The sequence below is a fragment of the Leptodactylus fuscus genome, chromosome 11 (assembly GCF_031893055.1).
Source record: "Leptodactylus fuscus isolate aLepFus1 chromosome 11, aLepFus1.hap2, whole genome shotgun sequence".
In the NCBI taxonomy this organism is placed as follows: Eukaryota; Metazoa; Chordata; class Amphibia; order Anura; family Leptodactylidae; genus Leptodactylus; species Leptodactylus fuscus.
In genome coordinates this window covers 53,897,529-53,969,617 of record NC_134275.1, presented here as the reverse complement: position 1 = coordinate 53,969,617, position 72,089 = coordinate 53,897,529, and the positions used below count along the sequence as shown (strand labels likewise).

At 44.4% G+C, this 72,089-nt stretch overlaps 1 protein-coding gene across 1 annotated transcript; it reads right to left on the bottom strand.

The window, feature by feature from the left end:
* Positions 1-34,872: 34,872 nt before the first annotated feature.
* Positions 34,873-70,461, bottom strand: OCRL (OCRL inositol polyphosphate-5-phosphatase). Its single transcript, XM_075258832.1, is given in 25 exon segments — positions 34,873-37,518; positions 39,101-39,212; positions 39,288-39,415; positions 40,022-40,106; positions 40,393-40,509; positions 41,669-41,692; positions 42,527-42,762; positions 43,442-43,607; positions 43,988-44,098; positions 44,765-44,900; positions 47,327-47,436; positions 48,361-48,472; positions 48,588-48,775; positions 49,695-49,811; positions 50,123-50,237; positions 53,116-53,217; positions 53,770-53,931; positions 55,182-55,210; positions 55,212-55,306; positions 55,642-55,752; positions 56,532-56,645; positions 66,377-66,415; positions 66,819-66,898; positions 69,458-69,539; positions 70,376-70,461. Coding segments are annotated over 25 exon segments (2,730 nt in total). The 5' UTR covers positions 70,410-70,461; the 3' UTR covers positions 34,873-37,393.
* Positions 70,462-72,089: the final 1,628 nt, after the last annotated feature.

The window sequence follows — 72,089 nt, the reverse complement described above, 5'->3', positions numbered from 1 at the left end:
AAAACCCCAATTTGGACCAATTCATGGTGGAGGGAGCCTCTAACCAGCCCAGTTTGGACCAATTCATGGTGGAGGGAGCCTCTAAAAACCCCAGTTTGGACCAATTCATGGTGGAGGGAGCCTCTAAAAACCCCAGTTTGGACCAATTCATGGTGGAGGGAGCCTCTAAAAACCCCAGTTTGGACCAATTCATGGTGGAGGGAGCCTCTAAACAGCCCAGTTTGGGCAAATTCATGGTGGAGGGAGCCTCTAAAAACCCCAGTTTGGACTAATTCATGGTGGAGGGAGCCTCTAAACAGCCCAGTTTGGGCAAATTCATGGTGGAGGGAGCCTCTAAAAACCCCAGTTTGGACCAATTCATGGTGGAGGGAGCCTCTAAAAACCCCAGTTTGGACCAATTCATGGTGGAGGGAGCCTCTAAAAAACCCAGTTTGGACCAATTCATGGTGGAGGGAGCCTCTAACCAGCCCAGTTTGGACCAATTCATGGTGGAGGGAGCCTCTAAACGGCCCAGTTTGGGCAAATTCATGGTGGAGGGAGCCTCTAACCAGCCCAGTTTGGACCAATTCATGGTGGAGGGAGCCTCTAAAAACCCCAGTTTGGACCAATTCATGGTGGAGGGAGCCTCTAAAAACCCCAGTTTGGACCAATTCATGCTGGAGGGAGCCTCTAAACAGCCCAGTTTGGGCAAATTCATGGTGGAGGGAGCCTCTAAAAACCCCAGTTTGGACCAATTCATGGTGGAGGGAGCCTCTAAACAGCCCAGTTTGGACCAATTCATGGTGGAGGGAGCCTCTAAAAACCCCAATTTGGACCAATTCATGGTGGAGGGAGCCTCTAACCAGCCCAGTTTGGACCAATTCATGGTGGAGGGAGCCTCTAACCAGCCCAGTTTGGACCAATTCATGGTGGAGGGAGCCTCTAAAAACCCCAGTTTGGACCAATTCATGGTGGAGGGAGCCTCTAAACAGCCCAGTTTGGACCAATTCATGGTGGAGGGAGCCTCTAAAAACCCCAATTTGGACCAATTCATGGTGGAGGGAGCCTCTAACCAGCCCAGTTTGGACCAATTCATGGTGGAGGGAGCCTCTAACCAGCCCAGTTTGGGCAAATTCATGGTGGAGGGAGCCTCTAAAAACCCCAATTTGGACCAATTCATGGTGGAGGGAGCCTCTAAACAGCCCAGTTTTGGCAAATTCATGGTGGAGGGAGCCTCTAAAAACCCCAGTTTGGACCAATTCATGGTGGAGGGAGCCTCTAAAAACCCCAGTTTGGACTAATTCATGGTGGAGGGAGCCTCTAAAAACCCCAGTTTGGACCAATTCATGGTGGAGGGAGCCTCTAAAAACCCCAGTTTGGACCAATTCATGGTGGAGGGAGCCTCTAAAAAACCCAGTTTGGACCAATTCATGGTGGAGGGAGCCTCTAACCAGCCCAGTTTGGACCAATTCATGGTGGAGGGAGCCTCTAAACAGCCCAGTTTGGGCAAATTCATGGTGGAGGGAGCCTCTAACCAGCCCAGTTTGGACCAATTCATGGTGGAGGGAGCCTCTAAAAACCCCAGTTTGGACCAATTCATGGTGGAGGGAGCCTCTAAAAACCACAGTTTGGACCAATTCATGGTGGAGGGAGCCTCTAAACAGCCCAGTTTGGACCAATTCATGCTGGAGGGAGCCTCTAAACAGCCCAGTTTGGGCAAATTCATGGTGGAGGGAGCCTCTAAAAACCCCAGTTTGGACCAATTCATGGTGGAGGGAGCCTCTAAACAGCCCAGTTTGGACCAATTCATGGTGGAGGGAGCCTCTAAAAACCCCAATTTGGACCAATTCATGGTGGAGGGAGCCTCTAACCAGCCCAGTTTGGACCAATTCATGGTGGAGGGAGCCTCTAACCAGCCCAGTTTGGACCAATTCATGGTGGAGGGAGCCTCTAAAAACCCCAGTTTGGACAAATTCATGGTGGAGGGAGCCTCTAAACAGCCCAGTTTGGACCAATTCATGGTGGAGGGAGCCTCTAAAAACCCCAATTTGGACCAATTCATGGTGGAGGGAGCCTCTAACCAGCCCAGTTTGGACCAATTCATGGTGGAGGGAGCCTCTAACCAGCCCAGTTTGGGCAAATTCATGGTGAAGGGAGCCTCTAAAAACCCCAATTTGGACCAATTCATGGTGGAGAGAGCCTCTAAACAGCCCAGTTTTGGCAAATTCATGGTGGAGGGAGCCTCTAAAAACCCCAGTTTGGACCAATTCATGGTGGAGGGAGCCTCTAACCAGCCCAGTTTGGGCAAATTCATGGTGGAGGGAGCCTCTAACCAGCAGAGTTGTGGGAAAGCAGGGTGGAGGGATCCTCTAACCAGCAGAGTTGGTGGAAATCAGGGTGGAGGGAGCCTCTAACCAGCAGAGTTGGGGGAAATCATGTTGGAGGGAGCCTAGTATTAGCAGAATTGTGCAACGCTTATGGTGGATGAGTATGAGGATGCGGAGGAATTGGAGAGGTTGAGTACAGACATGGAGTTTCATGTTGGGGTGCTTTACACAGGTGGGCACAAAAATGAAGGCTCTATCCAGTGGTGGTTCATTTTTATCAAAGTGAGCCGGTCGGCACTCTCAGCTGACAGACGGGTGCGCTTGTCAGTGATGATGCCACCGGCTGCACTGAACACCCTCTCAGATAGGACGCTGGCGGCAGGACAGGACAGCACCTCCAAGGCATATAGGGCAAGTTCAAGCCACAGGTCCAACTTCGACACCCAATACGTGTAGGGCACAGAGGGGTCGGAGAGGACAGGGCTGTGGTCGGAAAGGTATTCCCGCAACATGCGCCTATACTTCTCATGCCTGGTGACACTAGGACCCTCTGTGGCGGCACTTTGGCGAGGGGGTGCCATCAAGGTGTCCCAGACCTTAGACAGTGTGCCCCTCGTTTGTGTGGACCGGTGAGAACTTGGTCGCCTACTGGAGGAACTGTCCTCCCTGCCGCCAACGTCACATGCTGGAAACATCTCCATCATATTCTGCACCAATTGCCTGTGGCAAGCATTGATGCGATTGGCCCTCCCCTCTACCGGAATAAAAGACGAGATGTTGTTTTTATACCGGGGGTCAAGGATAGCAAAGATCCAGTACTGGTTGTCCTCCATGATTTTGACAATACGCTTGTCGGTTGTAAAGCACCCCAACATGAACTCAGCCATGTCTGCCACAGTGTTAGTTGGCATGACTCCTCTGGCCCCACCGGAAAGTTCAATCTCCATTTCCTCCTCATCCTCCATGTCTACCCATCCGCGCTGCAACAATGGGACGATTCGAAGTTGCCCGGAAGCCTCCTGTATCACCATCACATCATCGGACAACTCTTCTTCCTCCTCCTCCTCCTCCTCCTCCTCCATTAAACGCGATGAAGCGGACAGATGTGTGGACCTACTCTCCAGCTGTGACGGATCGGATGCTATCCCTGACTCCTCTGTGTGATCTGAGTTATCCCTGATGTCAATCAGGGATTCTCTCAGAACACACAAGAGCGGGATTGTAAGGCTCACCATCGCATCCTCAGAGCTCACCCTCCTTGTGGACTCCTCAAACACCCGTAGGATGTCACAAAGGTCTCTCATCCATGGCCACTCATGGATGAGAAACTGAGGCAGCTGACTTTGTGGCACCCTAGGGTTTTGTAGCTGGTATTCCATCAAAGGTCTCTGCTGCTCAACCACTCTATTCAACATCTGAAACGTTGAGTTCCAGCGTGTGGGGACGTCGCACAAAAGCCGGTGTTGTGGCACATGCAGGCGTTGCTGGAGAGATTTTAAGCTAGCATCGGCTACTGTCGACTTGCGAAAGTGGGCGCACATGCGCCGCACTTTCACCAGTAGCTCTGGAACATTGGGGTAGCTCTTTAGGAAACGTTGCACCACTAGGTTGAAGACGTGGGCCAGGCATGGAACATGTTGGAGTCCGGCAAGCTCCAGAGCTGCTACCAGGTTCCGGCCATTATCACAAACGACCATGCCTGGGCCCAGGTGCAGCGGCTCAAACCATATTGCCGTCTCATCGAGGAGGGCATCCCTCACCTCGGAGGCAGTGTGCTGTCTGTCCCCCAAGCTGATCAGCTTCAGCACAGCCTGCTGACGTCTACCAACGCCAGTGCTGCAACGTTTCCAACTCGTAGCTGGGGTCAATCTAACAGCGGAGGAGGAGGCGGTGGCGGAGGAGGAGGCGGTGGCGGAGGAGGAGGCGGTAGAGGAGGAGGAGGAGGGGGGTGTTCTTCTCGTGTCCCTGCCAGGAATGTTAGGCGGGGAGACGAGGTACACCGGGCCAGTTTGGGAAGCAGTCCCAGCCTCAACTACATTCACCCAGTGTGCCGTCAGTGAAATGTAGCGTCCCTGTCCGCATGCACTTGTCCACGCGTCGGTGGTCAAGTGGACCTTTGTGCAAAGCGCGGAACTAAGGGCCCGCCTGATGTTGAGTGACACGTGCTGGTGCAAGGCGGGGACGGCACACCGGGAGAAGTAGTGACGGCTAGGGACGGCATAGCGAGGTGCCGCAGTTGCCATCAGGTCCAGGAAGGCGGGAGTTTCAACAAGCCGGAACGCCAACATCTCCTGGGCCAGCAGTTTAGCGATGTTGGCGTTCAAGGCTTGCGCGTGTGGGTGGTTAGCAGTGTATTTCTGCCGCCGCTCCAATGACTGAGAGATGGTGGGTTGTTGTAAAGAAGCGCCTGATGGTGCCTTTGATGGTGCAGGAGAAGGAGATAAGACAGGAACAGGGGAGGATGAGGGAGAAGTCAACAAAGTGGCGGAGGCAGATGAAGTGGTGTCCTGGCTCGTCCTCTGGAGTGCATCGCCAGCACAGTCAGCAGTGGCAGTAGCAGAGGCAGAGGCAGTGGCAGAGGCAGTGGCAGTGGCGTGAACGGCAGGCGGCCTTTGTCCTGCCGTTGCTGCCTGCCACTGATTCCAGTGCTTGGATTCCAAATGACGGCGCATTGAAGTGGTGGACAGGTTGCTCTTCTCAGAGCCCCTAATCAATTTCGAGAGGCAAATTGTGCAGACAACACTATATCTGTCCTCGGCGCATTCCTTGAAAAAACTCCACACCTTCGAGAAACGTGCCCTCGAGGTGGGAGTTTTTCGGGGCTGGGTACGAACTGGAACATCTTGGGAGATTCCGGGTGTGGCCTGGCTTCGCCTAAGCTGCTGACCTCTGCCTCTGCCTCTAGCTACCCTTTTTGGTGCTGCACTTGCCTCAACATCCACACTACTTTCCCCGCTTGACATCCCCCCTGTCCAGGTCGGGTCAGTGTCCTCATCATCCACCACTTCCTCTTCCAACTCCTGTCTCATCTCCTCCTCCCGCACAATGCGCCGGTCAACTGGATGCCCTGACGGCAACTGCGTCACATCATCGTCGATGAGGGTGGGTTGCTGGTCATCCACCACCAAATCGAACGGAGATGGAGGAGACTCTAGTGTTTGAGCATCTGGACACAGATGCTCCTCTGTTAGGTTCGTGGAATCGTGACGTGGAGAGGCAGGTTGAGGGACAATGAAAGGAGCGGAGAACAGCTCTGGGGAGCAGGAACAGTTGGGGTTATTGTTCTGTGAAGCTTGGGAATTTTGGGAGGAAGGAGGACAAGACTGTTGGGTAATAGGAGGAGAGGAGGCAGAGTCTGACTGGCTGCTGGACAATGTGCTGTAAGCGTTCTCTGACAGCCATTGCAAGACCTGTTCCTGGTTCTCGGGCCTACTAAGGTTTGTACCCTGCAGTTTAGTTAATGTGGCAAGCAACCCTGGCACTGTGGAGTGGCGCAATGCTTGCTGCCCCACAGGAGTAGGCACGGGACGCCCTGTGGCTTCACTGCTACCTTGCTCCCCAGAACCATTCCCCCGACCTCGCCCACGGCCTCGTCCACGTCCCTTTCCGGGAGCCTTGCGCATTTTGAATTCCCAGTTAGAAATTGGCACTATATACCAGTAGCAAAAATTGTGGGTGCACGTAACCCCAATATATTCTTTGAATTACCAGTCAGAAACTGGCACTATATGGCAGTAGCAAGAAATGAGGGTATTTATAACCCCAATATATTCTTTGAATTCCCAGTCAGACAATGGCACTGTATACCAGTAGTAAAAATTGTGGGTGCACGTAACCCCAATATATTCTTTGAATTACCAGTCAGAAACTGGCACTATATGGCAGTAGCAAGAAATGAGGGTATTTGTAACCCCAATATATTCTTTGAATTCCCAGTCAGAAACTGGCACTGTATACCAGTAGTAAAAATTGTGGGTGCACGTAACCCCAATATATTCTTTGAATTCCCAGTCAGACAATGGCACTATATACCAGTAGCAAGAAATGAGGGTATTTATAACCCCAATATATTCTTTGAATTCCCAGTCAGAAACTGGCACTATATGGCAGTAGCAAGAAATGAGGGTATTTATAACCCCAATATATTCTTTGAATTCCCAGTCAGACAATGGCACTGTATACCAGTAGTAAAAATTGTGGGTGCACGTAACCCCAATATATTCTTTGAATTACCAGTCAGACAATGGCACTATATACCAGTAGCAAGAAATGAGGGTATTTATAACCCCAATATATTCTTTGAATTCCCAGTCAGACAATGGCACTGTATACCAGTAGTAAAAATTGTGGGTGCATGTAACCCCAATATATTCTTTGAATTCCCAGTCAGACAATGGCACTATATACCAGTAGCAAGAAATGAGGGTATTTATAACCCCAATATATTCTTTGAATTCCCAGTCAGACAATGGCACTATATACCAGTAGCAAGAAATGAGGGTATTTATAACCCCAATATATTCTTTGAATTCCCAGTCAGACAATGGCACTGTATACCAGTAGTAAAAATTGTGGGTGCACGTAACCCCAATATATTCTTTGAATTCCCAGTCAGAAACTGGCACTATATGGCAGTAGCAAGAAATGAGGGTATTTATAACCCCAATATATTCTTTGAATTCCCAGTCAGACAATGGCACTGTATACCAGTAGTAAAAATTGTGGGTGCACGTAACCCCAATATATTCTTTGAATTACCAGTCAGAAACTGGCACTATATGGCAGTAGCAAGAAATGAGGGTATTTGTAACCCCAATATATTCTTTGAATTCCCAGTCAGAAACTGGCACTGTATACCAGTAGTAAAAATTGTGGGTGCACGTAACCCCAATATATTCTTTGAATTCCCAGTCAGACAATGGCACTATATACCAGTAGCAAGAAATGAGGGTATTTATAACCCCAATATATTCTTTGAATTCCCAGTCAGAAACTGGCACTATATGGCAGTAGCAAGAAATGAGGGTATTTATAACCCCAATATATTCTTTGAATTCCCAGTCAGAAACTGGCACTGTATACCAGTAGTAAAAATTGTGGGTGCACGTAACCCCAATATATTCTTTGAATTACCAGTCAGAAACTGGCACTATATGGCAGTAGCAAGAAATGAGGGTATTTGTAACCCCAATATATTCTTTGAATTCCCAGTCAGAAACTGGCACTGTATACCAGTAGTAAAAATTGTGGGTGCACGTAACCACAATATATTCTTTGAATTCCCAGTCAGACAATGGCACTATATACCAGTAGCAAGAAATGAGGGTATTTATAACCCCAATATATTCTTTGAATTCCCAGTCAGACAATGGCACTGTATACCAGTAGTAAAAATTGTGGGTGCACGTAACCCCAATATATTCTTTGAATTCCCAGTCAGACAATGGCACTGTATACCAGTAGTAAAAATTGTGGGTGCACGTAACCCCAATATATTCTTTGAATTCCCAGTCAGAAACTGGCACTATATGGCAGTAGCAAGAAATGAGGGTATTTATAACCCCAATATATTCTTTGAATTCCCAGTCAGACAATGGCACTGTATACCAGTAGTAAAAATTGTGGGTGCACGTAACCCCAATATATTCTTTGAATTACCAGTCAGAAACTGGCACTATATGGCAGTAGCAAGAAATGAGGGTATTTGTAACCCCAATATATTCTTTGAATTCCCAGTCAGAAACTGGCACTGTATACCAGTAGTAAAAATTGTGGGTGCACGTAACCCCAATATATTCTTTGAATTCCCAGTCAGACAATGGCACTATATACCAGTAGCAAGAAATGAGGGTATTTATAACCCCAATATATTCTTTGAATTCCCAGTCAGAAACTGGCACTATATGGCAGTAGCAAGAAATGAGGGTATTTATAACCCCAATATATTCTTTGAATTCCCAGTCAGAAACTGGCACTGTATACCAGTAGTAAAAATTGTGGGTGCACGTAACCCCAATATATTCTTTGAATTACCAGTCAGAAACTGGCACTATATGGCAGTAGCAAGAAATGAGGGTATTTGTAACCCCAATATATTCTTTGAATTCCCAGTCAGAAACTGGCACTGTATACCAGTAGTAAAAATTGTGGGTGCACGTAACCACAATATATTCTTTGAATTCCCAGTCAGACAATGGCACTATATACCAGTAGCAAGAAATGAGGGTATTTATAACCCCAATATATTCTTTGAATTCCCAGTCAGACAATGGCACTGTATACCAGTAGTAAAAATTGTGGGTGCACGTAACCCCAATATATTCTTTGAATTCCCAGTCAGACAATGGCACTGTATACCAGTAGTAAAAATTGTGGGTGCACGTAACCCCAATATATTCTTTGAATTCCCAGTCAGAAACTGGCACTATATGGCAGTAGCAAGAAATGAGGGTATTTATAACCCCAATATATTCTTTGAATTCCCAGTCAGACAATGGCACTGTATACCAGTAGTAAAAATTGTGGGTGCACGTAACCCCAATATATTCTTTGAATTACCAGTCAGAAACTGGCACTATATGGCAGTAGCAAGAAATGAGGGTATTTGTAACCCCAATATATTCTTTGAATTCCCAGTCAGAAACTGGCACTGTATACCAGTAGTAAAAATTGTGGGTGCACGTAACCCCAATATATTCTTTGAATTCCCAGTCAGACAATGGCACTATATGGCAGTAGCAAAAATAGTGGGTGTATATAGCCCCAATTCTATTGCTAGGGGACTTGCAGGGTATTTCTGGGGTGAAGGTGGGGGGGGCACACCGTTGGAACGGGTATCGGGGGTATATATCGGGTATACGGGAATACACTGACAGTGTATTCCATTCAGGATCCTGGGAAAGCTGGGTTGCGGCGATTGAGCCCGTCAGTGCCACGTTACACTGACAAGCTTCTCCCTGGAATTTAGCTCTTACAAGAGCTGTTGTGGTTGTCTTCTCCTTCCTATCCTAGCCTGTCCCTGCCTACCCAGAATCTAAGCCCTAGCTAGCTGGACGGAAACCTCCGTCCTCGGTGAATTGCAAGCTCAGAATGACGCGAACCTGGGCGGCGCTGTTCTTTTAAATTAGAGGTCACATGTTTTCGGCAGCCAATGGGTTTTGCCTACTTTTCTCAACGTCACCGGTGTCGTAGTTCCTGTCCCACCTACCCTGCGCTGTTATTGGAGCAAAAAAGGCGCCAGGGAAGGTGGGAGGGGAATCGAGTAATGGCGCACTTTACCACGCGGTGTTCGATTTGATTCGAACATGCCGAACAGCCTAATATCCGATCGAACATGAGTTCGATAGAACACTGTTCGCTCATCTCTAATTATAACTACTATAATACTACCTCCTATGTACAAGAATATAACTACTATAATACTACCTCCTATGCACAAGAATATAACTACTATAATACTACCTACAATGTACAAGAATATAACTACTATAATACTGCTCCTATGTACAAGAATATAACTACTATAATACTGCTCCTATATACAAGAATATAACTACTATAATACTACCTCCAATGTACAAGAATATAACTACTATAATACTGCTCCTATGTACAAGAATATAACTACTATAATACTGCTCCTATGTACAAGAATATAACTACTATAATACTGCTCCTATGTACAAGAATATAACTACTATAGTACTGCTCCTATGTACAAGAATATAACTACTATAATACTGCTCCTATGTACAAGAATATAACTACTATAATACTGCTCCTATATACAAGAATATAACTACTATAATACTACCTCCTATGTACAAGAATGTAACTACTATAATACTGCTCCTATGTACAAGAATATAACTACTATAACACTACTCCTATGTACAAGAATATAACTACTATAATACTACCTCCAATGTACAAGAATATAACTACTATAATACTGCAGAGCGTACTGTGGTGTTATGAATGGTATATAAGCAGATATCTCCTTGGTGCGGTGGGAATAACATCCAGCCTGGTATTACACACATCTGGTTTTCTTCTCTTTATATTTACTTTATATTTCCGATGTTTCACAGCTTGTCCAGAAAATCTAATTCCCTTGTAAATAAGAGCCGTTCCGCTTCCACCCACCACAGTGTCGGCAGGTCCAAGCTGCAGTTATTTATGTCAATGAGACCGCAAATATGTCAGCGATATATATAGAAGGGGCGAGGAGAGCAGTGAAACTCACATTTGGCTGCACAGTAAGTGCAAAAAATTGGGATCAAAACAGACAAACAGGAGCAGAGTGGAAATAATTGGCCTCTCCGGGGTTATGTATATTAGGCTTAACCACCTGATGGAACGTTCTGCAACATCCTTATATGCTGCTTTTACTTGAAATCTTCACCATATGGAACATCTCTGATCACTGTAAGTGAATAGAACTGTCCCTGTATTAATCTAATGGTTGGAAACTCACCAGAGGCGTAGACATGGTATCAGCATCCATATGGACCCCTGACTCCATTATACCAGTATTCCCACCATATAGTGACCTTATAGTGATGGAGATCGCCTCTACTCATTGCGCTATACACCATTTACATGAATATAGTGAATGTAGTGACTCACAGGCGACCTCTCTGAATGGAGTTATTCCCATTTTATATATTTCCATCTGGCCCAGACCGCCATGATGACTTCTGCCAGATGCAATGTGTCTCTGTAAGGTTTGTTACATACACACCTTTGGTTCCTCACTCGTGTCCTTGACTCTGAAATACTTATATTGTCCATATCCTGTTCCAATCTACCATTCGGCAGAATCCATCTCAAAATCAGAGTCAGACTCCATGATGGGAATAGGGTCTTAAACTAATACTGTGCCCTGATTGCCCCTTAACCTAATAATATCTACGAATTGCCCATTAATCTAATAATACCCACTGATTGTCCCTTTACCTAATGGTGCCCTCTTATTGCCACTGAACCTTATAAGGTCCCTTAGTATGCCAGGAAAAATAAAAGCTCCCCCTCAACCCCTGGTTTACTACAGTCACTATTTACCACGGTTACTACAAGAAGATGGAACTATGGACAGGTTGACAGCAGTGTGGCTACACAAGGAATGGAAAATATATAGGAAGTTCTTACACTTCTACCTTCTTCTCCATCCAGTCCTGGCTCTGCCTCAAAAACCTTAGCAAAATCTGCAACAAAAAAACGTTGCGTTTCCGCAATGTGGGGCCTCAGCCTTGTACTGTTCTGGCACCTGAGGACTAGCAGAATTGTAAATGCAGCTCTGGATGTGAATGGCGCAGAAGAAGTGATGGGAGACAACAAAGCTTACAATGTATCAGTGCGATATGTGGATTCAAACTTGGAAAACTGGACCAGAAATGGAGTTTTCCCTTATGAAGGTTTAGCTGAAGACGTCTTGTGAGGAATGAGCCGCATCAGGACAGGTGTCCATCGTGAGCTTTGAAGTCTGGATTTACTGTAGGCAGCTTGTGTCACCAGTAATGGCCATTATACTCCAGTGCAGACCAGAACTAAGAAGTCTGATGTCAAGTCAAAGGTGTCAAGATGTTATTATATGCCTAAAACATAACCTGGTGCTGGTGGGGGGTGGTAAGGAGACCCCATGAACTCAGAGGCCACCAAAGAAACTAAGACCTTGGAGATCATCAACATCCTCGAAGATTCTGGATTGAACAGATTTGGTCAAATTTCCTAAGAGATTATAAAACAAATTATAACGCCTGAGAGTCCTGACAAAGCAACCATTCCAGGTGACTATCTCATGAAGCTGATGGAGAGAACATCAATAGTGTCATCGAAGAAAAGCGTGCCTATGGTGAACTAAAGAAAGATCTTCTGGCCACCATAGTCTGATGTTACATTCTACAGAGGAAAAGTTTTACAAGTTTTTGTTTTTTTGTAAAAACTCCTAATTGTACTATGAGTTTTAGAACAGAATTTATTCCATCCTTTCTTTCCGGGCAGACACATCAGAAACTCTCGGAAGATATTTTCAGTCAACTCGTTAAAAAGTCATTAAGAGACTATCACAGCTAATGATGTCCGCCCTCCCCGCTGAATACTACGGGAACAAAAACACTAAACCACCACCGGCTGAACAACTCGTGCCCGATGAATCAACCACAGACCAGGTGCCACCATGTCCGATACCACTGCCGAAGCACAGAATACATCTCTGATATGTCCCTGAAAAAAAACTTTGTTTTTGCAATTTTTGTAGATTTTAAAATCTTATTTTCAGTGCAGATTTTTTATTTTATTTTAGATATCTTGTTCTTATTTTCTTTGACTTCTTTCTTGTTATTTGATAGATTGTATTTAGAATTTTTTTTTTTTTTTTTTTTTTTTTTGCTCTTGTGAAAATTCAGTTTTCCAAACGTTTTATTTTTATAGATTTTATCAGCCATCGGTGTAAAAATTTCACCTCCACACTGGGCGGATATTTCAGCGCCTATTTATTATATTCAGTTGTATCACTTTCATATGATACATTTCACATTTCACCTTCTCAACTTTTTCCATACTTTACACATTGGTTTCGAATCCTGTGATTTGAGGCCATTCCTTACACAATTGAATTCCACAAATTTTGCAAAAACCAATCACGATTTTCCCCTGACATGCACATTCTATGCATTCGGCCAATAGACTACAAACTTTGAGTTACCTTCAAGGGTAATTCCATCCAATTACGTTCTCAGTTTCGCAGATGATTAATCTTCGGTTAAATATTAATACGATTTACTAAACTCTAATCCAGATTGGTCTCCATGGTTGTCACAGCCACACCCCTTACATCCTATGACTCCCCCGATTAAGATTCATTGTGTCAGTCTGTGATGACTTCCTGTATCCTAGCAATAAGTCAAAGTAGTTGTCACAACTCCACCCATTTTCATGATTTTCTGTTCTAATCCTATTTCAAAGTTGTCACAGCCCCTTTTTTGTGCTATAAGATTGAACCTAAATTTTTACAACAGATCTATCAAAGTCCTGCTGGTTAAAGTGATAGGTCTCGTACATATGAGCAGATAATGTATCATGGAAAGACCCTTTAAGTAATTCCATATGTACAATTACATTTGATTAACCCTTATTACAGTAAATCCTTGAGTCGTCTTCTTACATACAACAGTATAAATTTTTATTCATATACTAATGAGCTTCCAGCCAGCACAGGAAGTTCCCAGCAGCACTCGTCTCTGCTATTATCTCCTATGTGTGTGTGCAAACAGGAAGCTGCATCATCATCAGTAGAAGCAGCAGCAGCCTCCCATAGGAAATAATAGCATAGAGGTGCACGATGTATCGTGCACCAGTCTAATTAGCATATGAATAAAAATGGACTTATTCAGAAACCACTGAGGCAATCTACATACTATAGGTAGGTGTGAAATAGACTTTCTAAAGGCTATGCAAAGGTGTGATTAGCTAAAAATGACTTTTCTCAGTGATAGAGCCCCTTTAAAGAATTCAGAGTTTACTGTTGACGTTGTCAGACGGTGCGGCCTCCGCTCAGGTTTTCTTTTTATTGTATGTTCTTTCACTTTAAAAAAAAAAAAAATGCAGAAAAAATTATTTAAAAAAAAAAATCATGAAATACTGTGTATAATATCAGCAGAGATAATAAAGTGGCCCCAGAGCGGGACAGGGCCTGGGAATGCCGCACTCACACAGGACACCTGGGATTTACTGCATGGACTATTTTTTTCCCCTATTTTTGCAGCTGAAGAAAATTACATAATTTTGGGCCTTTAATGCCATTCATGGCCATTGTGTGATTTATGGAGCGTGTCCTGGAGCGGTGACCCCTCTCAGAAGCGAAAACATCCCGGCCTGTGGGCGCAGCAGGAGACGCTCCAGGGAAGGTATTCTAGTGTTAATGGGAGAGGAAGAGAGATCCTATCAGAGGAGAAGATAGATGGACAGATAGATAGATAGATAGATAGATAGATAGATAGATAGATAGATAGATAGATAGAGAGATGGAGAGATGGAGAGATAGTATATAACAATAAATCATAGCGCTACATAGTGATGTTATATCAGCTATAACTGGCAATATTATCATGCACTATATGGTGGCATTATATAGGCTGTATATGGCAGTACGATGTTAGTACTTGAATGGTGGTTTTATATGGTCTGCATAGGGCAGTATTATTTTATCACTGTATGGTGGTATTATGCTGGCTGTATATGGCAGTATCACCTTAGCAGTGAGATAGTATGACAATCATTTATGGATTTTATCTGGCAGTATTGTCCTATCACTATAGGCGGACATTACAAATGGAACGGGTCTCACTTTCTCTTAAACTGGCTTTGTGAGACTGGACATGCAGACATCTAAACGCATGAGGATGAGGAGGAGAATGTTTGAGGATAAGGATGATGAGGATGATGAGGATGATGGGGTTGCTCCTTCACCTCACCTTGCAGGTCCAATGTTGCTGGTCACATCGTCCACAGGAACCACTTTGGCCCCTTGCACTGTCTGCAATTACAGGTTTATTAGAGATTAAGCAAAGCTATGAGTAAGAGACCCTGCGTCTTGAAACGCGTCAGCTAGAGCTATCAGAATGTGGTTTTAATCACCATTTTTCTTCTTTTTTGTCATTTCACATCTATATACTTTTGTGTGTTTTTTAACCATGTCGGATTAAAAGTTATTTTTTAACTTACCTGGTCGAGCGGATCCTACTATCCTTTTCTATATGCTTCAACTACAAAGTGCCTTAGTCAGAGGCCAGGATCGTGCACCCAGGAATTATAAGGACTTATCAAGCTAACTGGAGGTGGTGAGCTATATGCTTATTTTTCTTATCTATTTATTAGAGATTACTACATGTCTTGTAGGACTTGTCACCAAGCTTTCCTAGTGTCCTGATCCATCCTGGTCCCAAGTTATACAGTGATAAAGAGGATGCCCTACTACCTATGCAGATTTGTCACTCAGGGCTCTGGGAAAGCTGGGTGACGAGAATTAAAACATAAACTAGCTATCAGCACCTTCCCCAGTGACAGCTATAACAAACATACAGTGACACATGGCACATGGCATTCATCTCCACGATACCGCCGGGGCACGCTCGGCACGTACCCAGCACACACGTCATGTGACCCGCCGTTAATCATTAACTCGGCTCTCGCCAAGGACTTTCCTTGTTGAAAGAAGATTAAATTATAGGATATGAAACGCTAACAAATCCCGGAGAAGGAGGCGCTCTCACATTCTGCATTACTACGTGCCAGATTCTGCGGCGGAATATGATATAATCCCTGGAATATACCTATGTGACGCGGCGGCGGCAGTGGCCCCTGTGCGGACAAGTAACACGAGAGGAGAATCTGATCTTTATGGGTGTATTCACACCTGCCAGAAGTTTCTGTGACTGTCCAAGTCATCTGAATATGGCTGGCAGAAATCCATGTGCTTACTGCAGGAACAACCCAGACACTTCTGCTACTAATCTGCCCTTATTCTGCAAAGGGGCAGCCGCTTTCCAAGGAGACCTGACAATATCCTGGGCAAAGGGAGCAATTACATGGAGCCAAAACCACCACCAAATGGCCTGAGTGGCTTTTCAGGAGCTTTGCCAAGGTGCCCATTGTGGTCTTAGATGGGCAACAACATTAGATAAACACTACAACTTGAAGCAGTGTAAAATTTTAATGGGGTCTCCACTTTCAATGTGCCATCTATAACACCGGGGTCGTCTTATTTAGTAGAGAGGCATTTGGGCCCCCTCGGGCTCCAGGGCCTAGTAATGATTATTACTTCTGCACCCCCTATACCTACACCCCTGTAAATACTATTATATGAACACTATATGGCAGTATTATATATAGTTACATTGTAACCTTTTTATGCTGTCACTCGTACATTCATATATTCGTATATGTAAACAATGTAACAAAAATTATGTTGATGTACTACTATATGTGCACTGTATGGAAGTATTATTTACTTACTATATAGACATTGTTATTGCTCTACAAAGTTTTTGCAAATGTGAAAAATTCTGCAAAGTAAAAACGCGTTCAGCAATAGAAGGGTTGATAGCTTATTTTGGTCAATTAACACAATTATGTGAATTAAGAAAAGAAAAATGTAAATCCCAACAATATTTAGTGTGACCTTTGCCCTTTGGAGGAGGAGTCCTGGAAGGGATGATATGGCCCCTATGGATAGAGCCCTGATCTCATCATCATCCAGTCTGTCTGGGATGACATGAAGAGAGAGACGGATTGGAGCAAGCAACATCCACACAAGATCTGTGCTTAGTTCTCCAAGATGGCGGCGGGAATAACCTCCCTGCAGAGTCCTGCCAAAAACTGTCTGCAAGTACTGAGAGAAGACTCTGCAGACTGTGTACTATACGCTGATTTCTATGGCAATCTATTAACTACAAAGCAAGCCGAGATCTTAAATATAGGAAGGAATAATTAATTTATTAATTAATGTAATTATTATTATTATTAGAGATGAGCGAACAGTGAAATGTTCGTAGTTCAAAATTTGATTGGAGTAGCCGCTCACTGTTCGACTGTTGGCTACACCAGAGATGCAGCCGAGCTGAGTGCATGGCCAGCACTGCTACACCAGAGATGTGAACCCTGCTGCACACTCAGCTCTGCTGCATCTCAGCATACAGAGTACAGCATTCGGCCAATCAACGCTGGTTCTGCCGGAGGGGGCGGAGTCTAAGATCGTTCCACAGCAGTCTCCATTCTGGTCCGATCTTAGACTCCGCCTCCTCACAGGCGAGCCTCCTGCAGAACCAACGTTGATTGGCCGAATGCTGTACTCTGTATGGAATTTGGCCAATCAACGCTGGTCAATGCATTCCTATGGAAAAAAGTCAGCTCGCGCATATCGCAAGCTGACAGGGATCCCGACCAGATAGAGCCCCAAAGAGCTGGGTGAGTAACATTCCCACCTAAATAAAGGTAATCCCTAGCTAACACTGCCAGTACATCTGTCCCTGTCTCACAGTCACATAGTTCACAGTCTCATATGAACCGGATATTAAATCCACTGTTCGTATAAATTGGAGGTCACCTGAATTAGCCAGCCAATTACCGTATTTTTTGGACTATAAGACGCACCTAGGTTTTAGAGGAGGAAAATAGGGGAAAAAAATTTTGAAGCAAAAAATGCTAAAATATTTAATATATGGGAGTTGTAGTTTTGCAACAGCTGCAAGGCCACATTGTATTCTAGGGAAAGGAGGTGATTTAGAACTCTTATTTCATTTTTTTATTATATCTTTTTAAAGCTTTTTTTTTTTTTTTTAAACTATTTTATTAGTTCCTAGGGGGCTTGAACTTGCAGTCATTTGATTGCAAGTCCCATAGACGGCAATACAACTGTATTGCCGTCTATGGGACATTCTCTACATTACTATTACGGCTGGTCATAGACTAGCCGCAATGGTAATATAGCAGTGACAGGCCTGGGAGCCTTCACTAGGCTCCCGGCTGTCACCTGAACAGGTTGGCTCCTGCGATATCGCCACGCAGGGGGGTGGAGGGGGTTAGTTTACACTTACGGATGCCGGGGAGGGTTAGACGCCGACACAATGTGCTGGGGCCTGAGACATCGCTACGCTCCTGCCCTGTATGAAGCCAGCAGCGGCAGGAGCGATGCTGCTATTGCGGGGAGGGACGGAGGAGCGGAACAGCAGCATCGCTCCTGCTGCTTCTGGCTTCATGCAGGGCAGGAGCGTAGTGATGTCTCAGGCCCCAGCACATGTACTGGCGTTTAACCCTCCCCGGCATCCGCCTCACTATTACAGCGGATGCCGGGTCTGTATTGCGGCCACATTCGGACCATAAGACGCACCCTTCTTCCCCCAAAAATTTTTTGGGAAAAAAGTGCATCTTATAGTCCAAAAAATACGGTACTTTTTCCAATTTTTTTTTCGATGCCTCTGTTGTCGTAGTTCCTGTCCCACCTCCCCTGCGCAGTTATTGGTGCATAAAAAGCGCCAGGGAAGGTGGGAGGGGATGCAAATTTTTACTGCGTTTGCCACCTGGTATTCGACTCAAATCGAACACCTCGAACAGCCTGATATCCGATCGAACATGTACTCGATCGAACGCTGTTCTCTCATCTGTAATTATTATTATTTAATGCATGGAAGGAAGAACCAACACATTCAGCTCTGCTACATCTATACTTAGTACAGGAGAATAATGAAGTCCATACTTGGTGTTCATGTAGCATAACAGAGCGGTAACTTGTCGGCTCCCCGCAGACTTATCTCCTCATCTGACATTTCTGAGCTGCCAGGACACGGTTCATTGCGACGTTCCGTTAATTGGTCGCTGCGCTTGGATTATGAGGCCGCAGATCGCTCAGAGCCTCAGCGTAAATCTCTGAACCATTAGCCATAATGATGATTATAGTAATAAAAACCTATTAGACTGCAGCCAAAAACACAGATAGGAGAAGGCTGAGGAATGTGGTGAAAAAAAAAACAGGACGAAACCGAAAAATCTAAAAGATCCACATAGTATACGGATCAGTCATGTGACCACTGAGATCTACAGGTAATCTTGATAATTATACCCCGATATTTATAGCATCAAAATAATGGTTTCATCATCTTTTGCTACTTGGCTGAATAGAATCAATCTACTCCCCCCCTGGCAGCTGACTGTCCCTTCTTACTTCCCCTACAGAAGGAGTCTTCTCAGCTAGACCGCCATATACTGTACAGTCTCTGCTCCTTCCTGACAAGCAGGGCTGAGAGCTATTCCTATACAGAGACCTGGCTGCAAGGAAAGCGACTGAGCATGTGTGTCCACCAACATTCAGCTCAAGAGGTGGACACATCCATCGCTTCACACTCTTAGCACCAGGTGGCGCCATACTAATGTCAGAAATCTACACTGGATCATCTTTAACCTCATGTAAATGGTAATTAATATTTAACGTCTGATCTTGCCTTGATTTGGGGTGGAAGGGCATCCCTAGTTTGTCAATGTTGGTAAGTGTCTTCTCGCCGCAGACAGAGAACAGGTGCCCCATGAGATTGGCTGTGCTATGGGCGACAAGACGTAAAATTCATTACTAACCCATATATAAACCATCTGGAGCTGCGAAGGCGTCCCAGACACTCGGCGGATATCACAGAGACGACCTGGATCAGAAAGGGCCGCAGCTGTGACCATTTCACACACGAGGGACTGGTCAGTGCTGGTCAGATTTATTACACGTGTCCAATACAGATACAGTCACTTCATTGCAGTCCTGGTGGAATAAGGAGGAATTTCTACAGGGCTCGGATGGTTCGATGTCAGTTACACCCATAAAAGTTCTGCAACTTTTTGTTACTTTTTTGTGCTTTATTTCTTTGCAATTCACAAGACCTCTGCTTACTGTCAGTGAAAGGAACATTCTTGTCTCTATCCAGAGACGGAAAACTGGAGATAAACAGCTTGTGTGATTCATTTAGAAGTGGTTTTATTTTCTCCAGGATCTCTTCAGACCCCAAAATATAATAAGTGAAGGCCCAGAGATGTGCGGTAATGTAATGGACACTGATACAGGGGGCAAATGTATAAAATTGGGTTTGGTCATGTTTGAGGTTCGGAGCTTTATTATGGAGTTTATTATGATTTTATTACCATTGGATGAGAATAGGTAATAGGGAAATGCCATTATACAACACATTAGAGGGGGGGCACAGAGGTGAGGCTTCATGGCTTAGATTTGCTGGGTTATTGAGGGTTAAAGATGGGGTAACAAGACAGGAGATGGCCGATCTGATCTCGTGTGGGAGCAATGGGCCCCGCTGGTTGTAATGAGAATAATGACTTGGGAGTTTGTTTATTAGAACTTGCATTTGATACATTGTGTTCTCTCATCCTTGTGTTCTGATTTTATATACATTGTTGTTCCTAATACATTTATGGCATGGATGGGTGGTCACACGAAGCACCCAGACGTCAGGTGATGCAAAACGGCCATCATCCCTCTCAAAAGGCAAAGCTCTGCTGTCTGCTGATCTTATTATATTGATGGAATAAAGATGCCCAGGAAAGAAGACTGGATATCAGGAGTAGGGTTGAGCGATCGTGTTTAGGTGGGATCAAGATCGGTGATTATTTTCCACAATGCTTTGCTACTGGCCAAGCATTGTGGGAAAGGATAACAATGTTAGCTTCACACTGAGTATACGCTCCGCTCATTCTGAGCGGAGTGTATACTCAGTGTGAAGACTCCGCTGCAGTTCCATAGGAATGAATGGAAGCAGCCGGCACAAAGCCTTAACCCCCTGCGCGCTGGCTGCGTCCATTCATACTAATGGGAGACTAGCTAGTAGCTACTTACCTGCAGAGATGGCTGGTCCGGTGCCCGGTGTTCTCGTTCTTCTTCGCTTCACTGCCCCCGCCTCCCAGGTTAGTATTAAAGAGCTAGGAAGAAGGCAGGGCTTGTGGCTTAGGAGAGTGTGGGCGGGTACAGGGTGGGGAGACACTCTCCTAACATGGGAGGCAGGGGCAGCGAGGCGAAGAAGAATGAGAACACCAGGCACCGGACCAGCCATCTCTGCAGGTAAGTGGACACCAGGGGGGACTAAGTAGCCAGAGGATTAAAAAAAAATCCTCTGGCTACTTAGTGATTTAAAAAAAATCATTACACAGCGTGGATTCTAACAATTAAAGAGTTCAATTGTTAAATTCCATGCTGTATAGTGAATAGGATTGTTTTTAAAATCCAATCTCCGATTAGTAAAAAAAATCCCATTGACTTGCATTGGGATCGGAATTGGGATCGAAATCGGGTTCGAATGAAAAACGATCGGAAATCGGATTTTAAAATCGATCCTGAAAAGTCAAGATCGGCTCAACCCTAACAGGAGCCCAGAAGTGAGGGAAGGCGAGTACAATTGTTCTTTTTCTGCCACTTCCCTAGACCTCTAGGATAATTATTTGTGAGTGATGAACCCCAAAAATCCCGGGCTTGGCCAAACTCAACATTTTTTTAAAAAAAATTGTAAGAAACCCAGCTTGTTACAAACCGCTTCACTCATCACTACTGAAAACCCTGACTTGTCCTGTTACAATGTATCCATTCTAGACAATCCTCTGTCTCCAGACTGAAACAAGTCAGCGACACATTGTAACAAACAATCAGGAGGGGCTGATATAGGCCAATATCTCCTAGTCCTGCTAACACTAGGGTTACACTAGCGTATAGGATTCCATAGTTCAGGATTTTATACATTGCTCTGTAGGTTTACCTGCAGTCCTATACAAAACCACAGATCTAACACTACAGGTCAAGTTACAAACTTAGCTCTGCTACATCAGTAACTCTGTATCTGCAGGCTTGTAGTAGAAGTGCCTTCATTCTTTTATCTTTTTACCGGAGATCCTTCGCCCTCATTCCATCCACGCTGTGAAGTTGTCGGAGATTGCGGGTGTGTCCAGATGTGTTGTCAGCCACTTCTTGTATCTCCTCCTCTATGGAGTGGACCTGGCAGGGGGGAGAGGAGAGCAGAGTGGTCATGTCTTGGACTCAATTGTAACAAACCCTCAGCTGTGAGAACAATTAGATCTGCAAAAGGTTTCAAGACTCTGGATGGAAACAGTAACATTTATGGGGAAACCTAGAAGATGGAGTGAAATTAGACAGAATATATCCATAGATGTCTTGTAGTGCTCCACTACAGATCCCAGCAAGCTTTATTGCTCGTCAGTACCAATCAGGTTGGTATGGACAGGGTTAAAGCGTAGCAAACACCAGGCGCGTGCCATCAGTTTTCACTTGGCAAGACACAAGCACTGCAAATATTTTAGATTTGTGCAATAGCCGCGGTCACCACAAATAGCAGAATGATAGGAGATCTGCGGTTACAGATGTGTCCTCAGAAAGATGGGGCTCATAATTGGGGGACGCTCCAGTGACCTGTACCCCCTGTGAACTTTAAAACATATATCCCCTGCCAAAGACTGCACTCAGTCAACTAATATTATTCAAAGGAAGAGGAAAGCAACACTGCCCCCTGCTGCTGAAATTTGTTCACTGTGGCCAAAAGTATGTGAACCCAGAACATCACAGCTATATGAGCCTGTTAGACATCCAATGCCGCTGATAGAGGGGTAACCCCCTCCCCTAGGAAGGATTTCTATTATATTCTGGGGTGTGTAGAGAATTGGTGCCATATTTGGGAGGTCAGGCACTGATGCTGGGGTAGAAGACCTGGGTGACAATCAACATTTCACTGATGGTCAGAGTTGCTGTCGGGCTCTGATCAGACATTCCTCCACCCCATGTCTATACGGAGCTCGCAGTGTGTACAGGGGTGCAGTCATGTGTCCCCAAATTGTTACCACAAAGAGACGATTCTCCAAAATGTCTGGGTGTTGCAGTATTAACATTACCGATGACCAGGGGTGTACACAGGACAGGGGAGGGATAACTGGGCGCACAAGAGTATAATGCTCGCTAAGGGCCCCCACATGATATACTGCCCCCTTCAGGGCTCACACTATATAATGCCCCACATGGTATACTGCCCCTTTCTAGACCCACATGCACAGTATAACGTCACGGCTCTTTCTATGATCTGACGCCAGTACTAATCACTATAAAGCACCAGTGTTGGGGTAGCAAAAAGGGAGTCCTAAGGGCAATGAGAATTGGGAATCACACTCACTGCCATGATGGTATTGTTCATTGGTAACCAGCGGGGCCTTATAACCACTGAGCCGCTGCTCTCCTGATGATAAGTAGCGCCACTCAGGGCCAACACGGGGGCAGTTTTAACCTTAGAACAACCCCCTTGTCAATACCCCGATCAGAGACAATGTGCTTTACATCTCTCCAGTGCATAGACAACCTTCGAAACTACAACTCCCAGCATGCATATGGACCCAGTCTGCCACACACCACAAGGGGGTATCACAAGGGGACCCCATAGGGGGCAAAGACAATATAAGGCCAGAAAACATCTACATAACATGGAAACTATGTAAACCGCACAGACAAAGTAACTGATACAAAGTTTACTCTGTTTGAACTCTGTCCTGTAACATTGTGACATTCAGCAGCGAGGACTGTGCAAGAAGTGACCGCACCGCAAGGCCCCGGGACACAACAACTACACTGTGCCGCCACTCAACCAGCTCTGCTCAGTCTCTTCTATCATAGAAGAAGTGATCTATAGGGTGGTCCAGACCCCAACCCATATTCCTTGTAGAGTTTGAATTGCTGGGAAATAATTAGACTTCTTATAAATGGAAATGTTCTAATTATGTATTTTTAGGTTACATTACATTTTTATTTTTGTAGCTGTTTCCAGTTTCAAGACCTTTAAAATTCTTGAAAATTTACATTCTCATTCCATAGGAAAATTATAGTCAGAGGAACAACACTGCCCCCTGGGGTTAGCCTCGGGTACTGCACATTGTCACAGCCTGTGTTGCCTAATACCTAAAATGGTATAATACTGTCCCCTAGTGTTCAGAATGAGATAATACAACTTAAAAACAGACTAAAGATGACAGAATGAAGTCCTATAATCTGGCATCCAGTTACTGAGTCCTATAATCTGGCATCCATTATTCTAGAATACCTAGATTGTTAGGTGGTGTCTGTCAAGATTGCTGACTGTTTCTGGGGGCAAGTTAAGTAAATCCAATAACTAATATGGAGGGTGTATAGCAGAGGATGCGGCACATTTAGGGTTTTAGTCACGTAGTCACCGATTTTGGTTTTTGCAATGCAAAAATGGAAAGCCACAACAACGGTCTGTAGAAATGGTGTGAGGTTAAGGCTGTGAGAGCCAGCAAACATGACCTCATTTCATGTGATTTTTGCCACAAGGAGGCGGCAGAGTTTCCTGTGTGTGGCCCCAGTTTATAAGAGTGTGGCAATGGTAGTGATCACTACTGACCCAGACCCTGAAGGGTCCCCATAACACATAAAATATAGCACCGTTATAAATGACACAAGGTAAGAGGGCAACCATTACACATTTTACATTGGGATCAGGAGGCTAAACCTCTGAAGGTAACATCAGACTCACAGTCTCTATGATGTAGACCGCCGGGCGCTGGGCCTGCTGATGCCTCTGCAGCAGAGTCTGATGGTGGACATAACCGGCCCGAGTCACAAGTCTCCAGACTCTGTCTCCACTGGAGAAGAAAGATACAATGTAGAGATAGAAATCTGATGTATCAAGATGAAAGCAACATAAAATGTAACAATAACCGACCACAGAACCCGGGACGTCCATAGATACAAACACAAAGCACAAACGCTAACACAGAAATCCTCTTAGTCTCAAGTTTTCAGCAAATGACTCCAGAATTATCTGGAAATCTGAGACCCAGAAGTAACAAAACTGATGAAAGTGAAAGTGTAAAAGTAAACTTATAGATTTTCATTCATTTATACTGCTGGTGAAGGGAAGAAACATTACAATATACTTCACTAAAGAAAAGTGCCGCAGGACAGGGGATGAGAGTCCAGTCGCCGGGTCCCTCAAGCTCCAGGAGAACAATGGAACGAATGTCCCTGTATATCCTCCATGTGAATAGAGCGCCAGAGCACCGACATGACCTGTGCTACATTCACCACCACGAGACTGTAATCCCCGGAAGCACCTGCAGCTAGGATGGAGCCGATCTTGAGATTTCAGGATCACTTTTAAAATCCAATTTCCGATCATTTTCCAGCCAATCCCGATCGCTCAACCCTAATTGTATATTATTGGAGATGAGCGAACAATGAAATGTTCAAAGTTTGAAATTCGATTCCAGTAGCCGCTCAATACTCGACTGTTCGATCAAATATCGAACCTCATTATAGTCTATGGGGAAAAATACTCGTTAAGGAGGAAACCACTATTCGACTCAGGAGGGTCATCAAGTCCACTATGACACCCCAGGAAATGATGCCAACACCCTGGAATGCAACTGGGACAGCAGGGGAAGCATGTCTGAGGGCATCTAACATGCCCAAGTACCTGTATTATGTCGGGATCCCTGTCAGCTTGCGATATGCGGGAGCTGACTTTTTCCCATAGGAATGCATTGACCAGTGTTGATTGGCCGAATGCCATACAGAGCGCACGCTGAGCCCTGCTACACCCTCAGATGCAGCACAGCTGACTGTGTCCTGAACTGGCTGTGACTGGAGTATAAGACATGATGTAACAGCAGAATAGTGACTGCTGCTCTGGATGTGAATGGAGTATAAGACATAATGTAACAGCAGAATAGTGACTGCAGCTCTAGATGTGACTGAAGTATAAGACATAATGTAACAGCAGAATAGTGACTGCAGCTCTAGAGGTGACTGGAGTATAAGACATGATGTACAGCAGAATAGTGACTGCAGCTCTAGATGTGACTAGAGTATAAGACATGACGTACAGCAGAATAGTGACTGCAGCTCTGGATGTGAATGGAGTATAAGACATAATGTAACAGCAGAATAGTGACTGCAGCTCTAGAGGTGACTGGAGTATAAGACATGATGTACAGCAGAATAGTGACTGCAGCTCTAGATGTGACTAGAGTATAAGACATGACGTACAGCAGAATAGTGACTGCAGCTCTGGATGTGAATGGAGTATAAGGCTGCATTCACACTGAGTAACGCTGGCGTTTTTTGTGCTTATTTTTGCACATAGCGCCACGTTAACGCCGCGTATACGCGTAAACGCGGCGTTAACGCGGCAATATGTGCAAAAATAAGCACAAAAAACGCCAGCGTTACTCAGTGTGAATGGAGCCTAAGACATAATGTAACAGCAGAATAGTGACTGCAGCTCTGGAGGTGACTGGAGAATAGTGACCCCCAGCAAACTGATACTTATCTCACATCCCCTAGCAATGTCAATAAATCTTGGGACTAGAACTAAGGGATGGGTGGCCGGAAATGAATTGCAAGCTTCTTGTGAATATCTGGAGCCTCAGATAAACCCTAGATTCACACGGCTGCATTAATTTCAATGACTGTGAATGGAGGCTATTCACATGATCGATAATTTGATGGCCCCTTGTCATGGACCGTCATAATATAGGTCATGCTCTATTTTTGTTAATTTTTATGAATCCCTCCATACACTGTAATGTATGAAGGATCCCTGACAACAGCCATCCCTATGGTGCGAAACTGACATGAAAAAAATGGACATTTGAATGTTCGTCTTGCACCACAGCCGTGTCAATGTAATTTTAAGCTAACCATAGGGATTATCAGGATTAGGCTGGTTTCACACTATTTTATGGACTATAAAACAATAAAGAATAAAAAAAAAATAGTGCATGACAAAATATCCTTCTCGGTGTCTCTCTATCCATGAAAAGCAATGGAGGTGTGAATAGGTCCCAGTGCTAACAGTGCAGCAAACAGACAGAAAGGGAGTGCACGGGGAACAGGATTTAGGGTTATGTAGTTTCGGATGGCTATGAGACAATGTAATAACTCCATCTAAGTATATCAGTAGTCAGTGCACAGATCCCTGCCAGGATCTATTCATACCCCGGGACACAGGGGCAGCCTCTAGGTTTAAAGGATTTTTCTGGCCCCCGGGTGGTTTATTATACTAATGAACTATCAACAGGTTGGACATGATGGACTAATGTCTTCATCCAACCTCATCTACTATGTATGTAACTATGTATGTAACAGGAAAGCTCACGTTGCAAAAATGCTTTGCTTTACAGTACCTGCAAAGTGGATGAGATTCTGGCTAACCCTATTCCCACAATGCAGAAAAAAATCTGCGGCAGATTTCATGTCCATGTTGTCTCTTTCTGTAAACATATAATAGGGGCAGAACGTCTGCAGAGGAAAACTGCAAAATCAAAATAAAACTCTGCAGAAAAAAAAACACAATACGTTCCCGCCATGCTTTATCCACAGCGTTTTTTTGCCGCAGTCCCACCCCTTCTCCTGTTGTAGCCCGGTACTAATATATACAGAGGACAAGTAAAACTTCCCAGTAACTACAGTACAACGTCCCAACCTGTACGACGGCGCCGGGCCATAGGGATAAAGTCTGTCTTGAAGCAAAAAAAGCCGTTGATAAGAGGAGATCCTGCGAAGACTCATAATCCTTGTAAGAATCCGCCAAAGGACTAGATGGAAATATTATATGTATATATGAAATAAGAGGAGAGGAATGTAACAGAAATGTGCGGAAACTCTCAGTGTATTACTGAGAGCAGAAAGGAATGTGCACAGGGAATCACTTTCATCAAGTCATATTAAACATGTATACTGTAGATATTGTATCAACTAGTATAATACTGCCCCCTACAGGATATGCAAGAATAGAACTACTGCAATCCCAACACAAGAACAGTCGGGACTGTGTAAAATGTGCAGAAAACCAGAATGCAATGGCCTGGAAATCTCATCTAACCATATTCTATATACAATAGATCACATATCAGAAGGTGAAGGCTACACAATAGAACACATGTCAGAGGGTTAAAGCTACACAATAGAACATGTATCAAAAGGTGAAAGTTACAGAATAGAACAAAGAACACATATCAGAAGGTAAATGTTACAGAATAGAACATAGAACACATATCAGAAGGTGAAAGTTACACAATAGTGTTTAGACCACATATCAGAAGGTGAACGTTATACAATAGAACATAGATCACATATCAGAAGGTGAAAGCTACACAATAGAACATACAGTGGCCTGCAAAAGTATTCATACCCCTTCAACTTTTTTACATTGTCACCTTACAACCACAAACTTAAATGCATTTTATTGAGATATTAAGTGATAACCAACACAAAGTATCAGATAATTGTGAAGTGGAAGGAAAATGATACATTCTATAACCTCTATATATTGCTCAGCATTGATAGTGCCTTTCAGGATATGAAAGCTTCCTCTGCCATAGGCACGTATACCACCCTGTAAATTCTGAGATACAGACTTTTGAACTATGTGCTGATCCCACATGGCATGACATCCAGAATTTCTATAAAGAATTTTACATTTTGATTCATCTGACCACAGAACAGTTTTTCATTTTGCCTCAGTCCATGTGACCTGGGTATGATGGCGATGTTTCTGGATTGTGTTATATATTGTTCTTCTTTTCATGATACAGCTTTAACTTTTCTTTGTGGATTGCACAGTGAACTGTGATCACAGACAGAGATTTTGTGAAGTGTTGTTGAGCCCATAGTGATTTCTATTAACGATTCATATCCATTTTTAATGCAGCGCCATCTGAGAGCCCGCACATTACGAGCATCCAGTATTAACTATCAGTCTTGTCTCATGTGTACATGGATTTACCCAGTTTTTGTAAATTTTCTGCCCTCAGCATGTGCTATATACGGAGGGATATTCAAAGAAATTGAAAATCTTTGACAATTCCTACACACAGTTTTTCAAAGACTGATCCTTTGACCATCTTTGCTATATATATATATATATATATATATATATATATATATATATATATATATATATATACACAGTGATGTGACATGGTTAAAGAATTGAAGCTGTTTTTCATTAGTAACATTTATTTATCCAACCCTATCCCAAATATTTTGAGATGTGCTACTGCCTTCAATTTCTAAACTAGCTAATTTTTTTCAAATGGAATGTCGAAATGCCTGACTTTCACCTTCTGTTATGTGATCAATGTTCTATTAATAAAATATGATTACATAACTACTATAATACTGCTCCTATGTACAAGAATATAACTACTATAATACTACCCCTATGTACAAGAATATAACTACTATAATACTGCTCCTATGTACAAGCATATAACTACTATAATACTGCTCTTATGTACAAGAATATAACTACTATAATACTGCCCCTATGTACAAGAATATAACTACTATAATACTGCCCCTATGTACAAGAATATAACTACTATAATACTGTTCCTATGTGCAAGAATATAACTACTATAATACTACCTCCTATGTACAAGAATATAACTACTATAATACTGCTCCTATGTACAAGCATATAACTACTATAATACTGCTCCTATGTACAAGAATATAACTACTATACTACTACTCCTATGTACAAGAATATAACTACTATAATACTGCTCCTATGTACAAGGATATAACTACTATAAGGGTGCATGCACACTACGTAACGCCGGGCGTGTATGAGAGCCGTACACGCCGGCATTACAGCAGACTGCCGAACACTTCCCATTCACTTCAATGGGAGCGCTCGTAACAGCGGCGTTTACGAGCGCTCCCATTGAAGTGAATGGGAAGTGTTCGGCAGCCCTGCTGTAACGCCGGCGTGTACGGCTCTCATACACGCCCGGCGTTACGTAGTGTGCATGCATCCTAATACTGCTCCTATGTACAAGGATATAACTACTATAATACTGCTCCTATGTACAAGAATATAACTACTATAATACTGCCCCTATGTACAAGAATATAACTACTATAATACTACTCCTATGTACAAGGATATAACTACTATAATACTGCTCCTATCTACAAGAATATAACTACTATAATACTGCTCCTATGTACAAGAATATAACTACTATAATACTGCCTCCTATGTACAAGACTATAACTACTATAATACTACCCCCTATGTACAAGGATATAACTACTATAATACTGCTCCTATGTACAAGCATATAACTACTATAATACTACTCCTATGTACAAGAATATAACTACTATAATACTGCTCCTATGTACAAGAATATAACTACTATAATACTGCTCCTATGTACAAGGATATAACTACTATAATACTGCTCCTATGTACAAGAATATAACTACTATAATACTGCTCCTATGTACAAGAATATAACTACTATAATACTGCCTCCTATGTACAAGACTATAACTACTATAATACTACCCCCTATGTACAAGGATATAACTACTATAATACTGCTCCTATGTACAAGCATATAACTACTATAATACTACTCCTATGTACAAGAATATAACTACTATAATACTGCTCCTATGTACAAGAATATAACTACTATAATACTGCTCCTATGTACAAGAATATACAGTCCTATGAAAAAGTTTGGGCACCCCTATTAATCTTAATCATTTTTAGTTCTAAATATTTTGGTATTTGCAGCAGCCATTTCAGTTTGATATATCTAATAACTGATGGACACAGTAATATTTCAGGATTGAAATGAGGTTTATTGTACTAACAGAAAATGCGCAATATGCATTAAACCAAAATTTGACCAGTGCAAAAGTATGGGCACCTCAACAGAAAAGTGACATTAATATTTAGTAGATCCTCCTTTTGCAAAGATAACAGCCTCTAGTCGCTTCCTGTAGCTTTTAATCAGTTCCTGGATCCTGGATAAAGGTATTTTGGACAAACAATTCAAGTTCAGTTAAGTTAGATGGTCGCCGAGCATGGACAGCCCGCTTCAAATCATCCCACAGATGTTCAATGATATTCAGGTCTGGGGACTGGGATGGCCATTCCAGAACATTGTAATTGTTCCTCTGCATGAATGCCTGAGGATTTGGAGCGGTGTTTTGGATCATTGTCTTGCTGAAATATCCATCCCCGGCGTAACTTCAACTTCGTCACTGATTCTTGAACATTATTCTCAAGAATCTGCTGATACTGAGTGGAATCCATGCGACTCTCAACTTTAACAAGATTCCCGATGCCGGCATTGGCCACACAGCCCCAAAGCATGATGGAACCTCCACCAAATTTTACAGTGGGTAGCATGTGTTTTTCTTGGAATGTTGTTTCTTTTTGGACGCCATGCATAACGCCTTTTTTTATAACCAAACAACTCAATTTTTGTTTCCAAAATGAAGCTGCCTTGTCCAAATGTGCTTTTTCATACCTCAGGCAACTCTATTTGTGGCGTACGTGCAGAAACGGCTTCTTTCTCATCACTCTCCCATACAGCTTCTATTTGTGCAAAGTGCGCTGTATAGTTGACCGATGCACAGTGACACCATCTGCAGCAAGATGATGCTGCAGCTCTTTGGAGGTGGTCTGTGGATTGTCCTTGACTGTTCTCACCATTCTTCTTCTCTGCCTTTCTGATATTTTTCTTGGCCTGCCACTTCTGGGCTTAACAAGAACTGTCCCTGTGGTCTTCCATTTCCTTACTATGTTCCTCACAGTGGAAACTGACAGGTTAAATCTCTGAGACAACTTTTTGTATCCTTCCCCTGAACAACTATGTTGAACAATCTTTGTTTTCAGATCATTTGAGAGTTGTTTTGAGTAGCCCATGATGCCACTCTTCAGAGGAGATTCAAATAGGAGATCAACTTGCAATTGGCCACCTTAAATACCTTTTCTTATGATTGGATACATCTGGCTATGAAGTTCAAAGCTCACTGAGGTTACAAAACCAGTTTTGTGCTTCAGTAAGTCAGTAAAAAGTAGTTAGGGGAATTCAAATCAATAAAATGATAAGGGTGCCCATACTTTTGCACCGGTCAAATTTTGGTTTAATGCATATTGCACATTTTCTGTTAGTACAATAAACCTCATTTCAATCCTGAAATATTACTGTGTCCATCAGTTAGATATATCAAACTGAAATGGCTGTTGCAAACACCAAAATATTTAGAACAAAAAATGATTAAGATTAATAGGGGTGCCCAAACTTTTTCATAGGACTGTAACTACTATAATACTGCTCCTATGTACAAGAATATAACTACTATAATACTGCTCCTATGTACAATAATATAACTACTATAATACTACCTCCTATGTACAAGAATATAACTACTATAATACTGCTCCTATGTACAAGAATATAACTACTATAATACTGCTCCTATGTACAAGAATATAACTACTATAATACTACCTCCTATGTACAAGGATATAACTACTATAATACTGCTCCTATGTACAAGAATATAACTACTATAATACTGCTCCTATGTACAAGAATATAACTACTATAATACTGCTCCTATGTACAAGAATATAACTACTATAATACTACTCCTATGTACAAGAATATAACTACTATAATACCGCTCCTATGTACAAGAATATAACTACTATAATACCGCTCCTATGTACAAGAATATAACTACTATAATACTACCTCCTATGTACAAGAATATAACTACTATAATACTACTCCTATGTTCAAGAATATAACTACTATAATACTACTCCTATGTTCAAGAATATAACTACTATAATACTGCTCCTATGTACAAGAATATAACTACTATAATACTGCTCCTATGTACAAGAATATAACTACTATAATACTGCTCCTATGTACAAGAATATAACTACTATAATACTACTCCTATGTACAAGAATATAACTACTATAATACTGCCCCTATGTACATGAATATAACTCCTATAATACTGCCCCTATGTACAAGAATGTAACTACTATAATACTGCCCCTATGGATTGGAGACACAAACCAGACATCTTGATATGACATAAAATGACTTTATTGGTTGCACAGTGTTTTGTATTTTCTTCATACATTTTTTGTACCAAATAAATTAACTACATATAAAAATAATTGGTGACAATAGACGATACAGGAAGGGGTCACTAGCTGTACAGAGAGGTCACGCACAGAGATAGACCGTGGGACAGAGCATGGAAGCTTATGTCTAGGCAAATCTGGATAAAATGGAGTACTTAATGAAGGACAGGTGACCTGGAGGCCATATTGTTTTTAAAGGGGACACCACTAGTAACCATATAGTAATAGACCAAGGACTGAATGTACGGAGTTTAAGGACACAATACACATTAGTAGGGGATGGAAGGTGTCACTGACATTATATCACACATTAGTTCTCCGTAGTCATACAGTCAGGGGCTACTACGGCATTGTGGGTAAGGTGGATTATCAGGATTTACATGGTGCAGTATTTGCAGTCTCATTCTTTTCTTCTGGTTACTGCCAGACCCTGCTATACATTGTACCCACATATGGGGTATAACATGGAGCACTGCCGCTCACAGCAATGTCAAGCCCAGGTCTGATGGAATCCCAGTCTGATACAGGCACCTATGAAGTGATGTTGCCTAAACTTAGGGGTAATAAACATGAAGGAGACAAAAAAAAAAAACCCACACAAAAACAAAAAGTTGACTAGCCAATGTTACTTCAGTATGTTTTCTCTGTGCACATCCAAAGCTGCTACATCAATTTTGCTGCTTGTCCTTGACCATAACAGGTGAAGCTCATGTCACAATACGTGAGCTGAGCTCTAACTGTGCAGTATCTGGAAAACTAGATTTCTAATTGCAGCTTTGGATGTGACTGGAGAAGAAGAACAAGATCAGTTTAACAGAAGAAAGGCTACGTCTTATGAAGACTCCTTGTTAAGATGAACATTTTGTATTGAAAGTGAAATTTTCCTTGATCACATTTGATTGGAATTTTTTATTTTTTTCTACAACCATGTGGCACCGCCATGGGGTGTACATAGAGGCCACCGTAACTTCCTAAAACTGCTCCTAGAACATGGCAGTCAAGCACTGTGTAACCGGCAGGGTAGTTCTGCTGCAGTACTTCACTCAAGTGTTAACTCAACCTTAAAGGGATTCTACCATTAAAACTTTTATTTTTTTTGTGGATAAGACGTCAGAATAGACTTTAGAAAGGCTATTCGACTCTTACCTTTAGACGTGGTCTCCGCTGTGCCGTTCCTTAGAAATACCGTTTTTTTTCCGGTATGCAAATTAGTTTTCTCGCAACAATGGGGGCGGGCCCCACCGCTGCCAGAGAATTGGCTCCAGCGCCGCCTCCTTCAATGTCTTCTTCTGGCGCAGGCTCGTAACTTATAGGCCTCGAGCAGAGCAGACTGCGCAGTCGCACAGGCCACGGAAAAATGGCCGCTTGCACAGTATTGTTAGCAGCCATTTTCCCGTGGTCTGTGCGTCTGCGCAGTCTGCTCTGCTCAAGGCCTGAGTCCTAGAAGTTACGAGCCTGCACTGGAAGAAGACATTAAAGATGACGCTGCGGATGAAGGCGGCGGCACTGGAGACACTGAGCTCTGGGGCCCACGTCCATCGCTGCGGGAGAACTCATTTGCATACCGGTAAAAACGGTATTTCTAAGGAACGGCACAGCGGAGACCACGTCTAAAGGTAAGAGACGAATAGACTTTCTAAAGGCTATTCCAACGTCTTATCCACAAAAAAAAAAAAGTTTTAATGGTAGAATCCCTTTAAAGAGTTACCTTCTTGAGATACATCATGGGTATCATGAGGTGCGGCAGTGCGTACTTTGGTGCATTGTACAATCTTTGGTTACTTATATGGCATTTTTTCAATATACCCTAAATTTAAATGAACCCATCCCAATAATAATAAAAAACAGTGTTGGAATGCTTACTGACTGTTTCCACTCTACATGTATCAAATGATAAAGAATTCAACAACAGAGACTTGGTATTTGGTACGGGCCACCTCCCATTCGTGGTCATCCCCTTATCCTACCTGAATTATTAGACTAAATTTATCAATTGGTATACACCTTACAAAATAAAAAAACAAAGCAAATGCGAAGAATTTCACCATATTATTTAATTCTTAAATCTACAAAAATAAATAAAGATGCAAATAAAAGACTTTAAAGGAATCGTCGTGTCAGACAAAGAAAAAAAAATCCCAATACAAATCTGGAAACTTGTCGCTCCTGAAATCATTACGGAATTCCATCTTAAAGGGACGCTCCGCCTTTGTACAGAGTTTTAGATCTGCGTATTATCTTCACGTCATGTGTGGTACCTTTGGAAATATTTCGCTTGAAATCATCGGGTGCCAACTTTGACGTAGAATAGGTTTTATACTCTAGTCACACTCAAAGCTTTTTGTGTTCTAAATCTCTGCTTGTAGGTTTTGCTCTATTTTGGGCCAGGGTACCGGAGAGGGGGGACATGGTTGCGGGGGGGGGGAAGAGGCCCGGAGTCGCAGAGCGGGGGGGTTATGGACAGGGGCCAGGGTCGTGGAATGGGGGTCGGGATCGTTGGAAAGGGAGCCGGGGTTGGTGGTAGAAAGGGGTCCGGGGTCCCGGAGGGGGGGGGGGGGGGACGTGGTCGCAGGGGGGGGGAGGGAGAGGCCCGGAGTCGCGAAGCAAGGGGGTTGTGGACAGGGGGCCAGGGTCGCGGGGGGTTGTGGACAGGGGTCGTTGGAAAGGGGGCCAAGGTCGTTGGAAAGGGGGCCGGGGTTGGGGCGTCAGGTGGTGGCAGGGGATACTGGGCAGTGAGAGAGGGCCCGCGCTACAGGTGGGTCGCGCAACGTGGGAACACTCCCGAGGGCAATGTTGCGAGTGCTGCTAGTATAATATATATATATATATATATATATATATATATATATATATATATATATATATATATTTTTTTTTAAATCTAAAAAAAAAATCTAAACAAAATTAAAAAAAAATAAATCTTAAAAAGAATAAACAAATAAAGAAATAAAAATATGGAGCTTTGGATGTGATTGGAGAAGTGTTGGCATAAAGTAAAATAATTCCAGCAGGTACAAGTCTCCCAACAGACGGGTGTGTTTTTGGTAATCCCGCCATGCCGGTGGATCCACATGAAGTTGCAGATTTCCTCCGGATAGTCACACACATTACAAGGGAAGATAATCCGAGAAATCACACAAAATTTTCATTAATGATTAAAAACAAAATAATAATAATAATAATTATTCTCCCTCACCTTAATGTCTTGTAGTGTTTAGTGGAACATTCCTCAAGGGCAATACAAAAACTAAACAATTGTACCATTTTTGCAAAGGGAAAATCCAGTCAATTTTTTTGGTTCCATTTTTTTTTTTTTTTAAATATTCCAGACCCCACTTTAGGGTTCGGGTGTCGCTCTGTGGTCATGTACCGATAATGTCGTTCTGCACTCGATTTATAAATCTGCCCGTACTTGTGGCGACGCCTCCGTCCCATTGCTATAACCCTAGTGAGGATCTGCCATATGGCATATGTTTTTATTGAGTCACATGGCGCTATTTTTGTCCATTTTCACAGATCTCTCCATACAATGCAATGAGGGATCGGTGAAAATCGCTGCCCCTTGGCCGTTTTCACCCACAATGGTGCAAACAATGACCAAAACAGAAGCAATGTACTTGATGGAGAAAAATTGGTGCAAATGTTTATTTGCACCATTATACTTCCGGATACGGTTTTCTACTAGAGCCTGCAGGCAGCACAAGGCGGGCTCCGGGGTCTGGGACGCTTAGAGAAACCAGATAGTGTTTTATATGACCATGGAAGAGGCCGGTAGGGGTGGAAAAAAATCAAAACAGAAAAAAGTGTGAAAAACTACACAGAGCATGAAAAAAAATCCCCAGTAAATACAAACCCTCGAGGCTTTGGATGCCACACTATAAAATGTTTATGAACAGTTATATCTGTTTCTGGGAAAGATGGGTGAACACCATATCCCCATAAGGTACCCAGCACAGCTTTCCTGGACCCCTGAAAGGCAAATCTTCCTATTTGTGCAATGCTGCACACCTGGATGGATGAACCACTGTGTATTTATCTATGCCTCACGCCTCTGGTTTTCAGGAATCTGAGAAAGCTGGGTCATTGCTAATTCTGTCAGTGGGCAGATGGCACGCAGAGCTGAAACACAATGTGACAGCTATTTAGGAGGTCATCCAGCTTTCCCGGGTACAGAATATTTAGAATTTATTAGGGATTTTTTGTAATGTCATAGTCCGAGTTGCCCTCGTGGAGATTCTTCGCACGTGAGCAGATAAATATAGTGAAATGGAGGCGGACAAGTCACTCGATAAGTAGTACAGGACGTGTCAGCAGATCGGAGCAAGGGCACTTAAATAAGGACACAAACAATGACACAGACTATGGCACCAGTGACAATACAGAAAATATCCAAAATGTCCATGTGACACCCTCAGAGGTGACCCGTGTCTCACCCCCGTCATGTACACGTTACAGCGGCGACTCTGCCCCCGGGGTCAGCGCCCAGAGCCGCAGCTCACAGTCTTGTGCCGTATATCATTTACTCCTTCACAGAAGTCCAGAGGGGATATGGATGGCTCATTCCTCGTCACCTGCCAGCAGGAACCCCAGGATGAATGTGCTCCCCCGCTGGCGCTCGCTCGCTGTCTGCTTGCCCACTAGATTTGGCGGAGGCCGGAGGAGGAGACTAGTGAATACTGTGGCTGCACGACAAAGAGAAGAAATGTAGTAATAAATAATGTAAAAAGAAAAAAATTATCCATGTGGTGGTCAAACTCCAATTTTTATTGCAATTTGCACAAAATTTTTGCAAAATATAGGGGCCACACGGTGGCTCAGTGGTTAGCACTGCAGCTTTGTAGCACTGGAGTCCTGGTGTTCAAGTCCCGTCAAGGGCAAAAAAACATCTGCAAGGAGTTTGTATGTTCTCCCCGTGTTTGCATGGATTTCCATCCCATATTCCAAAAAAGACATACTGATAGGGAAAAATGTACATTGTGAGCTCCATGTGGGGCTCACAATCTACATTTAAAAAAAAAAAAAAAAAAAAAATTTTGCAAAATAGATTTTTGCCGAAAACGTGAGGATGTACAACACTTGAAAAACATGGTGACGTTCTGACAGATACAGCACCACACCTGTCCGCCCAATGTTTGCAAATGGTATGGCACCTTTAAAGGGATTTTACCATTAAAATCAATACGTAGGAATAGCCTTAAGAAAGGCTATCCTTCTCCTACCTTTAGAGGTTTTCTCTGCGCCGCCATTGGTGGAAATCCCGGTTTTTCATCGGTATGCAAATGAGTTCTCTCACAGTACCAGGGGCGTCCCCAATGCTGGAAGAGAACTCTCCTGCGCCGCCTCCATCTTCTCCAGGAACGGCCTCTCTGCGTGTCGTCTTCTGGAGCTGGGTTCAAACTTCTAGGCATTGGGTAGACCCGACTGCGCATGCCCACAGGCCACAAGAAGTGGCCATTTTCTTCATGCCCAGTCGGCTCTGCCCAAGGCCTAGAAGTTTGACCACCAGCGCCAGAAGAAGACGTGCAGTGAGGCCTGAAGAAGATGGAGGCGGCGCTGGAGAGTTCTCTTGCAGCATTGGGGACGACCCCAGTGCTGTGAGAGAACTCATTTGCATACCGACGAAAACCGGGATTTATACTGAACGGCGATGCGGAGAAGACGTCTAAAGGTAGGAGAAGAATGTGTTATCGACAAAAAAATTTGATTTTAATGGTAGAATCCCTTTAATAAAATTCTATTGCACTTTGCAGAAATACCTCAATACAGCTCACGGCCAGGGGTGGCGCCATTTCTGGAAGAAAGCAGCCATGTTATTCTAATCCTGACAATCTCCATCGAACATTGGGGGGCAAATACAATTCATTAATAGGAAAAGATCATGATCAGGAGGACGGACAAGGCCCATTTTATATTATTTTGTGGTCTATACTTTGTTTTTTTTGTTCGCGCACTACTGTATAGCTGCAGAAAATTGGTGCAAGCAAATAGAAGAGCCCATGGCAACCAATCAGATCCCAGCTCTTACTATTCATGGGGGCGACCAAGATCTTCCATGATTGGTCAATAAGTGTTTGAGACCTCTCTGCATCCACTGAATTAAATGGGTCCTTCACTCCTTACATTTTATGGCCTATTGACTTTAGATCTGTGAGGGTCTTATAGCCAGGACACCCACAGATCAGCTATTTCGGAGCAGTGCAGCTTGCAGTGACGTTTACATCAGCGCCCCTGTGTTGTATATCTAGGCCTGCGTTCGATCCTTACCAATCAGGCTGGCGCTCAGGTTGTTCTCACTGGTAAACTTCAGCAGCTCCCGCAGAAATGACATCAGGTATCGGAAAACGTTCCGGTGACATCGAGGGAGTTGAGCGATCACCTACGGAGAGGAAGGGGAGGCGTCAGTAATGAGAAAGAATCTGCGCAGGCGCTGTCAGTACTCTCCGCAATGTACCTGCCGGCAGAGCCGCGTGTCATGTGAACAGTCGATGCATCTCTGGTAGAGCTCATAGCAGATCACCGGCTCCGGTAATGCTTCCAGGAAGATGAGCAGAGCCTCCGCTACAGAATGGTTGCTTCCAGCTAGGAAGGTGACGTTAAGGAGATTCGGAACAATGTATCAGTCTAGTGGATTCCGATGTGACCATGAAGCTTTACAAGGCACCTGCTACAAGATCTGAGGGCTCGGTTGTGTTATATGAAGTTATAATACAGTATATGATGTGTATATTACCAGTGCCCAGCAGTAACTGGGGTATGAACAGTGAAGTGAGATGTAGTGGATGCAGCTTTAGCTGTGCACTGTGCACGGACCCAACTCGGCTCAGGACTCTTACACACAGCTTGTGCTGTAAATGGAGGACAATGACATGATAGAGATGAAGGTCCTACAATCTACAAAACTAGTAACGTGAAGTAATGCAAACCCTCCAGTTCGGGTCTATAGAGATAAGCCGCCCCAAAGGTCATGGGTCAGGCTCTTGTTTAGGACGATTTATGTCATGGTAACAGACTTCAATACATGGACTGTTACAATGTAAGAAGCTCATAGCTCTTCCATTACATCAGGGACATTATACCTAGTCAATAGTGTATACATGCAACCTATATATGAATTTATATACAGTATGCAGGTGCATTTACAAGATAACCCAGCACTGGGTCTCTATTATTTGGTCAGAAGGATACGGATGGTATCTGGGATGCTGGTATCTAAACAGTCAATGATCTGCTGCAGCTCCTCTTGTTTCCCGGGTGTCTGGAATAGATCCTCCTGTAAGAGAATGAACGTGTCCTAAATATATCAATGAGCAATCAGAGGGATGGGTGTAGCAAGCCCCTCCTCCTGCAACCTACTTCCTGGAAGAGAGAGGGGGTTAATATGTCCACTCCAAAGCAGTGGAGTCTGTCATGTGATCCTTTCCTGGTCTGCGGGTGGATGGATGTGCGGTTATATATCCCAGCCAATCGATTGCCCCCCCTCTTGTTTACCATTATCAGGGTATCTGTAAGACCCCCCCCACTGATAGGTCAGGGGTTTACTCCGATTCCCCACAAACCTGGCGACAGGCGTTCTTGTACAGGTGATCCACCAGCAGCCACATCTCCTTAGGGATCTTCAGGGGTTTGTCAGTAGTACCATCCACCTCCTCCGACATCTGCAGAACGGCTTTCTCCTGGGGAAGGGGGGACATTAGAAATATTATATAGTGGAAGGATGTCACTATACCGCGATGAAACAATGGCCGCTAGGTGGAGGACGTCACCCATGTGGCTTATAATCTACTATCTGCAGGGGAGGGTCACGTCTCGCGACAATAAGCAGCAGCCGCGGGCCTAGCCGAAAACCAGGAAGAAATCTGCAAATATTACAGAAGTAATCTATCTATCTATCTATCTATCTATCTATCTATCTATAGGCCATGGCCTCCTGCGTTTCCTTCGCCCGCACACCCGGCTGTCACGGTTGCAGCAGCAGAATAAAGTCACTTCCACAATTATTCACCGGACATTAAATCTCACAGCCACAGCTTTTGACTGAAGGATATAAAAAAAAAAAAGCAATGACAATATAAAATCTGGAGTTTTATTAATAGCTGTAAAAAAGCCGCTGGTAGACAGGAGATATTCTAATTGTCGCCATTAGGATCACGGCAAACAAGGATCTTACAGATTGGAATCGCAGCGGTCCGAATACTTGCTCTAAAAATAAGCGGCATGAGAAGAGGTAGAAGCCGCTTATCTCTTACTCTACTGATATGCCATGGATCATTGTCAGAACTGAGACTTAATAGAAGGTGAGGTGGTTAGAAAATTAAAGGGGTACTCCAGTAAATTCCCATTACTCTGTATTCACAGGATAGGGGTCACTTGCTGATTGTTCAGGGTCCGAACACTAGATTGGGAGATGTGACTGATGCATCACGTCCACCACTACTCCATTCATTATCTATGGCAGCCCTCACCGATCTCCGGCTGTCCCACTCAAGTATATGCTCCATACAGTGAAGGTATACAAGGGACCCCCAACAAACAGCAAGTTCAGCCCTATCCTGTAACCGAAATACAGAAAGAATCAAGAATATACGAAAGATTGACACACGAGGCCGCCATATAGGCACACGTCACACGGACATTAAGGGGGGGATCTCCTGGGGTCATCGCAGTCATATACAGCGGCGGCTTCAGTCAAAAGCTGCTCTCAGGACACAAACAGGAGATCTACAGGATTCACAAAGCAAAGTGACTACGAGACGACGCACAAAGCACAAGACGACTAGTCACAGACAGACAGAGGGGCGGATCCTGAGCCCGGTGGGGGTGGGGGGCTGTTACCTTCTCTGAAAAGCTGTCTTCTCCCTATGGGCAGAGGGTAAGCAGGTGGAGGAAGAGAGGAAAAAAACATCATATCAATAAAAAGAAGGGTGAACATTCGGGGGCGATGCAGTGACCTGACATTACCACACACTAAGGGGGGCGCTGTGGCATTCTTAAAGGGGACATCACCTGGCGGTCACCACAGTAAGTAGATATATGCGGGGTACAGGTGTCCTGGGTCTCCCAAAACTGGTCACTGGTCGGAATACCCCTTTAAAACCCTTGGGTACTGCTCAGAGATTTCGGGAAAACGGACTTGGTTTGCAGCTTTACACACAGAAGCAGACACTGCGTTGCAAGGATTTCTCACAAGATTCCCCCCCCCCCCCATTGTATGTGCGAGCCCCATAGATATGCCAATAACTCAGCATACAATCGGGGCACGAGGGCGGCAGTCTCAAGATATGGCCCAACAGTAATAGGACTTCAGGCCGGCATTTTTTTTTTTTAACCCTTTGACATTCACTATTTACAGCTTTCTTTAAAAGTTGCATCTGCCTATTATAATCCACCCTTCAGGATGCTGAGAAAGTTGGATGAAAACTATTGATTAGATGTCATGGTCAATAGTGACTACAGCACCTATGTAGTCAGATGGAGGGGGAGGGGGTCACCGGACACGGATATCTACTATGGCAGCCATATTGGTGCTCACTAAACTGTATGGAATAACAATATACAAGGTATTATATAGGAGTATCATTATACAGTATTATAGGAGATTTTTTCGGGAATATATCAGAGAATGTTTCACCAAGGACAGAGGACATGAGATATTCTGACAATCACTTGACATAAGAGACAGTGGATCCTCACCAGGTCGATGAGTTTGGTGACCGGGATTTCCCGGATCGGTCGCTTCATTCTGCACAAGGCTTCCAGGGACGTCCCGAAGGAGCTGACCAGATAACTGCCGCTGATGGTGAGGAAGTAGTCCTTGCCCCGGTCCAGGTGAAGGACAAGGATATCCTCAATCATGTCTTGACCTGAGTTGAGTAACGTCACCGAGTCCTTACTGACATAAATGTCCAGACTAATCTCCACCGACTCATCTGTGACCGGAAAAACAGACTTCACTAAACAAGAATTCACATTTCACACAACACCAAGATGGATCCTGATGGACACAGATGGAAGGGAATGAGTTTGTGTGCGCTCTCTGTGCTCGCTCAGGTGTCTTCTGGGTTCTCCATTCCCCCCCACCATGTTGTCAATACATATTAAGGGGTAAAATGAGCATGTGACTGACAACAATCTCTGTACTGTACTAGGGAGTAGGTGGGTGCTATAGCAATGTGTAAATCAATAAAGAAGTCAGTACAAAGACTCAGATCTTCTGTTGTACCAACAAATTGATAGGGATTGTCATCATTCATCATCTCGGAACCCAAAGGGGATCACAATGTAAACCTGTAGGCAGAAGCATATTAGGTATCGGCCTCATGAGAGATTAACCCTATCAGGAGGGAACGAGGAAACGCACAGGAACCCGAGAGACACATCTTATACAACTCCATAGAGATGATGTCCTTGGGAAAGGCAGGTAATGAAATAGATGCTTAGCTATAAGACAGAGGGAAGGATATATCAGAGAGAGAGAGAGAGAGAGAGAGAGAGAGATAGAAAGATAGATAGATATAGGAGATGGATAGATAGATAGATAGATAGATAGATAGATAGATAGATAGATAGATAGATAGATAGATACAAGATAGATAGATAGATACTTACTTGGCTCCAGGTATCCCTCGCAGGGCTCGGCTCGCAGCCAGGGCTTGCAGTACTGGGAGTCGTTCAGTTTGGGAATGAAGGAGAAGTGACAGGGGACCTGGCCGTCATTCTGGATGACAAACTTCTCTTTCTGGAGCTGCCGGAATCGCACGCGCTCAAACTTAAACTGTGAGATGGAAACAAAGAGATTAATAAAAACTGAGCAAATGGCAGAATATACAGACGAAATATATTAAGGGCAAAACACGAGACCTATTAGGGGCAGGTTATACACCTACGAGACATGGCAGGGTATACACATGAGATATATTAGGAGCGGGGTTACACACAAGACACTTGTTAGCAGGTCCCATAGACAGTGTCATAGAGCGCCATAGAGGAGATGTATGAAGGAGGTTCTTCAAGGAACCTTCCAGTCTAATAAAAAATAAACTCAATCTTAATAGGTTTATCTAATAGATTTGTGCCACATGACTGATACAGCTACTTGTATTCTGTCCAAGAGATATAGGGAAGAAATGCCACAAAAGGCACAACATCACTCACTTCTGTTCTGCTGAGCTTTAAGGAGGGGAGGAAATCGTTCTCCATCCTGTCCATCATCCGCACAATGTCCTCAAACGCTTTCCTGTATTTCCGCTCATCCACAACTTTGACCTGTGATAAGAAGAATCTTGTAATGGAGAAGATAAAGCTATACGGATCATATGAGAAAGAGGGCCAGAGGAGGAGGACGAGGAGGTCCCAGCACCACGTATGAAGGAGGTTCTTCAAGGAACCATTCAGTCTTATGAAGACTAAGCTCAAACTTAATAGGTTTATCTAATAGATTTGTGCTTTAATTTCTCAGTATTGAAGATGGCTGCTCCATGTTACAGATTGGTTGGGGTTCTCTACAGTTGGATCCAGTCTGGACAATCCTCTGAGCTCACGTGTCCAGTCTGAAAAATTTTGGCAAACTACATCTGGATGCAACTGTAACAAACCCTACCCACATACAGTGTATATAAGAAAGCTCAGCGCTCTCCATCCGTCCTTCAGATACTGAGCAGTAGTGAGCATGCTCGGCCTCAGCGGAGCTTACAGGTCATCCTGACAATTGGCGGAGATCCCAGAGGACGTCAGATAAAGAATTAGTGCTCTAGATCCCTGTAATCTAGTATATGACATAATCCAGAAAGTCTGAAAATCCTGCAGAGGACTGCAGTGTAAAAAGAGATTTTACAAAACCAAGAGCAAGAAAAGTAACAAGGAAGCGAGCATCTGATAATCCAGAATCGCCTACAATCGGCCGCCTCTCTGCTTCCCGTAACGTCTCCTTACCCCAATGCTGAAGAGCGAGCTGACGGGCTTGTGGTCGCTGGTTTTCAGCTCCATGTGGCTACGGTATTTGAGCTGCTTGACGCTGCTTCCCCTCCATAAAACGCGGTCGCACCAGGCAGGCACACGACATTTCCCACTGGGTGGTAAAAAGACAGATAAGTTATAGGGGACAATGGTCCAGAAACAGCGCCACCTGTGTTCATGGGTTGTGGCTGCTCAGACATGATATGCCAGCAGTTATACTCAGAACCAGAAGGACATTGGCTGGATTCACTACACGGCTGACACTTAACGGACATAAAGATGGAAGAATATGCAAAGAATATCCACAAGGTGGGGCCATTGTACAGGTGCTATGCAGCCCAAGGGCAGATCCCTACACTATTCAGGGGTGTCATTTGCCTTACAGAGAGCACTGGATTGTCTTAGGAGATTTCTGGGCATCAGTATCGGATTGGTGTACAGAGCCTGAAATCGATAGTGCCATCTACTGAACAGTGGCAGTGCCAAAGTACTGCAGATTTGCTTCCATTCACTGGGAGTCAAGTTGCAAGAATGGTCATTACATAGTGGATGGAGTCGACTCCAGCTCCATTCACTATATAGTCAGGGCAACCTACAGCAGCTGAGAACACACGACCAGCTATTGATGTTTATCACCCAATGTGTACCTGGTTTAAAGGGATCCTATTATTGGATAGCCTTTTTTCTGACTAACACGTAGGAATAGAGTTAAGAAAGGCTATTCTTCTCCTACCTTTAGAGGTCTTCTCCGCGCCGCCATTCGGAATAAATCCTGGTTTTCTTCAGTATGCAAATGAGCTCTCTCGCAGCACTGGGGGCGGTCCTCAGCGTTCAAAAAGCACTGGGGGCATCCCCAATGCTGCGAGAGAACTCTCCAGCGACGCCTCCATCTTCTTCAGGAACGGCCTCTTCACGTGTCTTCTTATGGCAGAGGCGGCCAAACTTGTAGACCTTTAGCAGATTTGACTGCACATGCCCACAGCCCACAGGAAAATGTCCGCTTACTTACAGCGTAAGCAGCCATGCTCTTGTGGCCGGCAGGCTTTTTTTTTTTTTTTTTTAATGTAGATTGTGAGCCTCATATGAGGGATCACAATATACATTTTTTCCTATCAGTATGTCTTTGGAGTATGGGAGGAAATCCATGGGGAGAACATACAAACTCCTTGCAGATGTATGTTGTTCCTAGCGGGATTCGAACCCAGGACTCCAGCGCTGCATGGCTGCAATGCTAACCACTAAGCCATCGTGTTGCCCTATGCACAGTCGGCTTTGCCCTAGGCCTAGAAGTTTGAAGCCTGCACCGGAAGAAGATGCATAAAGAGGTCGTTCCTGAAAAAGATAGAGGCGTCGCTGTAGAGTTGTCTCGCAGCATTGGGGACGCCCCCAGTGCGGTTTGAGCTTTGGACCGCCCCCAGTGCTGCGAGAGAACTCATTTGCATAATGAAAAAAAACCAGATTTCTACCAAACGGCGGTGCGGAGAAGACATCTTAAGGTAGGAGAAGAATAGACTTTCTTAAGGCTATTCCTACGTGTTAGTCAGAAAAAAAAGCGTTTGTATGATAGGATCCCTTTAAAAAAAAGCAATAAACCTAACAGATGGAAAGGTTTACTATTGTTCCTTGTACAACACTCTGAATATTTAAGGGAATCGGTCACCAGATTCGGGGCAGTATTTCCATATGCTGGTGGTTTTAGGGCCTCGAACCCCGTTCCATCTGTTGCACCGTTCAGCAGTGCTATAACACACTCAGCTCTGCTACATCTGTATATAAAGAACTGGTTGTGTTTAATAAAGCAAAATTGAATCTGCACCTCAAACACTGAAACAAAAATAAATTTGTCACGTCTCCTCCAGACAAATGTAGGAATGGCGCTGCCGGGAGGACGGGGCTCGTATTCGTAGCAGTGCAGAGCGGGATCGGTGTGAATGGACGCCTTGTTAGTTTCACAGAACTGGTATGCAGAGAACACAGGAGCGTGGTGAATGTACAATTCGTTTTGCTTGGGGTGAGAACACACACGACCCTCCCAAATAACCAAACATTTCCGCCAACACAAACACGCCGGACTGAAGAGAGTGTCCATTCATGTGTGGCAGCAAGAAACGGAGAACGGAGCGCGACACAAACATAGAAGATAGATGTAATAACGGAGACACGCGTGTAATGGAAAGTTTGGGGTAGGACTAGGCAGCGAATTTGGGCATGACTCCCATCAACCTAAGATTGCCACGTTGTGACACTTTCACTATTGTGCGTGAATGGAGTCGCCCTCAATTGTAACAAACCCTCAGCTATGGAAAAAGGTTATAGGGAGGTTTAAAGGGATATTTTGGGGCTTTGTTCATTTAGGATTTGTCCTTTAGCATAAGGACATCAACTAAAATTTAGAGGGGTCTGATACCCAGGTCCCCCATGGATCATCTGCCATAGGGCATAACCCCATGGCCCTTTAACATTTGAACCCTGGACCTGGTAAATCAATTGCAGCTCCCTGAACAACACCTTTAATATTTTATGACCCCCGGTGTTTACCTGGAATCCCATCGGTCTGTTTTTGGGTCGTATTTATATGTCGGAATAAAACTGATGGCGCCTTCCATGAAGTCCGTGAAAACGTTTTTATGGTTCCTTTGGATGTTGAGCTGCAGGAACAAGAGAAAAGACAGATTAGGAATAAGGGGGCAGCCAGATACGAGGCTGGGGTCATTATTAAAAGGGTTTCCCATCCTTAAAGGGGTTGTCCCATAACAAGGATCCTAACTATACTGCTAGTTTATGTGGATATAAGACTTTTCCTAAATGCATTGCTTTATTAAAACTGCTTTGTTTGGCCGCTATCTTAATTTATTCACTTCATTGTTGACACTGGCCCTTGGGATTATCTGCTCATTTGTCAAGTGAGGTAGCTGCCTGCTCTCAGGGGGGAGGGAGGGGCTGACAAGCAACGGAGCTCCTTATATAGGGGAGGGGGGAGGTGAGAAGTCTGGGATTACTGAGCTGTCTATCTTCAGCTTTTACACTTATCAGACGGTTTAATTGAAATTGGCTGATAAGGGCTGAGATAAGGAGTCCATTACCTCTGTATGTAATGCAAACTGACTCAAAGCCAGCTCTGCTACATCAGTTTCCACATCAGCGTTATACTGTAGATCATAGCAGATAGCAGAGCAAGTGAAACCCCGCCCACCAATGTGCGAGAAATCCAGGAAGTGAAGAGAGTACAGAGCCTTCAGGCTGCAGAACAAGAGTTATGGGAATACCCCTTTAAGATAGGTCAGCAATTAAAGATGGCTGGGGGTCTGACTTTGTCGCCTCTTTGCCATTTATCAAGCACAGCAACGTACGTTGTAGAGTGGTGGTGCTTGGTATCTCATTCCCATTTGCATGAATAGGACTGAGCTGTGAACAGGTCATGTGACCAATGCGGTGTTAAGGAGGCCGCTTCAAACAGCTGATCCTCAGCGGTCCCAGGTATCAGATCCCTGCTGATTTTCAACTGATGACCTATCCCCTTTAAGGACAGGCTTCAGGGATACCACCATGAACCCCTCATAACTCCTGGTTACCTGATCAAATGTCAGCAAGGTGCTGATGTCATTCTTTGCAATCATGCTCTTCACCTCGGTGGCGTCGTACTTGCACAGCCGGTAGTTCAGATCTCCCAACCAGATAACGACACTGCAGAGATTACACAAGAATGAAGTCCGTGAGGGTGTCAGACTACAGCAGTAAAGCAGACACAGGAGGGTTGTCATAGGGATGCGGAGGAGATCGCTGCCATGTTTCTACGTACTCATGCTTCATGATGTTTAATGACGGGATGTTCTGCTCTGGGAGATAGAAGTTCAGCCGGGCACAGATGTCCTTGTAATCCTGGTTCCGCCTCTCGAAATCCTCCACATGTGCGGCCAAGTGAGAGTTGACAAAGCAGAAAGAGGTGTTGTGGAAGACGAAGCGCACGGCCACTCCACCCTTGTTACCCTAAAGAAAGGGGCGGTATGAGAAGCATTAATGGATCAGTCCAGACATAAGTATATGAGTCTCATGGATTTTGACACCCGAGAGCTTTAGACGAGAAGGATTTGGGGCTTGAGCACTGTAACTTTTTAATGTAGATTGTGAGCCCCATATAGGGATCACAATGTACATTTTGTTTTCCTATCAGTATGTCTTTGTAGAATGGGAGGAAATCCACGCAAACACGGGGAGAACATACAAACTCCTTGCAGATGTTGTTCCTGGCGGGATTTGAACCCAGGACTCCAGCCCTGCAAGACGAGCCTCCGGCAGAACCAGCGTTGATTGGCCGAATGCTGTACACTGGCCAATCAACGCTGGCCAATGCATTCCTATGAGAAAAAGTAAGCTCCCTCGTAACAGCAAGCTGCCAGCTCTCCCTGTACAGTACGTGATTTAGTGTGCAGTGTACTGTACTGTATATGGTACAGTCTTCCTCGGCTCCGAGCCGCTGCACATTAAATCACGTTGATCCGTTCCTATGCGGCGTCGTATAGTACATGTTCCCGACTCACATCGAAATTCGGTTTACGATGCCGCATAAGAACGGATCAACGTTGTAAGTCGAGGACTACCTGTATGTGATTTATTCTACATGATAAATGCCATAAACCTTAAAATGTATGGGTTAATCTACACCTAGGGCCACTAACGTTGTGTGCCAATAATATTCATTTCACCAGTACTAACCAGTCAATATTCAAGTAATAGGTGCCAAGCTGCAGTACCCCAGTGTCACCACTGCATAGTAGATGGCGCTGCAGCTGTGTGCCCATTCACAGCCTGGATTGCAGCAGCAAAAATTAGACAAGATTTCACTGAGTCTTTCATTAGAAACCCCCTGAAGCACCCCAAGTAACCCCAAGAATAAGAGATCATTTACCATTTTCCCCATGATTCCTGTTCCCACAGATTCAGACGCCACTTCCTGAATGTGCCGGTAATGCTCCTTCTTGGCGAAAACCAACATCATCATCCCCACCAATCTGATCAGGCGGATCTGGAAGACACAAGGAGACATACTGAGGAGGTCTGGAAGGAGATGGAGACCAGGATGGGACCATAACAAACCTGTAAAAATGCCTATGGTTATGTGTTATACTCCATTCACACCCAAAGCTGCACTGACAATTGCACTCATTCCTAAGCTATGACTTCTAATACACTCCAGCGTCTTTATACAGCGTTCTCTGCTGTTAGGGAAAATTTGCCAAAATCCAGCCATCAGATCACCACCATGGACACTAGCGCAAGTGTCAGAGAGGACTGGTGTAGTCATAGCCGTAAACCTGAAGAGGCGCTGTAACTCACCTTCTTGTACTTGGCTTTGGGGTGCAGGCTCTTCTCTACGGCTTCCAGCCATTCCTGCTCCTTCCCAGAATCAAAGTAGAAGAAAGCCTCCGTGCTGAGGTCCAGCTCCTGGAAACTGAAGGAAAACCCAAATTCAGACACGACCTAACACCCCTTACCCCATTTACCTACTAACAGACCCAGAAGGGTTAATAGCCGTAACAAGGATACAGAAGATGAAGAGTCTTTGTCATGGCCGAAATGGCCACTAGATGGAACCTGAGGGGTCTGCTTCACAGGAAGTCATTTATCACATTGGATATTCCCTTTAAAGGGGCGGGGACTCTGATGATGTCATACCACTCGTTCATGAATGCAGATGCCTTTAATAAGGAGTTCAGAAGCCATGACTCTATACAAATCTCCGTGATGGGTTCAGAGGTCACAGGTGAGGTGTCAGGAGCACAAGCTAGATGTTGCTGCGGCTCCTAATCAGATTTAGGCGTCTTCATGGTAACATAACACACAGTGCAATCCTGCAGACTTGTAGAATTCCACGTTCTTAAATCTACCCCCTGCTTGGTAGAGTAGCCCAATACAGTGGACAGATAGAAGGGAGGACGACTACAGGATCAGACTACATAGGGATCGTAGTCTGGTACCATGGAGATGAACACTCTGCACAGGAGCTGCAGACACAAAACGGCAGGGACTGTTTCTTTTTTTTATATTAAGACATCACAAAGTTGTGTCACCGAGAGTAAAATATCAGGAGAGGTAACACAAAGAGGAACAAGTCAGCCCTACAAACGGGGATATTACACTACAGCGTCCTACACGTCACCTCTCCTGACCTTCACTAACCCCAACAGATACGTAATCCACAGAGGCCTAAAGAAAGCGGAACTTCCTGTTACTGCAGATGTGTGAGAAGTCTACAGGAGATTACAAGAGATGGCGGTAATAACCTGAAATAATGACACCATACGGAAATCAGGACGGCGGAACTGACAGAGCAACTATATACTACAAAGTAATGAATAAGGAAACGGGACATGGCGGAAACATGGAGGTATTGTGTACATAGCAGGTAGTATTATAGTCCTTATATTCTTGTATATAGGAGCAGTATTATAGTAGTTATATTCTTGTATATATAGGAGCAGTATTATAGTAGTTATATTCTTGTACATAGGAGCAGTATTATAGTAGTTATATTCTTGTACATAGGAGCAGTATTATAGTATTTATATTCTTGTGCATAGGAGCAGTATTATAGTAGTTATATTCTTGTATATAGGAGCAGTATTATAGTCGTTATATTCTTGTATATAGGAGCAGTATTATAGTAGTTATATTCTTGTACATAGGAGCAGTATTATAGTAGTTATATTCTTGTACATAGGAGCAGTATTATAGTAGTTATATTCTTGTACATAGGAGTATTATTATAGTAGTTATATTCTTGTACATAGTAGGTAGTATTATAGTAGTTATATTCTTGTACATAGGAGTAGTATTATAGTAGTTATATTCTTGTACATAGGAGTAGTATTATAGTATGTAGTTATATTCTTGTACATAGGGGCAGTATTATAGTAGTTATATTCTTGTACATAGTAGGAGTATTATAGTAGTTATATTCTTGTACATAGTAGGTAGTATTATAGTAGTTATATTCTTGTACATAGGAGTAGTATTATAGTAGTTATATTCTTGTACATAGGAGTAGTATTATAGTATGTAGTTATATTCTTGTACATAGGGGCAGTATTATAGTAGTTATATTCTTGTACATAGTAGTAGTATTATAGTAGTTATATTCTTGTACATAGGAGTAGTATTATAGTAGTTATATTCTTGTACATAGGGGCAGTATTATAGTAGTTATATTCTTGTACATAGGAGTAGTATTATAGTAGTTATATTCTTGTGCACAGGAGCAGTATTATAGTAGTTATATTCTTGTACATAGGAGCAGTATTATAGTAGTTATATTCTTGTACATAGGAGGTAGTATTATAGTAGTTATATTCTTGTACATAGAAGCAGTATTATAGTAGTTATATTCTTGTACATAGGAGCAGTATTATAGTAGTTATATTCTTGTATATAGGAGCAGTATTATAGTAGTTATATTCTTGTACATAGGAGGAGTATTATAGTAGTTATATTCTTGTACATAGGAGCAGTATTATAGTAGTTATATTCTTGTACATAGGAGCAGTATTATAGTAGTTATATTCTTGTACATAGGAGTAGTATTATAGTAGTTATATTCTTGTACATAGGAGCAGTATTATAGTAGTTATATTCTTGTACATAGGAGTAGTATTATAGTAGCTATATTCTTGTACATAGGAGCAGTATTATAGTAGTTATATTCTTGTACATAGGAGCAGTATTATAGTAGTTATATTCTTGTACATAGGAGTAGTATTATAGTAGTTATATTCTTGTACATAGGAGTAGTATTATAGTAGTTATATTCTTGTACATAGGAGTAGTATTATAGTAGTTATATTCTTGTACATAGGGGCAGTATTATAGTAGTTATATTCTTGTACATAGGAGTAGTATTATAGTAGTTACATTCTTGTACATAGGAGGTAGTATTATAGTAGTTATAGTCTTGTACATAGGAGCAGTATTATAGTAGTTATATTCTTGTACATAGGAGGTAGTATTATAGTAGTTATATTCTTGTACATAGGAGTCAGTATTATATTAGTTATATTCTTGTACATAGGGGCAGTATTATAGTAGTTATATTCTTATATATAAGCTCATAATGTGCCTTACTCTGCAGGGGGCAACACTGAGCACATGAAACAAAAACGTCTTGTTTAATAAAACATTAACTCTACACTCTGTCCATTATAGAAGAAACAATCTACTTGGCCATATTCCTAAGGGGTTAATATTAGGAATGTGCACCGCATGTCCATATAAAACCACTTCCAAAACATTCCTAATTTGCTCCGCTTGCCATTAGACAATTTCCTTGTTCTTACCCGATCACATACACATCCGGCGGGTCTGGATCGGCGTGCAGCCACGGCTCTAAGCCACCGTCAGGGGACTGCCCATTGACATTCCAGGTTCCTATAAAGAATCTGTAAAATCAGATGAAATATCTTTCACAATCCTTGTGGGCGGCAGTACGGGCTCACAGCTGGGATACTTGGCAGCGACAACACTCAGGACATCCACAAGCTGCAGCCAACTAATCCCCGTAATGTGAAATTCAGCAAAAAATTAAAGGGATTTTTTATGCCTTTTATGGTTTCTTAGAAAATGCATTAAACTTTATTGATACTAAAGAATACGGGTCATATTGGGCGATGGCTACTGCAGATGTTGAAATGCGGCCATTTTGGGAGGCACCTATAACTGGCCAGAAGAGGGCGACTCAATGATTTAGTTATAGGAGGGTACTGGCTCACCTTGTGGAGCTCTTACAGGCAATGATCCCTGGGAACAATATGCAAATAAGCAATACACTCTCTATTGCCACCTATAGGTAGCTACACTACAAATCAATGTGCAACTTATTAAGGAGCCTTGAATATTTTCCATAAGGTCAATTACAGACTGCATCGTACCCAGTGCTGCATTCACAAATCTAGCTTCAGAGCTGCAATCCTCCAGACTCCTCTCACACATACCTGAAGTTTTGTATGTTGACATAGTCCGTCTCTCGCTTTGTCAGGATGTGCTTGATTAACCCTTCCCTCTGCCCAGACTGGCTGGTAGGGACCAGGAGTTTCCGCATACTGTTACTCATTTTAGGCCTCCCCCACGCATCGAGGTCCCTGTCCCGAGGCGGCCTACAGAGACAGAACAACATGGTGACCCCTGGCAGTCTGACACTACAGCAGGTACTAGTACTTATAAAAGGATACATGCAAGCTGCTTCATATGGGGCACATGGTAACCCCCTTCTTGTGATTAGTGGGGTCCTAGTGGTCAGACCACATGGACAGGGCATGGAATACCCCCTTGAAGGGGTTGTGGTGTTCCCTATTCACAAGATAAAATAATTAGTCGCTGACACCTACCCCTGGTCCTGGGGTTTGACAGCGCTGGACCCTTTCCCTCCAGCCCATGGACTGCCTGGGTCACGAGACACTGTGGCCAATGCTGGGTAGCGGTGCCATGCATGCCTAGGGATTAGCCATAGTGGTCCCCTGACCTGTTGCACTTCCAGTCCCAACAATCCGGGGGTAGGGGAGGGGGTGTCATTTTTTTCGCAAATTTTACTTCACCCCTGAGTCCTTTTAATATCTGCATTTAAAGGCTAAAACCCCAGTCCTGCTCTTAGAGTTTTGCTACAATGTATCAGTGTTGATAGGATACAGAACAACTGCCCTGCCACTGGGGGGCGCTCTAACAGGAAGACTTGTGGTACAGGGAAATCCTGCTCTGGAGGAGAATTCAGCTTTTCTTGATGTGTGAACAGGTACAAGCTGGTAAGCACAATGAAATCGGCCCAGGAATCCTCATCGCCCGTCACATCTGAGAATCCGGCATCGGTCAGGTCTCATTCATCTCATTCTTAGCACATATAGTATATTCTAGAAGCTTCCAGGACTTGGGATGAGAACACTGACACCGGAGAGATGACAGATCAGAAGACGCTCTTGTATTAAAGCTACTTGATGTTTTGGCGCCTCGTTCCTTGTATACCCTCTCCTGATCCCTGTATTCCCATCCCCCCCTCCATCTTCACACTCCCTCTGAAGAAGCTAATTACATATTGTAAGGTGATGAGTAATCCTGCAAATAATTGACTGAGCCTATGACATTACATCACCATGTTTACTCCATTCACAGCCAAAGCTGCACACGAGAATATGTCATCACCTCCATTGTTGTGCCATGTCTAGATCTTGCACAGCTTGTCAGATCTTAAGGGTCACTAGGGAGATGAGTTTATGACAGGGCTACTTAACGTCCTGTGGGTGGTGGAGTGAATTGCAATACCAAGTATAGCCACTATACAACATGTGGCGCTGTGCTTGGTATTCAGTGAAGAGGCTGCAGTGCACACACCAATGCTGCGGCCTCTTCAACTTACGGTCTGTCCGGAAGAGGTGGAGGAGGGGGGCGGCGGTTCTCTCCGTGATCCCTGCTGTTGATTTTGCAGATTTCTCCTTTTCACGTGATTCGCATTGCTGAAATTATCGTCAAATGCAGCATTCCCTAAAATATAAGAGAAGTAGGAGACTATTAGTAAAGGACACGATTCACACGTTCCCCGGTAACCTACAGGGTTACATGCAGCTTGCCGGACACAGCGCATCCATGTGGTTGTGGCTGCGTTAGGTACTGCAGCTAAATGTTGTGCAATAAACTGCAGTACCAGGCGCAGCCACATGGAACCAGGAGGCGCTGTGTGGTAATCTACTGGCTGTAGCGTGGCAACTACAACAAAAGGAAGCCTCTATTCTTTACACTGCTGACTGTATCCACAACTAGCGCACTATAGTATAGGCTATGAGAAAACGGAGATAATTTCCTTTATAGTTATCCATTACCTGAGGCCGGGGGCTGCGGCATCATCACGGGGGCACTTATCTTCTCCGCTGGTTGGTACCAATTCGATGACTCTTTCTTATCTGGTCGAGGAGGTTTACCGCGAACTGGTCCTGAGACAGAGAATTAAGGGAGGATTCAGAGACATAAATTGGGGGCCCGAACCAATCAGGGGTACTTGCTGTAGAGTCACGGCACCACAATGTCTCTGTGACCGTGGTACGGTACTGCAGCCTAGCCTCAGTCACGTGAATTTTCATCAGCTCGGTCACATTTATTAAAGGGGTTTTATTGGACTTACAGTACACAGTATATTAGAAATGATCATCAACAGGTCACCGGTGGGGGCTGGATAGCTGGGACCCCACAGATCAGCTGGTTGAAGAGGCTGCAGTATTTGGATGAAAACCAAGCACAGCGCTGTACGTTGTGTAGTGGCTGTTCATGGTATTGCAGATCAGCCCCATTCACTTCAATAGGACGGAGCTGCTGCTGTACCATGTGACTAACGGACATGATGTCATCGCCAAAGGAAAGAAGTCACACCACTTGTGAATGTTGCTGCTGATCAGTGGGGAAACCTGGGTATGATCCCTATCGATCACATACTGTTGATACCCGGGACCCCTGCTGATCAGCTGTGTGAAGAGGTCACAACATGTAGATGAATGCAGAGCTACAAAAAGGCCATGTGACCGGCGATCATGACATCACATGGCCTGTAATGCAGTAGTGACACTCAATGAGTTCCGGTCTCTTCAGCATGTCAGACCGCTAATCTTATATCAATTAATAAGTGCCAGGTAACCCCGGCTAAGATCTCTGTTTGCGGTCAGTGAATGGAGACATTCAAAGACTGAAAACCCAAACTGACTACATGGCGCCACTTTACCTTCTTGTAGGAGTCGCACTTTGCTCAGTAGCTCCACACAGCACTCCTCATCTGGGATCTCAAATAACCTCTCCGAGGACCACGGATCGGCCTGGATCCGGACCTTACAGCCACCTGGAAGCAAGCATAAGAGGTACAAGAGGTAGTCAGAACCTACACAGATATTTAGGGGTAACCAAACATGGGGTCCCGACATTGGTAACGCTGTAATGAGCAAATAGTTGTTTAATGATTTATCAAAAGAAGGGAATCAAAATGTATCCACAGAGAAGACGCCCGCCCCTTTAACTGATTTCCCCACAACGGCAGCAGGATATGATCGGTTCTGCTGAATTCTAGATCTGCACCATTAGTTACTTCACTCCTCAGATTCCTGCAGGGAGTTTTTTTTTATTCTTCACTTTTGTCCTCAACTCGAACCAGGAAATCCCATAAAACCGCTGTATAAAGCATTGTAATAGCACAAAGCCAACAAACAGGTTTCCCAGGCGGCATTTACTTACAGCAACCTGATATAGGGCTACAGAAATAGACTCCACACCCCATAGCCCGAGCAAAGTCCTGACCAGAGCGTGACAAAGTACTGTATGTAAGAGGAGTGATGGCGGCGATATGTTACATTATTATATGGTATTGTTACAGGGGAGTGTGCTTATTATATGGCATGTAATAAGGAGAAATAAGGAGGTATATACTATATGTTTATCGAATACACTGTGTACATACATTACTTATCCTGTACTGATCCTGAGTTACATCCTGTATTATACTCCAGAGCTGCGCTCACTATTCTGCTGGTACAGTCACTGTGTACATACATTACATTACTTATCCTGTACTGATCCTGAGTTACATCCTGTATTATACTCCAGAGCTGCGCTCACCGTTCTGCTGGTACAGTCACTGTGTACATACATTACATTACTTATGCTGTACTGATCCTGAGTTACATCCTGTATTATACTCCAGAGCTGCACTCACTATTCTGCTGGTGCAGTCACTGTGTACATGCATTACATTACTTATCCTGTACTGATCCTGAGTTACATCCTGTATTATACTCCAGAGCTGCACTCACTATTCTGCTGGTGCAGTCACTGTGTACATACATTACATTACTTATCCTGTACTGATCCTGAGTTACATCCTGTATTATACTCCAGAGCTGCGCTCACTATTCTGCTGGTACAGTCACTGTGTACATACATTACATTACTTATCCTGTACTGATCCTGAGTTACATCCTGTATTATACTCTAGAGCTGCACTTACTATTCTGCTGGTGCAGTCACTGTGTACATGCATTACATTACTTATGCTGTACTGATCCTGAGTTACATCCTGTATTATACTCCAGAGCTGCGCTCACTATTCTGCTGGTACAGTCACTGTGTACATACATTATATTACTTATCCTGTACTGATATTGAGTTACATCCTGGATTATACTCCAGAGCTGCGCTCACTATTCTGCTGGTACAGTCACTGTGTACATACATTATATTACTTATCCTGTACTGATCCTGAGTTACATCCTGTATTATACTCCAGAGCTGCACTCACTATTCTGCTGGTGCAGTCACTGTGTACATACATTACATTACTTATCCTGTACTGATCCTGAGTTACATCCTGTATTATACTCCAGAGCTGCGCTCACTATTCTGCTGGTACAGTCACTGTTTACATACATTACATTACTTATCCTGTACTGATCCTGAGTTACATCCTGTATTATACTCCAGAGCTGCGCTCACTATTCTGCTGGTACAGTCACTGTGTACATACATTACATTACTTATCCTGTACTGATCCTGAGTTACATCCTGTATTATACTCCAGAGCTGCGCTCACTATTCTGCAGGATTCTGAGAGTATGGAGTATAAAGCTAGATGGCTGTGTGTTGCTCATCTATGTATGAATCACATCTGTTAATGCCAAAGGTAAATCTTGCCATATAAACAGTACAGGTAGGTGATAATCCTCTGTGCTGCTGTGAACATTCCATGCCATGATACTCGAAAATTAAATACGACTGTTCTTTCTAATCTGGAGTAGACTCACAGCACACATGGGGACAGAATATTCTGGCGCTGCCCCCGGGATGGATTATACAGCAGGTAATGAGCTCATTAAATCACTTCTGGTCAAGGGCACAAAAAGGACAAAGACAGATTTACACTTCCCGAGTTGCCGCTTGTAGGTGTGTCTGGAGCTTATACGAGGAGTCCTGGGCTTGTGTATCAGGTCTCTGCTTACTGTCACATCCAAAGGCTAAAAACCTGTCTCGTTCACCCAGGTGCAGGGCGTGTTACAGTGTATCTGAGCTCTCCATTGTACTCAGCCCTGTTCTAGTAAGCAGCAATGAACTGAAGCACAAAATACCCGTGATCAGGTTTCCATTCTTCGGGTTCTCTTGGGGACCCAAAAAACAGAAATCCAATCCGATTAAAAAATGGTTACCCATAAAAACCCGCTACCCCATAGTCTATAATGGGGTCTGCCGGGTTTCTGCCTGAAAAATGCAGAGAGGAAAGTCCTGCTTAAGAGCTCTCTCCTGACCTGTGTATAGTCAGCGGCCTCCTCACTCCTGACCCGTGTATAGTCAGCGGCCTCCTCACTCCTGACCCGTGTATAGTCAGCGGCCTCCTCTCTCCTGACCTATGTATAGTCAGCGGCCTCCTCTCTCCTGACCTGTGTATAGTCAGCGGCCTCCTCACTCCTGACCCGTGTATAGTCAGCGGCCTCCTCTCTCCTGACCTGTGTATAGTCAGCGGCCTCCTCTCTCCTGACCTGTGTATAGTCAGCGGCCTCCTCTCTCCTGACCTGTGTATAGTCAGCGGCCTCCTATCTCCTGACCTGTGTATAGTCAGCGGCCTCCTCTCTCCTGACCTGTGTATAGTCAGCGGCCTCCTCTCTCCTGACCTGTGTATAGTCAGCGGCCTCCTCTCTCCTGACCCGTGTATAGTCAGCGGCCTCCTCTCTCCTGACCTGTCTATAGTCAGCGGCCTCCTCTCTCCTGACCTGTCTATAGTCAGCGGCCTCCTCTCTCCTGACCTGTGTATAGTCAGCGGCCTCCTCTCTCCTGACCTGTGTATAGTCAGCGGCCTCCTTTCTCCTGGACAGTTTCTAGACAACAGACCAGCAGATATCAGATTGTGCAGATATCAGATTGAACAGGTTTCTGCAAGGCGAAGGCGGCCGCCGGATTATTTGCCTCATTTAAGACCAGGAAGCCTGTAATCAGTGATACAAGGCGCCGCACCTAGTGATCAAAGCTCAATGACCAATGTCCTGTCCCTAATCTAATCTCATACATGCAGATGTCCCTTGACCCCTATATAAACCATAACCTTCAGTAAACTGCTCATCACCCCAAATTACCAGCCCCCCCTACAGTCCTGAATTTTAACAACTAAAAATGCAAGGCCTAGTTAACATCTGCGTTAGATATTCTGTTTGAGAAGTCCTTTGGAGACCCCCCCCCCCCCCCGAACGGAATAATGAACGCAATAAAAATCGGTAAGCAATGAATACACACAGACCCCATAGACTATAATGAGGTTCGTGTGTTTTCTGCACAGTGTCCGCAAAAATCATGTGGAGAGAGAAGTAGTGCTTGAAGTACTTTCCACATGACTCGTGTGGACACTGCACGGAAAACACACGGACCCCATTACAATCTATGGGGTCCAGGTGTTTTCATTGCTCACCGCTTTTTAATGCGTTCCGTAGTTCCCATGTGGGTTCCCCAAACGGAATATCGAACGCAGATGTGAACCGGGTCTATCGCTGGAGAAGAAACTAAGAGTTACACAGCTGAGGATCTGTTACATTGTATCCAATCTGGGAAATAAAGGTCTAAATGAGATTAGGAAAGTTCCACGTTACTTCCTGGGGGGGAGTCCTGCCCCTACAGCTGTATGATCTATGTACATAGACTAGCTGGACATAGTCAAGAGGTTCATCTACACAAACCTGGACCCATCACTACAGAAACAAGGCCCCGGGCACATTCATGTCCTATCCCCATCTATGTCAGGGTTGTCACATGACTTTGAACGCCTCTGTGATCAGAGTGACAAGCTCCCGAGCCGTCTGTGTGGCGTGTCAGGAGTTAAACCCTGCAGGGCGCTGTAAATTTTCCAGGTATAACATAATGACAGGCGCTAACCCGGGAGCAGCTGGACTGGAAGCCGTGAGTCACCCAGGACATGGCTACAGATTATTACTGGAGTCATACTGCTGGCTTTATGGAGACCTGACACCGAGCGGATAAACCTGCTGGAGGCGCTATAGATATGTCATAATTACCGTCACACTATGAATAGGTGTAAAGGGGTGATCACAGAATTTATACCCTCAGGGGTTCGCACATGATATTCTCCAGCTTCCTGAGACTCCATTGCAAGGAAGACGGACCCAACTGTGGCCTTGAATACAAAGTAGAGTCATGTGACGTCAGAGGTGGTCCGGCCGCCGGGCCCCCATACATTCACCATACATGACAAGCGTTCCCTCCCCGTCAGTCTGGATACAGAGAATTGGGTGCTCAGTTGCTCCTAGACTTTATCTGGCCTCTCCTGTTCTCAGATGTAGGGGTCCCATCATGAGGACCCCCTCCCCCCTTCCCCAATCAGTAATGCCATATCCTATAGTGGAAAGTCCCCTAAGGTCAGAGCAGGAGCTTCTCCTTCCATCATTAGTCACCGAGACTCTGAAGAAGTCAGAAGATGATTCCAATTTCTGAAGAATTTAGAATTTCATTAACAAAAGGTTCAGATTGCAAAATCCACTGCTGGTCAGTGAGTGGAAAGATCATTAAGGGTGTGTGTGGGGGGGGGGGACTTGCATATGGAGGATGTATCCATAAGATCGTTGGGGGTCTGACACCCAGGATCCCCGCTGATCAGCTGTTTGAAGAGACAGCTGTGGCTTCCTCATTGTGTCAATGGCATGATGTTCATTGCTCACATGTTATAGTATTACTTCAGTCCTATTCATGTGAATAGGGCTGAGCTGCACTACCAAGCCTAGCCACTACAATAGGTATGGCGCTGGGCTTGGTACTCAGTGAAGGTCCTGGGTGCCAGAACTCAACAAGACTCAATGGATGAACCATCTGAAGGGTAAATTATGAACAAATAAGCCCTTTAACATCCAAAGGCTGAAACCACTGCTGCGACCCGCATGGTGCTGCCCGTGCAACTGATGGGTTTGTTTCAGGTTGTGCTTAATGGAAAACCGTGTCTACTTTTTTTATGCCATCAGAAACTGCGCCAAACCTGCCCATGGGTTGCTTGTAGTATGGCAACCCAGCCCCATTCACCTTAATGTAGACAAGCTGTAATACCAGACACAACCACTGGACAGGCGTGGTGCTGTTTCTGGTCAAAAGAAAGCCTATTTTTCACATTCTTGGCAAGTCCTTTAATCCTGATCCTCACTTTATGTAGTGGTGTCCGACCTCTGGACCGCAACAATCCTTATAATAAGCTCCCACTGCAATAGAGGTGTACTGCAGGTCCCTGGACAGCCACAGGTGGCGCTGCCGTGCAGGGAGATCTAAAAGGGGATGCAGGACCGTATCCCCAAAATAATAATACGATAGCATAGCCTAGCACATTATAAGGGGAGTAAACCCCTTTATATACACTCTGGTCTGAATATATACTGTGACAACGCTGGTCTGTTACTATGAGGTGATGTGCTGCAGAGTCCTTCATAAATGTACAAAAAAAGAAAGCCGCAAGGAAGTTCAGGAAGTTGAGTAAAACAGATTGTGCAAGGCGAGAGGATGAAGTACAGGCGTCAGACGTGTGGTGGTCACAGGGGACTGCGAAGGTGAACTCAACCCTGGGTGCAGAAAGAAGCAAGACTTATAGTCACACTCCGACTGGCCAATACAGGAGAACCTGCAGCAGTGGAGCCACATGTAACTTATGGGAAGGGGGCATCTATCCCCCCCCCCCCCCAGACAGCTGGAGCGCCCTCTCCCTGTCACACTATGCATATGTATCCTCAGTTGTAAAAGATACATCCTTATACATTAACAGAAGACAGAGAGCAGGGGGATGCAGCTGCAGCTTCTCTCTCTTCATTGTTCTCTGTGAGTCTACCACACATGCTGTGAGAAGGGAGAAAGAGCTGGGAGACAAAGAAGGGGTCAAGTGACTATGCAAAGTGTGGGCAACAGAAAATCACATTTCATGTTTGAACCAGCCTGACACATGATACAGTCGAGTTCTTTTGTTAAAACGACAAGAACAAAATTCCATTTACTTTTAGTGTCGGCACCAATGACAGGTCCGAGCAAACAGTGAGCAGCCTAAAACACTGAGCAGCCTAAAACAGTGAGCAGCTAGCCATCCACATGAACGAGCCCCAATCTGCTTATCACAGGACAGACGTTTACTATAGCAAAGTCACTTTAAATTTCCACAACGCCGATCTTGTAGGTTTTCTATTTGTACATGGCTTATTATACATATGGGATATATTGTAACTGATTCCTCTGCTGGAACCATTTCCGATGGATTAAATAAATAGCTTTTGCTTTGTGCACATGAAAAGGATCTGATAAAGCTGTAGGAAGTGCAAACAAGAAAATCCTCCTCGGTTACTGGAGATGTGTATGACATGCAGGATCACCTAACACCGCTCCTCCCCCCCCCCCTCCCCTCCGGAATAGCAGCATTGCTCCTGCTGCTGCTGGCTTCATGAAGGGCAGGAGTGTAGCGATGTCGCAGGCACCCGTGTCGGCGTCTAACACTCCCTGGCATCCGCCTCTCTATTACAGCGGATACCGGGTCTGTATTGCATTGTGAAGGCTGGAGAACTGACTGGTCTCACCACCTATGAGCGCGCACGCAGGGCCAGCGGCATCTCGCCGCTGGCTTTGCGTATGTAACCCCGCCCACCAATGACGCAACAAAGCAGGAAGAAAGAAGAATTTACAGCAGCGAAGAGTGGTGAGTATGCGACGTGGGAATACCCCTTTAAGGGTTGCTGCAGGCTGGGGAAGACGACGGGCTGTGCTAGGTGAAGATTTACAACATGTTCTGTGTATTTCTGAAATATGCAAAAAATGGGGAGGGGGGTGGCGGAGGGGGGAGATTCCAAACTCTGGTCTGAAAAGTCAACACTAACAAAGTCAAGAAATGTAAAGTACACTAAAGTCTGGAAGAACCAAGGAGGGTGTGAGAAGTGAGTGGAGGAAGCAGAGCACGGCCCAGATCATAAGGAGAGAGATAAAGGAAGGACAGGAAGAAGAGATGGACAAGATGATGGGAAAAAGACCTCAAGACATATAGGCATGCTGGAGACAGGCCTGAGGAGAAGTAAGAACTTTATGGTTTTAGGTAAATGAAGCTGAACCCCTGGACAGTGACGAAAATGCCGCAGGAAAAATTGCCGCATTTACAGTCAGAGCAAAGCGGATGGAATTCTAGCGAATCCCATGTACAAACCACAATACGGACACGCCACGATTTCCGAAAGCGGCGCGATTTTGGAAAGCGCAACATGTCAATTATATCTACGGAAACGCTGGCGGTTCCCCCTAGGTACAACTGAAACAGAAAGTCCGCAGAGCAAACCTCTGAGAACTTTCTGTCTAAAGCGTCACCGCCACAGATTTTCCCGCAACGCTTTTTCTCCTCCAGGACACCACGTGGGACTTAGTCCTAAGGTGTTATCATTTGGGGGGAGGTGCACGGGGCTATGTCTGAGCCACAATAGAAGCTAACACTCATTACATCAGTACTGACACATGATGATGTCACAGCTTAGCTCCTCCCCCTTCCTGCACAAAGCCCATAGACCTCAATGAGTCATCTCCAGACTGCTGTAAAGCAAATCACTGAATGCTGCAAACAGAGCAGAGGAGAAGCTCAGGTAAGATGGCCGCCCCTATAACCATGTACAGAATATTTTAAAAAAAATCTACAATAAGAAAATCAAAACAGATATAGAAGAAGTCACTATAAAATGGCGACACATTTTAAAATCCCTCCTCAGCAACAATCTAAGAGCCCGTCTTGCACATGGCATGTATAATATACAGTATACACACCGCATATACCTTGTAGGCGCAGACTCCTCTACAGTCCCTGCCCTCATGACATCCTAGAGTGGAAATCAGACCTAATCTAACTTGTTTTCTCTGTTTCCCCTGGCTTATCTTATCTTCCTCCCCAGTAGGTAAGGCTGAACAGAGCAACTCTAGGCCCACACCAGCAACGGGGACTCGAACAATGGAGAGCCCGGCCACTAAAGCGATGGTTATACACGGACACATATTGCGGACCGACGTATCAAAATTCAAAGTGATTTTTTAGATTTTCGGCAGCTTGTGCGGCCAAGACTCCAGCCTGGATGTGAACCTAGCCTAAGGTATCGCTCAGTATTAGGCAGGGACAGATAATACAAGTTACAATAGATCTTATCTACATTATAACATGATATAGGAGGGCAGGGACTGTAGAGGCGGGATAAGCTGTTCTGCTTGTAATACTAGATGTAGGCAGTATATATCGCATGCTATACACGCTGTGTACACAACGAATCTCAGAGAATTGCTAAGGAGAGACCTTAAAGGGATTCTAGCATTAAAATCACATTTTTTCTCGTTCACACGTAGGAATAGCCTTAAGAAAGGCTATTCTTCTCCTATCTTTAGATGTCTTCTCCAGGCCACCATTCGGTATAAATCACGCTTTTCGACTGTATGCAAATGAATTCTCTCGCAGCACTGGGGGCAGTCCCCAGCGCTCAAACAGGACCGGAGGCGTCCCCAATGCTGCAAAAGAACTCTTCAGTGCCGCCTCCATCTTCTTCAGGAACGGGTTTTCTTCCGGAGCTGGGTTCAAACTTCTAGGCCTTGGGCAGCTGACTGCGCATGCCTGCTAGCCACAAGAAAATGGCCGCTGATTTACAGTGTAAGCGGCCATTTTTCTTGTGGCCGCGGGCATGTGCAGTCTGCTCTGCCCGAGACCTAAAAGTTTGACCCCCATCGCCAGAAGAAGACGCGGGAGAGGCCGTTCCTGAAGAAGATGGAGGCAGCGCTGGAGAGTTCTCTCGCAGCATTGGGGACACCCGCAGTGCTGTTTGAGCGCTGGGGACTGCCCCCAGTGCTGTGAGAGAACTCATTTGTATACTGCCGAAAAACAGGATTTCTTCCGAACGGCGGCGCGGAGAAGACATCTAAAGGTAGGAGAAAAATAGCCTCTCTTAAGGTTATAACTACATGTGATCGACAAAAAAATGTGACTTTAAAGATAGAATGCCTTTAAGGTTATTTGTTTTAATAAAAGGAGCAAAATCAGTTCTACACTATACTAAAACAAATTATGGTTACGCTTTAATTCCTGTACCCCTGATATCTGGCAGTGAATAGACACACATATTACTAACATCCAGATATATCTGAGCTCTCTCCTGTAACAAAACCTGCAGCTGTGTGAGCAGGACTCGATCAGGAGAGGATTTCATTTTTCATTAGTAGCTAAGAAGACAAAGCTTTGACAATAGGGTATCCATTCACTGACTGCAAGCAGAGATGAGGGATTTTATGGTGGAATACAATGAGATTTCCAGTTTAAAACCAACCCTGCTGGTTACAATAGGAGACTGCGGAGACCCCACAACAGACTGTCCGGGTGGATATACAGGAATGACCGACTGCAGAGTATCCACAGCAAGACCTAAGCCATCACACAGTCGTACTCCTGGGCTCTGCACCCCTCATGTAGCGAGATGCCCATAATTGTCCACCACAACCCCATTCCTTCAGACCCCACCATGGGTACGTATAGAACCCTCACAGACACGGCGTGGTACGTACAGTTAGTAGGAATGTCAATGAGAAGAGTCTCTTCTGCTTCTGAAAGATACAAGAAAGATCGGGTTAGAGATACAGAGATAAGACGGAAAAAGGAAGAGCTGATGGGGGGGAGGAGGCGGCGGAGGTGCGAGACATGAGGTAACATCTGTACCCAATTGCTCAGTGGTTTCCCTCACTCACTGGGTAAGAGAACGTCAATGTGACGCTCTTAAAGGGCATGTCAAGGACCAGACACAATGACCTGTTCTTTGGATAGTTCATCAATAAACAGTGGGGGTCTGAAGCCTGAGCCCCCTACCAATCAGTGTGTGACATCGGCAGGGTATATGGCCCTGGAAGCATATAGAATAGTATGGTATGTATAGCCTATATACTGTGCACGGTGTAGTGGCCATGCCAGGGTAGAGAGTACAGAGGGGCAGCGGGACCCAGGAGCTCGTACCTTGAACACATCTGAAGCTGCTGGTTATTGGGAGGATTTCTTCACTGGCCGCAGATTTACCAGGAGTGCGAATGGATAACCTGACAGAAGAGAAGGAAGAGAAGTCAAGACGGACAGCGACACCGCACAACACATTAAAGGGGTGCAGCAGTATTATACCAAATTATATTACTCCAATGCATCTAACATACTCTCCTACGGTTTGGAGTCTACAGTTTCTATGCAGATCAATGTGTCTCCATGGCTACAGACTACACACTAATCATCTGTAGTCTAATCCAGAAGAGAAACGGTAATATCTGTCTGCTGATTATAATAACAATGATACAGAAAACAAAAAGCAATGGACAATCTGGAGTCACTGTGTACATACATTACTTATCCTGTATTATACTCCAGAGCTGCACTCGCCTATTCTGCTGGTGCAGTCACTGTGTACATACATTACATTACTTATCCTGTACTGATCCTGAGTTACATCCTGTATTATAGTCCAGAGCTGTGCTCACTATTCTGCTGGTACAGTCACTGTGTACATACATTACATTACTTATCCTGTACTGATCCTGAGTTACATCCTGTATTATACTCCAGAGCTGCACTCGCCTATTCTGCTGGTACAGTCACTGTGTACATACATTACATTACTTATCCTGTACTGATCCTGAGTTACATCCTGTATTATACTCCAGAGCTGTGCTCACTATTCTGCTGGTACAGTCACTGTGTACATACATTACATTACTTATCCTGTACTGATCCTGAGTTACATCCTGTATTATAGTCCAGAGCTGCGCTCACTATTCTGCTGGTACAGTCACTGTGTACATACATTACATTACTTATCCTGTACTGATCCTGAGTTACATCCTGTATTATACTCCAGAGCTGCGCTCACTATTCTGCTGGTACAGTCACTGTGTACATACATTACATTACTTATCCTGTACTGATCCTGAGTTACATCCTGTATTATACTCCAGAGCTGCGCTCACTATTCTGCTGGTACAGTCACTGTGTACATACATTACATTACTTATCCTGTACTGATCCTGAGTTACATCCTGTATTATAGTCCAGAGCTGCACTCGCCTATTCTGCTGGTGCCGTCACTGTGTACACACATTACATTACTTATCCTGTACTGATCCTGAGTTACATCCTGTATTATACTCCAGAGCTGCACTCACTATTCTGCTGGTGCAGTCACTGTGTACATACATTACATTACTTATCCTGTACTGATCCTGAGTTACATCCTGTATTATACTCCAGAGCTGCACTCGCCTATTCTGCTGGTGCAGTCACTGTGTACATACATTACATTACTTATCCTGTACTGATCCTGAGTTACATCCTGTATTATAGTCCAGAGCTGCACTCGCCTATTCTGCTGGTGCAGTCACTGTGTACACACATTACATTACTTATCCTGTACTGATCCTGAGTTACATCCTGTATTATACTCCAGAGCTGCACTCGCCTATTCTGCTGGTGCAGTCACTGTGTACACACATTACATTACTTATCCTGTACTGATCCTGAGTTACATCCTGTATTATACTCCAGAGCTGCACTCACTATTCTGCTGGTGCAGTCACTGTGTACATACATTACATTACTTATCCTGTACTGATCCTGAGTTACATCCTGTATTATACTCCAGAGCTGTGCTCACTATTCTGCTGGTACAGTCACTGTGTACATACATTACATTACTTATCCTGTACTGATCCTGAGTTACATCCTGTATTATACTCCAGAGCTGTGCTCACTATTCTGCTGGTACAGTCACTGTGTACATACATTACTTATCCTGTACTGATCCTGAGTTACATCCTGTATTATACTCCAGAGCTGTGCTCACTGTTCTGCTGGTACAGTCACTATGTACATACATTACATTACTTATCCTGCACTGATCCTGAGTTACATCCTGTATTATACTCCAGAGCTGCACTCACTATTCTGCTGGTGCAGTCACTGTGTACATACATTACATTACTTATCCTGTACTGATCCTGAGTTACATCCTGTATTATACTCCAGAGCTGCGCTCACTATTCTGCTGGTGCAGTCACTGTGTACATACATTACATTACTTATCCTGTACTGATCCTGAGTTACATCCTGTATTATACTCCAGAGCTGCGCTCACTATTCTGCTGGTACAGTCACTGTGTACATACATTACATTACTTATCCTGTACTGATCCTGAGTTACATCCTGTATTATAATCCAGAGCTGCACTCACTATTCTGCTGGTGCAGTCACTGTGTACATACATTACATTACTTATCCTATACTGATCCTGAGTTACATCCTGTATTATACTCCAGAGCTGTGCTCACTATTCTGCTGGTACAGTCACTGTGTACATACATTACATTACTTATCCTGTACTGATCCTGAGTTACATCCCGTATTATACTCCAGAGCAGCGCTCACTATTCTGCTGGTACAGTCACTGTGTACATACATTACTTTACATACATTGCATTATTTCTGCCAATTCGATACACATGCACTGGTCAGCCTAGCCGAGCATGCATGTACATGTGTTATAGCTGTCCACCACACAAGCATTCAGTGATATGTTACGTGTGACATTACTCTGACACATCTAGGCGGTACTTACACGTGTTGGCCTTCATGTTGGTTCAGCATCAGAATACACGGCACCTTCTTCCCCAGTGTGACCTCAGTGCCCTCCATCATATGTGCAATATGTCAAGGAAATTATCAGTCTGGACAACTAGAAAGAAATTCTTAAGGGGTTAATACCATGATGGTAGTCACTTGGCTCATACAGACCCGTCCATGTGGCTCTATTTACATGTGACAGATCTATAGCAGACATTTCTGTGACTGTCCCGGTTTTATCAGCAGCTGGTCAGTAAAATGAGAGATTTTTGCAGCATGTGAACTTGTACGTACTGTGTCATCGGTTCCCACAATGCAATGCTCTCTCCATAATAACACCTGTACATGTGAGCGGAGAGGAAATACTTGGTGTATTGTAAGTAATACGTGATAAGTAATGGGAGGAATCTATACAGACATGCATGTACATTACTTATACAGTATACATGTACAATGTTGTATATGACATGTCCGGTCCTGTGTACATATATGATCCATAAATCCACTGTAATCTGTGTGTAATCCCATAGATACAGTCCTGCCCAGTGTACATGTATGATCCATACAGATGGTACTGCCCTGTATACACATGTATGACCCATAGATACAGTCCTGTCCTGTGTACATGTATAATCCATACGGCTGGTACCATCTTGTGCACATGCATGACCTACAGACCCTGTCTTGTGTACATGTATGACGCATAGATCCAGTCCTGTGTGTACATGTATGATCTATAGAATTGGTCCAGTCCTGTGTACATGTATGCACTCACAGATCATGTCTTGTGTACATGTATGACCCCCAGCTCCGTTCCTCTCCTGCTCTCTGTACATGTATGATCCATAGCTCTGGTCCTGTGTACATATATGACCCTCAGTTATATCTCCGCAGCCATCAGATAAGGATACAGAGCCGTCCCCGGGCAGGGGCCGCGGCTGCTCCATGTCTCCGCTCACCGAGGCCTCCGGCTGCCACCGCTCCCTGTCAGGCCTCTGCTGCCGGCCTCACAGCTCCGCCTCCTCCCCGTGACGTCATGGCCACCGTCCGTCTGTTGGTGGTGGTGCTGCTGCTTCCATCTTGTGGTGAGAATCTCTTACTACAATTTCCGTCACCGGGCGCTCTGAGATCATGTGACCCGATACTTGTCACATGACACATCTTTTAGTCATAGCTCCCTGTGTCTCTGTCCCAGGGCTCCGGTAACATGGCGGCTGCTGTCTGTGACGTATCTATAGGGTATTTGTAGAGAAACTATAGTTTAATGAGGTGTCCAAAACGAAGGTGCTCTGGCTTTAATTTTAGAGGAGTAGGCCCAGGGCTGCAGCGGCATGGAGGAGCGCTGGTCTCTGTGTATCCTGTCAGGTACATCACTCTGCAGGTAACTTTACCTGCCGGGATGTAGACAGCTTCCTAGCCGTCCCTCCTACTCCTAGGCTGCCCCGGGCCATTATTCTATGCTTCAATTATAACCAGATCGGCGTCTGCAAGACACCAATCTAGTTACAACTAAATCTGCTATTAGGGGCGTTATTAATACAAGGGGGTATTTATATAAGGGCTATTAGGGGCATCAGTAATACAAAGGGGGGTATTATTAATAAGGAGCACTATTTAAAGGCTTTGTCTAAGTGAGGACAATATACATATCTCCCAACCTTTGAAGAACTGAAAGAGGGACAAAATGTGCGGCGCAGCAAATTTAGTCACGCCCACTTTTGTGTTGACTCCGCCCGTTCTCATTAATTTTTCATGTGCCCGCACACAGTATAATCCTCCTACAGTCACCCGTAAATTATATGTCCCCCCCCTCCATCTCTGCCCCCAGTTTCATGTCCCCTCCATCTCTGCCCAGATTCATGTCCCTCCATCTCTGCCCCCAGATTCATGTCCCTCCATCTCTGCCCCCAGATTCATGTTTCCACATCTCTGCCCCCAGATTCATTTCCCCCCATCTCTGCCCCCAGATAAATGTCCCCTCCATCTCTGCCCCCAGATTCATGTCTCCACATCTCTGCCCCCAGATAAATGTCCCCTCCATCTCTGCCCCCAGATTCATGTCCCCCCATCTCTGCCCCCAGATAAATGTCCCCTCCATCTCTGCCCCCAGATTCATGTCTCCACATCTCTGCCCCCAGATTCATGTCCCCCCATCTCTGCCCCCAGATTCATGTCCCCCCATCTCTTCCCGCAGATTCATGTCTCGTCCGTCTCTGCCCCCAGATTCATGTCCCTCCATCTCTGGCCCAGATTCATGTCCCCCCATCTCTGCCCCCAGATTCATGTCCCCCCATCTCTGCCCCCAGATTCATGTCTCGTCCATCTCTGCCCCCAGATTCATGTCCCCACATCTCTGCCCCCAGATTCATGTCCTCTCCATCTCTGCCACCAGATTCATGTCTCCACATCTCTGCCCCAGATTAATGTCCCCCATCTCTTCCCCCAGATTCATGTCCCCTCCATCTCTGCCCCCAGATTCATGTTCCCCCAATCTCTGCCCCTAGATTCATGTCCCCCCATCTCTGCCCCCAGATTCATGTGCCTCCATCTCTGCCCCCAGATTCATGTCCCCACATCTCTGCCCCCAGATTCATGTCTCCACACCTCTGCCCCAAGATTAATGTCCC